General features: G+C 38.7%; 2 protein-coding genes across 2 annotated transcripts; one reads left to right on the top strand and one right to left on the bottom strand.

Annotated features, from left to right (window-relative positions):
• Nucleotides 1–15791: 15791 nt before the first annotated feature.
• LOC117289902 (acid phosphatase type 7-like) lies at nt 15792–33661 on the bottom strand. Its single transcript, XM_033771106.1, has 13 exons — nt 33570–33661; nt 32315–32419; nt 30444–30635; nt 29345–29527; nt 28305–28428; nt 26279–26347; nt 24655–24769; nt 20708–20821; nt 20162–20198; nt 19254–19321; nt 18965–19036; nt 16964–17098; nt 15792–15996 (listed from the first exon to the last, which is right to left on the bottom strand). Exons 2-13 carry the CDS (start codon nt 32415–32417, stop codon nt 15931–15933), a joined length of 1278 nt encoding a protein of 425 aa, XP_033626997.1. The 5' UTR covers nt 32418–32419; nt 33570–33661; the 3' UTR covers nt 15792–15930.
• Nucleotides 33662–33938: 277 nt separating this feature from the next.
• LOC117289895 (cholesterol 24-hydroxylase-like) lies at nt 33939–53138 on the top strand. Its single transcript, XM_033771092.1, has 13 exons — nt 33939–34135; nt 40033–40110; nt 40659–40740; nt 42281–42441; nt 43789–43927; nt 44542–44655; nt 46689–46923; nt 48087–48159; nt 48533–48617; nt 50112–50222; nt 51086–51171; nt 52117–52183; nt 52803–53138. The coding sequence occupies exons 1-13, from the start codon at nt 33996–33998 to the stop codon at nt 52971–52973; spliced, it is 1542 nt and encodes a 513-aa protein (XP_033626983.1). The 5' UTR covers nt 33939–33995; the 3' UTR covers nt 52974–53138.
• The last annotated feature ends 1529 nt before the right edge of the window (nt 53139–54667 follow it).

The following is a 54667-nucleotide window of genomic DNA, read 5'->3' as shown; positions in this document are numbered from 1 at the left end:
GAATGGTTAAGTGCATTTTCAAGCATTTGTTCCAAGCAATTTACATGTGAGCATTATAACATGTGGCTCAACGTCATTTAAACGGCTGCCTCAACATTAACCCTCAGCGTAACTAAACAATCTTCCACTGCAAGTCAGCACACAGTGAGCGGATAAATGTTAAATGAAAGCCTTATCGAAATGTCACATTTTCCAGGCGGGCAGTTCATGTGTTTAATAACTGTACTGCATGCATGGTGTGCAGTATATAAGCACGAAACAATTATTGCTCCATGATGTATGGCACATCTACATGAACCTAATACTGTTCTTCTAACATGCACCTCTTACACATAACAGTTTCATCCACATTTCTGCATTTTGCCATTCAAATCATAAAGCCCAATACCTTTCAATACATTACAATTGATTTTAAAGCAAAAGATAAGCAAATCTCACAGTTTGTTTTGCTTTACAATTGACAATGGAAGCTGAGCGCTGCTTGAATTGATCAAATGTTTATATCTATCGTTTCTAAATGGTTACCACCAGCATGTTTTTTAAAGCCTGTATAAACCTTTACAAAACAACAAGCAAGACATTTAAAAGCTAACAAAAAAAATAACAACACAGGGTGATCTAATAGTCTAACAAAGGAATTGAACAAGAACACAATATACGGGATCCTTGTGAACATTTCCCACCACAACAACTCCTTCATGTCATCCCAAACAAAATGCAGCCCCACATCTGTAACCAAATCAACTACGTCATAGTCATTTTCACCAGGGTGTGGCTTTGCACTTGGCCACTACCCTTTTGCAAGATGAGTTCTGTAAAATCCTCATTCTGTGAAGAATAAACAAAGATATGCTTGGGCTTCTTTCAACACTTGGCAATCTCAAACAAGATTTTAGCAATGGAACCCAGCCCTTTACAATCATAATGCTGCGACTCTTTTTACGTGCCACACACTGAATAATGTATCCAATTCAAGCTAGTTTGACTGTGTTTTTTAATGTACATGTACTGAGTGGCATAACACACTTGATCATCAGGCCATTTTCATTTTGCAGAGAGCACTTCTATCAATTGGACAACAGCAAGACAAGGAGAACAGGCGCCATGACATCTCTGATGTAGTTCCAGGCTAATTTTATTTCATGGTATTTAATTTCCCACAAACAAACCTGTAGGTAAATATGAATGTTGTACTTTGAATACAGAGGGCACAAATCTTATTTTTTTAGAATATCAAAGAAAGGGTCTAGACCTGCTCTTCACAAAGTTTTTTTAAAAAGCAAAATATCTTGCGCAAAAAAAAACATGCAAAAACTGATCATGTTTCCACCAAAATATAAGAAGTTATTTGACATCAACGAGATATTTACAGGTCAGTTTTATGATGTCCTTTGAAACAAGATGATATGAGCTCATGTACCTTAAAAGCAGTGGACACTATTTTCAATTACTCAAAATAATTATTAGCATAAAATCTTAGAACAATGGAAGGCCGTTGATACTATAAAACACTGTGCGAAACGGCTCCCTCTGAGGTAACAAGGTTTTCAAGAATGATGTAATTTTTCAACCAATTTGATTTTGGGACCTCAGAATTAGATTTTGAGGTCTCGAAATCAAGCACCTGAAAGCACACAACTTTTTGTAACAAAGGTGTTTTTTCTTTCATTATTATCTCGCAACTTTGACGACCAATTGAGCTCAAATTTTCACAGGTTTGTTATTTGTTGCATTATTGACTACAGTATTGGCTATAATTAACCTTTAAAACGTAACCGCATACCGTTGGTTATTACTCTAAAAGTAATGTCAATAAAAACCGACATGGTAAAAGTACAGCAACTTTGGATGGGGTTATACATTTTGAGAAACATTTCACTTAGAATAGAAGTACTGGGTTATGGGAAAATATTTTTAAAAAATTATCCCCCCAAAATTTGATTAAAAGCAGCGTTACCGGTAACATTTCTAAGATTATGTGTATTCCTTTTAGGAATTGTTCTTCCTGCTTGGACATATTCACTCTGAATTTTCGGCAATATCTCAAAAGCACAATTACCTTTTGAACTTGAATGTTCATGGGTTATTTTTTATTCATGGGTATAGTTTTGCTTTCACTTGATAGGAATACTGTTACCCTTTCGATTGATTTCCCTTTCACAACTAGATGTATTTTACATGTCGTACTTCAAAAACACACTGCAACAGCTAATCCCTGAACTTCCCCTGATTTATTCACCAGCTCACTTTGTTACTTTCTTCTTTCTGTACATAACTTAGTGATTATTGCTGTGTTATACAGCACTCACTGTCCATTCCTCACTCACACCTCAACATTACAAGGAATCTGAAGAAGAAGTCTTCAGATTCAGTTTTAGTTTTACAAGTAAGTACTCAATAGACCGATCCATTAAGCTCCGCCCCATTGACCAATCACAACGCAACGAAGGTCCGACAAATAAGGTCCGACATGCATTCGCGTATGCTTGGCGCGCACGCACGGCAGAGTTGTGCAGAAAGGCATGGGAGAGGCGCACGTGTTCTTGCTCACACAGGCGTCGTGGGCGGAGCCTAATGGATCGTTCTATTGCTTGATGCCTTACATGATATGTATGCATTGATCAAACATCCTCTTATTGATCAGTTTTTAAATCCCGTCCTCTCATTGATTAGATTATTTGTAACACAAAAATATCACCCAAATATAGTTTCTAAAATCTTTACTTGTATGCCATCAACCTTTCAAAAAACTAGAATGAATGCAAAGACAAAATTTTGGTGTATGCAATGTCTTTGCATTTCGGCAACCTTACATGATAAATGAATGCAACTTATCAACTTCACAGGTATGTACACCCAATTTCTATGGACAGTTGTTGTGTACAAATATATTAATTAAACTGAACATTGTAAACATCATCAATCTGGTGTTGAAGGGATTTGGGACGGGTAGTGATCAGGCTTTAGAGGGAACTAAAACACACAAAGGTGTCAGCAACATGGCTCTATGTGGACAGAGAAAATTTAGGTGGCAGGAACATTGCTCTAATACACGGACAAGTAGTATGTACATTACAGACGGCTGGTTACTTGTACATGTAGACTGAACAATGAAATCTACAGAATACGCAATTATAATTTACGACTTAATGACTAGCTATTTTGAAGCATTACGCTTGAACAGCGTTTCAAACACCATGTAATTTCCCAGCACATTTTACCACAACACACTTCCAAACTATCTAAAGCTGAAATGTCAGTATCAGCAGGTCTTTATGCATGTTACTGAAAGAGGTTCTAGACTCGCAGCTCAGAAAATATCAAGGGTAAATGCTCTACGACAACAGCACGATTTCTGCTTGGTTAAATTATTGATTTTGAAGGTAGCGTCTGCCTTTAACAAAAAAACTAAAAATATCGGAGTGAGATAAACACGTTAGCCTCCCCCTGGTCATTCCAGAACAATAATACCACCAGCAATTTGAAGGGTCATGTATTACACATGCCTACCTAATGTTAATCTTAGCGAGGTAGGCAAACGTATGACAAAGCACTTACTCGTAGTACCCTGCTAAATCATTATAAATCCTGTCCAAAAACGATATTATTTCCAATGTCATATTTTGTAAACACAAATGGTTGGAATACTAAAGAAATACAGACAATGTAATAAATAATTTCACAACAAAGTTTTAAAAAAATGTTGAACCATATTCTTTTTATTTCATTGACTAAAAGAAAAAGGGTCATTCGGTCAACTATACATTTACACTACCGCGCCTTAGAGCATTTGTTGGCAAATTTAAGGCACTTTAAAAATGTGGTAATATTATTAAGCAAATAAAACACACAAACACTTCGCATACCATGTAAAATTGCATTTTGGAGTCAAGATAGAGAAACTTAAACATGCAACATAATCAAATATATTTCATCCAGATTCAAATTCAATATATTTTACCGTAGATGTACAGCAAAGTTTTACTTTGTGACATTTTTCTCTCCACCTAAAAACAAAGTGCCAATAATATTGTCTTTTGTAATTTTAATTTTAAGCTACACAAGATGAACACTAGCTAGCAAGTAGCTAAAAAAAGATTGATTAATCGTCTATAGACTCCAATTAAACCAATGAAAATACGTTTTTTTGAGACAATTTTTTGTTAACAATTCCAGGGAGCTCAAACCATCCTCTGTTGATTCAAAGTGTCCTCCCAATAGTTTGCATAACTTCAAACTATAGGTAGAGCTCAGCAATCAGCATTGTTGCAGCCCCAAGGATACAGCCAGACAAATACAAGTAACTCTGTGCTGGGTGGTTGCCAACAATATTGGAGAGCTGGATCAATTTGTTTCCCTAAGGCCAGTAATTCTAGCTCCCTAAATACATCCTACCCAGCAACTTCCAAAGATAGGTTTTCAGGATCTTGTATGGGCTTCATGTATCTAACATGACAACCTTGGTTAACATTGGGTTGCATCGCTTGGACCTTCTTAAAATGTAACGATACAATGTACATGCAGTAGGTGGAATGCTGTGCTGCCCAAAGATAGCTGGGTTATTTTGTGTCAAATCACCACAAAAAAAAAGGCAATTTCAAACCCCCATCCTCTTCAAATTTGCTCAAATTTGGTTTACGGGGTAATCGTGGCTCAACAGGCTCAAATTTGTAAATTTCAACTCCATCGGATACATCATACGTACATATCATGATTTTGCTTGGGGACCGGGACAATGTAAGGACATGTACGTAATGTACATGTACGTAATGTACATGTACTTTGCATAGGGCAAGTAAGGTAACTTTGAGTGGAGCTTGAAGGCAAGCCAAAAATAGTAATTTCTAATTTTTTTAATTGGAAAAAACATATGGGGGTAAATTTCACCAAAGTTCATCGCCGGATCACGTGATCCACTTGGTCAATATCAAGGTCAAAGTAGAGGTCAAAAGATTATCATACCTAAACATGTTCCTGCAAACAAAGTAAAGGCAGATTTGGAAGGCTTACGCAATTTCCTTTCCAAAGACACCAATTTCAACCAAATTGACCCAAAGGTCCGGGATTTATAGTCGTTTGAATACCAGAAGTCAGGCGCATTTTGACCAAAATCAACGAGAAAGAGCAGACGGCACAATTATCGGATGGAGCTGAAATTTGAATTTTAAGCTTGTTGAGCCAGGACTACCCCATAAACCAAATCTGAGCAAATTTGAAGATGGCAGGGTTCAACCCATATGACACGGAATGACCTAGCTGTTGTTCTTTGGAAATTCATTGTACAGGGATGTACATGTAGCTTTAAAGGGAAGGTACACATTTGGTAATTACTCAAAACAAATATTAACTTAAAAACTGACTTGGTAGCGAACATTGTGGAAGACTACTCCCTCTGAAGTAATGTAGTTTTTGAGAAAGAGGCATATTCTCACTAAAATAATAAAAGACTTATAGCTACGTAGAAGTCTTATATTCCTATCTGAAAGTGCTCACACAAATTCGTCCAACAAGGGTGTTTTTTATTCTATCAATTTCTCGCAACTTCGATGACCGATTGAGCCCAAATTTTCACAAGCTTGTTATTTTATGCTTATGATGGGATGCACTAAACTGTGAGAACACTGGGCTGTGACAATTACCAAACGTGTACAATGCCTTTAAGGGAGTGTAAACCTTGTTTTGTTTTAATCGTCCGATTAATTTAATTCCTTATAAATGTAGAAAACACAATAAAAATAACTTTCAAAAGGTGGTAGCATTTGTGAGATATTGTTGAGAATCTAGATTGGTTATAATATGTCAATGCAGGAAGAATAGTACATAACTGGAATACATAATCTGAAAAAGGTTCCTGGAAGCAACATTTCTCAGATTCAAATTTGGGGGATAAAAACTTAAATATTTTATCATAACAAGATCAATTCGTAGTGAAATTATTCTAAAATTGCTGTACTCTCTAACCAAGATTATTCACAAATTCTAAATGGAAAATAAGGGGCGCTGAATCTAAGCTTGGGCGATATCGATTTATTTTATTCACGATATATCGCCGACAATATATTGCGATATTCGATATAATCAGGATTAATTAAATTTGACATCACCAGTCTTCAAACTCCAAGTGAAAGTTGTAGAAGAGACAGTCATAGCATAAGAGAGGTGTTCTAATGATCTATTCTTCTGGTTTTTACTCCAAACCTATGGGGTGCAAGATGTCTCAGCTAGGAACATCTTGATATTGCGATATTTAATTGATATCGCGATATATCACGATATATTGCGATATATCAATATTTCAATTAAAACCAAATCGATCCGATCTTGAAATCGTTTCCAAATTAATATCGCGATTTTCGCTACTATCGTGATATCGCCCAAGCTTAGCTGAATCTGATAAAGGGAAGGTATTCGTTTGGTAATCACTCTTACAGTTATGGCAATAAAAAGTTAAAATTTATGCCAATAAAAACTAAAAGTGGTATAATCTGTGGTTAACAACACTGTGCAATATTATACACAGAGGAGATTGATTCATTTGTTTATTTTGAGACAGACAAGAGAAGTGAGTTGTCTGGCAGCCTAGTTATTAACCCTCATCGATATCATCATGCTCAAGACACATTCATATAGTTGTTATCTTATTGTCAAACTCATTGGAGAATAAGAGAACACTAGTTCTGTATTGACCAGAATGAATGTCAATTTTTTTGCTGATTGCATTCTGTCGTCAGACATGCGAATTTGATTGCTATAACATGAGTTTACCGTTCAGTGCTTAGCACACTCAACTTTGTACATTGTTTTTCCTATGGCACTAAAAGATAAGAAAGAAGATGGAACTCAGCCAATCAGGGAAGAAGCTGTTGCCTTGGTTTAACGGGCTCCCCACGAACCCACCAACCATTTTGATATGAGACTGTTCCATAATCCATCACAATCCTTCAGCCGTAGTTACTCATACTCCAAAATAACGGAGACTCTCACATTATGTCAACCCCTTTGCAAGCCTAACCTTGTTGTAAGGGCAAGGCCATCTTTCCTTAGTTAAGGGCACCTCTACGAGGAGGAACTTAAAGTTGCATGGGAATATTACAAGGGCCACTAAGGCAACAGCCCAAAGGGCATTGAGGCAATTGCCTTCATCACCATTCATGAAGTCTCATGAAGTCTTGGTAAGCTGTCCCTGTCCTTTTCCGAAGTAACCATCTCGGAAAACGAAACAAGTGAAAGGTTTTGGAGGATTTCGATTTACTACAATATAAAATAAGAATGGATACATACCTCATCCGTGGCTGCATCGGCCTGCATCTGCATGTCCTCCAACTCCGACCTCATGTTATTATCGTCCATCTTGGATTCCTCTTTCTGCTCCTTCCTCTCAGTTCAAGAAAAGTCAAAGACCAGTCAAGTGACCAAGAATGTGCGACTGGAACTGTTGGTAAGCAACAAAAAGTAACCAATTGATTAACGTGACACTGTTTGTGAATTACATTGACTTGTGCATTTTATGCTCAAGAAACAATAGATAATTTCTTGGTATGCACCATGTTGAATCTGCCATGTGCGCCATGGTGCATTGCTTATTTCGAACTCTACAACTTGACGGCATGAAAAAAAATGCACGTGAACCAAATCCAGTGGGACGGTTATCCACAAATTCATTCTCCATCATCCAGGTAAGGCCATGTCAACAACAAAATGTTGTCTTAGCATCCTTCCTTGTCGATTTTTGCAGGTCCTTGAGAGATTTGTTTTGAATTTGTCGCTGTTCAATCAGTCAATACACCATCAACCCTATGCGGTTACCTGCAGTCACCAATATCAGACCATGAGCAGTATTATCCGCCGTGTTGAATCTGTGCATTTCCTTTTTGTTGAGTGAAATTAAAAAACATAGTTTCAAAAATGCAATTTACTGCTCGGTACTCACTTTTGTTTTTCTGCCGCATCGCCCTTTTTTCTGACTTCTCAATATGCTCACACTTCATGATTTTGGTCACCGAGCGCTGTACACGCGGGCACCAGCCTACTCGATCGACGAACTGTGGGTGCTGTCCGTTTACAATACCCGCCGTTCACGCACATAGCTTGCACGCACTGCCGCACTGCATTGTAATATCCCTTTCACAGAGTGGTTTAGTCTGACTCTGCCCTGGCTCGGCACTTCGTTGATCTAGTAGGCTGGTGCCCGCGTGTACAGCGCTTGGTGACCAAAATCATAAAGAGTTGAGCATATTGAGAAGCCAAAAAAACATGCGATGCGGCAGAAAAACAACAGTGAGTACCGAGCAGAAAATTGCATTTTTTTAAGACGTTTTTTAATTTCACTCGACAAAAAAGAAAATGCAAGCATTAGGCTTATGTCTTGTGAATGTATATTGAGTAACTGGGGAAAGTTTTGGTTGTGTGTACAAAGAAAACGTCAGTTATTGGTGGCTAACGGTCGTAAAACTTTCATCTATCGACACCGATTTTAAAAACGTGTAGCGTTAAGGAGGCCCAAAATATTAGACCGCCTTAGCTCACTAGGGGGACCTTATAGTTAAATTCTAGAAGTATCTAGGCATGCTATAGGCCCTATGTAGCGTAGGTAGAAGAAGTTAGAACTATGTCGCTTCGCGAGGTTCGTTCCGCTATCGTCTTGTTCGTGCGGAGACGACAGCGGAAGGAGCCTCACATAGTTCAAGGAGACATTGGTAGAAACTCTTCCCTTCTTTCTGGAAAAAAAACATCAGTGGTGCGGGAATTAATTGTTGTTTGTTATTGAAATAATAAATAATTCTGAATCTGATTGAGATAGATTATTGAATAATGATTCTATCGTTTCTATAAATTCTATTCCAGAATTTTAAAAGCACACTAGCCTAGGATTGATTGTCTGTCTTGATTTTTTCCATTTTCTGTTGGAGTCTATACTGCGTTGGGCCACAAGGGGAAATTCATTTCTACGTGTTCTATCAGTTAACGTACAAAACGTTTAACGTTAAAAATCAAAGTCACAGAAAATGTAACGTGCGAAAATGCCATTGAAATGTGTGTAAATAAATGCATGTCACAGAACGGAAATAATTCAATTTACTGTAATAATTCCTGAATGAATATCATTTTTTATACTATAGTATACTGAACATGATTGACATAATCAATAATTACCTTGCGTAGCTTGATACGGTTCTTTGAATCGCCTGAAATCTGCGAAAAATTGTCAGCTTTTCCGTCACCACAAATGGGCGATGTCGGGTTTACAGGCAGCAGAAAATGGTGGACACTGACGTCATTGATGTTAAGGATACCATTGGACAGTGTTTCTGATTGGACAATGGCTTTAAGAGGGCCACATATTGTCCAATTACAACTGTCGATTCATTGCACAGGCAAACAGCAGACGGCAACTTTTCTATTTTGCATATTCTCATTTTGTTGAAGTGGAACTTATTTTATTGAAATTTGTCGCCGGTCCCGTTACACTTGTGATGAAAAATACCACCAGACTTACAAGTCTTAGCATAATCGTTATAGTCCATCGGTCGATTTTGTTCAAATCAATTACTCTGAGTTGTTATTAATATGGGCCACATTTTTCAGTGTAGGCATAATATTCCCCATTTTACACCCCCCGCCCCCCGCCCCGCCCCCCGCCCTTTGTAGTGAGTGTGTAGGCCTATGCCCTTCTGTTTGAAACGCGGGTCGGAAGTAATTAATTACTTTTCAGTTCAGTTCAGTTCTTTAATATTTTTTTCCACCCACATGTAAAATACAATAATAGCAAACATAGTACTTATAAAGCCTTATAAAGATTAGATATAGCAATAATTAAACAGACAAACTTTCGGAACATAAAGCATGTGGATGTAGGGCCCCCAAAGCTTGTCTGATAAGGACCCATGAAAAACAAAAACGTTAGAGAACAGTTTTATTGCTAACTTCATTGTTTTATTACTTTACTTAGTATTAATGTATCCAGTTTCTTTCGAAAACTTGTCGAATTTCTTTGAAATTGGAGTTACGATTTTTCTGACCACATGTTCGGAAACTACTTCAATGAACAGTTGCAGGGAATATATAGGCCTATGCCCGTTTTGGGGAGCAGAGGGGGGGGGGGGGGGGGCTCTCAGCTGCTGAGCGAGATCGGTGGTTGGGTAACTTTTGCATGGGGCTTATAGGAGATAAAAGCAAACCTTGTTGATATGCACCAAACGTGAATTGAAATCACAAAATGGATAGGCCGGACGGATATCAGTGCATGTCCGAACCCAGATGGGATCAAATGGCTTCGTACGCGTTCACTTCTGATAGATTGTCGCATCAAGGTTTCAGTGCCATACATCTCCATCGGTGATGGTCGGATAGCTCCCTCGCTGAAAGCTCGGAACTTGGGGGTTATTTTTGATTCATCGATGACACTTCAGCCACACATCAACAATATTGTTCGTTTATCATCATATCACATCAGGAATATAGGTAAGATTCGCAAGTACTTGGACAAAAGTGCCACTGAAAAGGTCATTCACGCATTTGTTACTTCTCGTCTTGACAACGGCAATGCTCTTCTCTACAGTCTTCCTAACAACCAGACGGATGTAATGTAACTTGTATGCGCTGTGCATGTTGGAAGTGAAGAATTAACGAGTAAGACACAAACTCCTGAACCCACTCGGAACAACCACCATAACTCATAGAGATTGTCATTATGGTGTTACCGCAAGCCTTTCTATCGTATTTCCACCATGCAAAGTCTGAACTCCCACTATTGTAAAAGAATGTCATTAATGTGGATGATGTTGTCTGGCATTATCTGTGGCCAACAGCATGGCAGTGCACGAAAACCTCAACTGGATCGAATGGTGAATGGCTGAAAATGTCATCAGAAGAGCGAATTTTCTTTCGGTTAATAGGGTTAATATAATTTATTATTATTATCATTATTATTATTATTTACTTGGCCACTTCACAAATAACAATAACATTCATGTTCTGTGTTAAAAGATAATACCTCCTTTGTCACTTGTAATGGCACTGTATGGCACAAAAAACATCCACTTTGCAAGATTAAAGTTCCACATAATGCTATTGTATAGAAGTTGTTGACCAGCAGATACAAGAACAATGTAAACACAATTTGTAAATTGATAGCGTGACACAATCACGTAGACCCCCCTGTAATACTATTTTTTAAATTTAGTTTGTATATTATAACAAGAGATGTTTTTATTAGCAAGCAAGCCCCTTCTCTTTTCCTTCATGTAAGGCCTCGAGATGCTTTGTATAAGTTTTGGTTTAGGAGTTGGAACACGCTTCAAGCTGGCCTCATTTTGTTTTCAGGTTTTGCATTACGTAAACACAAACTTAAACCACAACATAAGTTTAAGATCACTCCCGAATCACAGTTATTTCTAGTTACGAACAAAGGGGCAAATACATAACAATGTCCATGAACCAACCCAGATATTCTATGGAGAATATCTTATTTATTTATGTTGTGTTGCAACCCGTGGGTTGAATTTGCAGAATCCTCCTCAACCTCTTCACCTCCCCCGGGGATGAATAACATAATTTTTAAGTGCCAATCTGTTTAAGGAACTGGACACTATTGGTAAAGGCTCTGATATAATTATCAGCATAAAAAGTTTTGATATTACAAAACATTATGAGAAACAGCTCAAGTAACTTAAAAACTATAGTTTTTGAGAAAGAGGTAATTTCTCACGCATTTGTTAAAAGACTTCTGGCGCCTGAAGCTTTTTATTTTGCATCTGAAAGCACACAAATTTACTCAACAAGGTGTTGTTTTTTCCTTCATTATAATTGTCTTGAAACTTCGATGACCAATTGAGTAAAGATTTGTTATTTTATGCAGGGATACACCATTGAGAATATCTGGACTTTAACAACAACCGAATGTGTCAAGTGCCTTTAAAAAGAATGCGAATTGCACACGGAAAATGAAATGAACAAGTGGCACGTTGGTGAGAGGTATTTAAGGAAGGCTCTCATTTCTGAGTATTTATTTTGTATAACTTCCCTCAACCAATAAAGGCCTATTGTTGATTTTTTTTTATTTTAATTTTTTTTCACGCCAGTTTGATAGTTTAACCCTTTCAATTAATTACTCTGACCAACTTTATTTTATATATAAATGATATACACAATGATATACACAAAGACAGACACATTTAATTTACAGACATACGGACAGACAGACAGACAGACAATAGGGAAAAACACTATCGGAAAAAAATGCAAGAATTTACAGGATGGCAACATATTCGATGAAGTTGGGGTTTTAAAGGGACACGGGAACGGGACCAGAGCAGTCGACCAGCCGGACGACTTGGGAGAGAATTTTGACCGATATTCAAACGGTTAAAAACAAATTTGGGAGAACTATAGTGATACAAATCATAACTATACATAAAGTCGACTTATTGTTTTCTAAAAGCTAACCGTATCATGAAGGATCCTCAATGGTACAATGAACAAGTGTCATAACATTCGGCGAATTGTGGGTCTTCATTTTGCCTTGGATCGGTCGAGTTGGTCTTTGAAAAGTGTTTGTAACCGTTTGTTATAAAATGCATATGGTTAGAACGATGTTTCTAAAAGTAGAATACAATGATCCACACACATTTGCCTCGAAACTGCGTGGTTTTCCTTTTAATTACTTTGCGTACTAACACGGTCGGCCATGGGAGTCAAAACTACAATAAATGGCTGACCGTATATGTATTTGTCGACGAGATAAAAGGAAAACCACGCAAATTCGAGTGATACTTGTGTGGATCAATATTCTACTTTTAAAATATCTTTCTATGCATTTTATAACAAACGGTTACAAACGCCTTTTAAAGACCAACCCGACCGAGCCAAGGCAACGTGTTCCTTTAACGATAACAGCGAGCGATTTCACTTATATTAGTAGTAGCAGAGCAAAATGCTACACAAAATGAATCAATTGCTACTCAATATTGGCATTCAGTGTGCACAAATTAAATTTACCTTTTTTAATGCTAAATTGCTACGCAAAATTGCTGGACGAAATTGTTCCTCGGAAAATAAAAATGCCCTCTAGATATCAACGATAAGTAAAGAGTGATCTTAAGACGCCATTTCATGGACTTAAAAACACAATGATGGTTTAAAACATAAATATTTATCTGAAGCATTGGTACTGGTATAAGATTTATAGTCTGTAGGCTTTCAATCAGTTTATCGGGTTGGCTCATTGGTTTCATTCCCTGCCTTTCACCTCTACTCTGTGGACCCCGATGTGGATTTAGGGATTTTAGGTTTGCCCCATTTTACAGCTGCATCTAAAACTGAACAATTCTTCTAGTTTGTTTTATAATCACCATCTTGTAACGGCGCTAGCCTGGGCCCAACTTCATAGAGCTGCTTAAGCACACAATTTTGCTTAAGCAAAAAAATCCTTGCCTAGTACAATTAATTTACCGGCCAAAACTCCACTCAATTGTTATGCAAAGTAAACAACAGCTAAATACCAGGCACAAGCAATGTATATGGCATGAAATTTTGGCCAGTAACATGTGTAAAATAAGCGAGCTATTTTTGTCGTGCTTAAGCAATTTATTTGCTTAAGCAGCTCTATGAACTTGGCCCTGTTTATGTGCAGATGAAATTCGGCGCCTTCGATAAATACATATACATGTATACAACACAGGGAGACCAACGAAGTAAATAAACAAATCTTGATGATTAAAAAGTAGTACTCTTCATTTTAATAGTTGTGAATCAGACAAAGTTGATGTTTACAGGAAATTGAACATTATGAATAAGTATAAAATTAAACAAGTAAAATCAAGTTGTTTACAAAACCCATTAAAGGCAAGATACACATGTGTAGGCACAACATCTTTACAGTTTGTTACTTTCTTGCACATTGTTTCGAAGTTTGATTTGGGGAAAACAAAACTCAACTAAAAAAAAGTAAAGAAATAAGGAAAGAATAAAATGTACTTCTATCAACATTACAGTTCTACATCTACGCTGGTACACAGCAAAGTCCACTTCTGGAGGTAAAAGCTGAGGTGAAGACTAGGTGTGTGTGAAACAATTCAATCGAAGACCCATTAAATAATCACCTAAACTTCAAGTTGAGGGTTATCAAAATGAAAATCATAATTGTTGTGTGCATAAAGGCACTTGAACACAAAATATGGAAAATTTCTGACCAGCGTTTAATCACTATAGGCTTAGAGCAATGTACCAAAAGTCATGCAGTCGAAACTTGACTGAAAATATAGTATTTTGTATAATAATTATTATTATTATTGGTTTATTGAAAATTCAAACGTAGCAGCCCAAATGCTGGATTGGGCTGAATTGAGTATACAATATATATAACAAGAATATAAATATTAAAAACATTAAAAAGGGAAGTGTTTACAGAAAAATTGTTAAAAGATTATGTACAATTGACCAAAACAAATCTGGGTATAAGGTGCCCAGATCAAAATACTTGACATTGACTGAAATGTATTTATCTACAACACTGCATCTCTTCAACACATTGATGATTACCTAATTTAAATTCCATTTAAAATGCCACAACCCATCAAAGCTTGCACCTCAGGTGCATCTGTATAAACTAAATCTAACTTGACAACCTAAAAACAAACAACAAAGACAACATTTAGAGGCAGGGTACACCTTTGGTAATTGCAACAAAAAAAAACAAAAAAAAATTAATAACCATAAAAGCTTACTTTGGTAAAGAGCACTAGATGTTATAAAACATCGTTAGAAACACAATTGTATGCAACAAGGTGTTTTTTTTTAATTCAAGGCTGATTTTTCTCTCTTGCAACTTCGATTGTCGATTGTTGGTTAAATTTTAACAGGATTGGTATACACAAATGTTGTGATACACTAATTGAGGATACTGGACGCTGACAATTACGACAAGTATACACTGCCTTTAAATAATGGACACTATTGACGACTCAAGGTATAGTTTATCTTCTCTACAACTAAAGATAACAAACATAAACTAAGTAAATTATTAAGAAATATGAGCAAAGGCAAAAGAACTGTACTATGTATGTGCTCATTTCGATGTTCTTTTCGAAATAAGTGCATGGTTTAATGTCAAAATAGACTTGTGCTAGTCATCTAACAAATTATCATGGTGTTTAATGTAAACTAAGATCCTGATGACACTTCAGTTCGTGTCTTGAGTAACAATTCCTTCTGAGACTGTCTTATTTCGGTGGAAAAACTACTAATGGTTTAGTATTTATCTGCTTTGTTTGATGCTGTATGGACATACTGCAACTCTTGTCTACTGATATTGCACAAAATACAAAGAAAAAAAGGTGAGAAATGTCCGCAAAATTAAATAAGAAGCAAAGACAGATCCATTTCAGCTGAGAGTAAAGCACTTAAAAAAATATATATCTTTCTTTACAATATCAAAAAGTAAAAAAAACTAGTAGGCTTTATACAGAAACTGATTTCAACCATCCTCAGCTTAAAGGAAGGGTACAGAATTGGTAAGAAACAAAATTCGTGATGATCACAGATTTACATAAAACTTACACGGTCTAATGATGATAATAGTAGAAAACACTCCTTGAAATATTTCTTTCTGAAATGTCATATTTGATGAGAAATAAATAATCAAATTTCGCGTTTGGAGTTTATCGCTCAGTGAGCGTTTGATTCATTTTTGTTTTGGCATCGATGCAGTGCAAAATTTGTAATCGGTTTTTCACTATTCTCTTGTGATCCAGATGGCCGATCGATCTCAAACTTCTACAGGTTTGTCAGTTTATGTTTAGGGTGGATTACATAAACTGCTTACACTGCCAGCAACTGTTTTGTTAGCAAAAACCAATTCTGTAATGTTGCTCTAAGTGATTCTCCAAAAAGGCATCAACAAAAAATCTGAATACTTTGGGTTAAAGACATCAATCACTTCCACGCATCAGGACCATGGACGTCTTTGATCAAGGTAAATTTGTCCACAACTTTGCCATCCTGAGAAAAAAGAAAAGAAAAGAAAACATACAAAGCTGTTAATTAAACTATTATCCCTGCCAGTACCTCAGAGAAGGTGAGCTAGATTGAACACTGATGTACACATAGTATCTTTCTAGACAGTACACAGCTATCATTTCAGAAACTCATCAAATAATAATAATAACAATTTCTTATATAGCACATATCTAAATAACCGTCTCAATGCACTTTACATTAGTCCCCTGGTCATAGGGCCAATAACATCCCTTTAGTCTTTTTCAGCTCCATGGGAAGTATACAACCTGGGCTACCGATTTGCAGTGCTCCATTGGTACTTTTCATTCACAAAATCAACCTCTACCCTTGCATGTACCCATTTATACCCCTGAGTGAAGAGAAGCAACCATAGTAAAGTATCTTGCTCAAGCACACAACTGTCACGAACGGGATTCGAACCCACACTAAAGTGACTTAACCACAAGAACTTGAATTCTATGCTCTAAACCACTCGGCCATGACACCCTATGTTACTAAGGGAATCAATGTGTGGTGAAGAGGTTTTCAACTAGTGGTTTAATCCCAACGAGCCCTGGTTCTTGATAATTTTACCTAGACGAAGTCAAGGTAAATTCCTCAATATACAGCTCAGACTCAACTTCATAGAGCTGCTTAAGGGTAAGCAAATTTTTGTGAAAACTGTAATCAAAAAACTTGCTAAGGTGTAAGCATATTTCACAGGTTAGCAACAATAATTATCCAGCCATATTGCTCGTTCCCCATTGATTTGCATAGTGCTGCCGTTTATTTCCGTGCAGTAATCACCGGAGGGTTAGCATGCCTTTTTGGGTGTTTATGGTTAGCAGCACTATGAAATGGGAGTAGTACAGTAAGCACAAAATCGGCCCTTAAGCAGCTCTATTAAATTGAGCCCTGCTTTAAACAATCCATGATACATAAAACCCTAAACTTGTGAATCAGAATTTACCTTTTCATCTGAGATCTGCTTGATTGAGAGATGTGTGCTGTTGACAATCTCCATGAAGGTGAATCCATAGTCGGTAGTCCTGAAGGCATCCCATGGTCTAGTGGAAGCAAACTGACTGTGTTTTTCTTTACAACCCTTCAAGAAAAGACAGTTGAAAACTTCAATGGAAAAAATGTTTAGTTGTATAGACTGATTCTCGCTGATTCTCAATATTTCGATTAAAACCAAATCGATCCGATATCGAAATCGTTTCCAAATTAGTATCGCGATATTCGATAATATCGTGGTATCACCCAAGCCTAAAATGGACTAGAGAATCATTTAAAAACCTGTGAACTCCCGTTTAACATGCAGGTGCTCTATCAATTAAGCTATCTTCCCCTTTCTTGGGCAATCCCCCTGTTTGGCCAATGTCTCTGTTCTGGGTGCCAGTAAAAGGCCATTTAACTTGTAACTATCTTATAGCTAGGGACATTCTCTTGGCTCTTTTTTTAATTCCCCACACAACTCTGTTAGCTGCTTGTGGAGCAATTTCAAATCTCTGTACCAAAGCATTTTTTTTATGTTTTCACTAGTGATGATAACAATTGTAAGTTATTTTAAACCCGTTTGTATAGACGCTGTGACCTCTGACGCTACACGAAAACCATAACATGATTCGCGCGCATACCGCTGGGCACAACCTTTGTGTTTTGGCAGCCAGCTAGAAAGTGTATGCAATCTTACCATGACTACGCGTCTTTTTGCCCGGCGAAACATGACGTATACAATGTTTTCTCAACAGAGGGAGGTTTGAACGTAAACATAGGTCACATCGTCTATAGTTGTCAAACACATCCTGCCTTTCCCAGAACACGCCGCCCTTTAAATTCTAAAAACTCAGCAAACACAAGAACATTTCTAAGCGGTTAAAACAGTTTCAAACAGGTAGCCACCTTTATCATAGAGCCACAATCTTGAGTATGTTACTCTTAAAGGTATTGGACACCTTTAATATAATGTCAAAGACCAGTATTCTCACTTGGTGTATCCCAACGTGTGCATAAAGATAACAAATTGGTAACAATTTGGGGTCAATTGGTCATCGAAGTTGCAAGAGAATAATGAAAGAAAAAACACCCTGTGTATTTTCAGCTGCATAATAAAAGGATTCAGCTGAAGTATTTTATTTTTGAGTGAGAAGTTACCTCTTTCTCAAAAACTGTATTCCTTAGAGCATGGAGGAAGGAAGAGAAGGAGCTCGAAAAAAGGGACTTCAAAAGTCGAACCCATGGTACCGCGGTCGTTTAACGACACCTCGTAATCACCCACATACCGTATACAGGGTATATGGGTGACCTGGTGTATGTGAGTTTGCGCGTGTGCTCTTGGTTCTTCACTCAACTATGGTGTCGTATGTTGTATGGATATAATACAGAAAAAATCAGATAAAAGATGAGACCTGATAAAAATTGTGTACACTTGTGCTCACCAAATCGAAAAACACAATTGAATACCAACCACCCTCGTGTGCTAATACCCAAATTTTGAACCACCGCTAGTGACCGGAAAGTCACAAAAAAAATGTAAAATATGCCATGATGTTTCCGTGAAACACCACAAACGGTAAATGAAAACATGTATATTCACAATTCTTGTCTCCAATGATTCAACTTTACACGCAGGCATGAGCACAGACTGGCGGTACCACACGTTCTGTACTAAAAGATTTAATCCCGCTCGTGAATCGGCCGTCCAGCTGGAGGTCTCCTATCTTTTTCCACTGACCAGACAGGGGCATTGTCAGAGTATTCTTTTGTTACTCTGCGGTTTTGCGGGTCGTTCGAGCTCCTTCTCTTCCTTCCTCCATGGTTAGAGGGAAAAGTTATCTCACAATGTTTTATACTATCAACAGCTCTCCATTGCATGATTTTTGTTGTTAACAATTATTTTGAGTAGTTACCAATAGTGTTCAGTGCGTTTAACCGCTCTGCCTCAACAAGTCACAATAATAATACTTACAGCAGATCCAGTGATGATGTGTACTGGTGCCTTGGGATTAGTGTAAGGTGCCTCTTTACTGCCATTGTAAACCTGAAATATAGAAGAATGTTCATCCATTCAACATTTTCCACCAAACAGATGCAACAAATAGCGTTTATTCAAGAATACAATTTGAGGCATGGAGTGTTGAACACGACATTCACTTATGCTTGTATGGTTGATGGAATTAGACAGAGTCTTCACATTGGACTGGTATGAGATTATTTTGAATTATTCACCTAAAGTTACTTTGTTATCTGTGACTCACCTTTTTATTATATACCGGCCAGAGACGTTCGTAGTCATGCTCGTGGGCCCACAGTCCCAGATCAACCCCTGCAGATACTCAAAAAGATTAATATCCCAAAAATAACCAATGAAAGCTCCTCCCTTCAATTTGAATCTTAAAATTAATTTATTAATAATTGTTCATCACTAGAGTAAGTTCACAAATATTATTCGAGTTCAAACATTGGAGTGCCAAATAAGTGGTGGGTGTAGCTTTGCATGGTGTGGAAAATAAGATAAGAATTATCTACAAATAGTAAATTTGCAGGTACAACCATGTGTAAAATGGTAGTCAGTAGGGCTAGTAACCCTGATTTTTTTAGTAGCCCTGATGAGATTTTAGTAGCCCAAACAACACATTACGTCTTGAGTCACGACACAAATTGGTCACCGAAAGTGTTGTATTCTACATTTCATTTAACAATACCATCAGCAAAGTTCATTATTGTTTGTGATGCTGATTTTCACATTTTTTTCCCACTAGCCAGCCGGGCTATTAAATTAGGAAAATGAGAAGCCGGCTGTAAAACTGGTAGTCCCGGGCTAGCGGACTAGCGGAAATTTCGACCCCTGGGTCTTGACGTTTGGAAAAGTGTACTCTGCTCGTCTTCAGGAGAAAGCCGAGCGTCAAGTCACCATTATGGAGTGGAGTACTTTGGAGGATATTAGAGGGTCTCTCACCATAGATGCAAGGGGGTTAGCCTTGCCGTTAAATTGTGAATTTGTTTGAAAAAAAAAACCATCTTTCTGCTCTCTTGTATGCGAAAAAAAACTAATCCCAAATGAAGCTGATTTTGCATACATATTAATAGACTTATATGACTGCAACTTTCAAGTCCAGAAAGATGGCGAGTAATCTGACAGACATTACCAAAACATAAAACATACCATATTTGTAGAACGTATCTTCCAGCGCCAAGCGTAACTGCAAGAATAAATCAATAGTTTATTACCCAGTGTGAATACATAACATCTTTGCAGATACACTGGTCTACTGGTCTAATTTGAACTCGAATTTGGTCGTCAAAGTTGTGAGATAATAATGGGAGATAAAACACCATCGTCAAACGAAGTTGTGTGCTTTCTGATGCTTGATTTCGGGACCTCAAAATCTAATTCTGAGGTCTCAAAATCAAATTCAAATATTTTTTGTGGAAAATTACTTCTTTCTCGAAAATTACGTTACTTCAGAGGGAGCCGTTTCTCACAATGTTTTTGTTTACTATCAACAGCTCTCCATTGCTAGTTACCAAGTAAGTTTTTATGCTTTCAATTATTTTGAGTAATTACCAATAGTGTCCACTGCCTTTGAAACAAAAAGCAATGCGGCCGAATCATGTGTATCAAGCTATGACATAAGAAAGTCTGACATAAATGTACGTAGGTGGCGACAAAGGGCTGCAATGTCGGACGGAGAGATAGTGAGTCACTTACTGCGACTGAAACCACAGTACAATCCATGCCATCAGTATCAGAGCAGTACATGGGTCGATGACCCATTGTTATGATCCAAGGACGCTCCGCTCTGTTCTTCGGCTCGTTGGCTTCCTGGTGCACAAAACAAAATGAAAAAGCTACAACAATGACTTTTAATATGCAAGGTTTACTTTCTGGCTGCAGAAGAATGCTCCTGTGGGCATAGGTACGTAATCCATCCAGTATCAAATTAGCGATTCTTAATGCGAGTGAAAATAGCGGCGGGTGAGTGAAACCCTTTCTCACTAACCTGGGCGAGTGAAATAATTGTTCATTTTCATATAAATGATGATACAGTGGCAAAATCTCTAAAGAAAACTTTCACTAAAGCTTTTAAAAATAGTAAGTTTGACAAGACTAGATATTTGCTAGATTTAATTTGGCCGCGATCGGGATCTGAATTGATCGTTCCTTTTCAGAATACACATACAGTCATTGAAAACACCATGTTCAAACCACATGGTGCCGATCCAAGAGTATCCTCTCACACAGTCGCCCACACTGGTGGTGCGTCCATGCATGCAGCAAGAGCACATGAACAACACACATACAATCAAAGTCCATTCTAACCAACATTCTGCATGCTATGATTGGCCGTTGATGGCTGTTGATAATTCAATATTCATGATCTTCTTGTCTAGTCTTCTTCGCAGTACACGTTCACAAACGGAGTAAAGAATTGCCGCACAGGCGCACGTTGAGCAATATGCCTGCAGACTAAGCATAATGCACAGCCTTGGAGGACTTCTAATAACCTGGACAATTTTTGCCAACACAGGGTTTGCGGGGCAAAGTTCATGGAATTATTTCTCAATGTGCGTTGTTGACCGGTCGTTGATTCGCGCCTATTTTCTTGCAAACGGATTTTAAAACATGTTGAAAAGAACCGATCCTCAAACCACGAATTCATTAAAATTGTTGTTCATAAAAAGGGATAACTTGGGGCATAAATTTAAGAGAAAAAAATCGTCCAAAAACAAATATTTAAGGACTTCACTTCCGTGTTTTTGAATAATTTTTTTTTTTTTTAAATTCTGTGTATCATCAATACATGCTGGCTAGTGAAACAACCTGCGAGCGATCAAGAATTTTGGTTGACTCGCCCTGCGGGCGAGTGAAAAAAAGAAGTTAAGGGAAACCCCTGCCATTGGACTACTGCAGGACTGCATCAAAGTAATGGAGCAATCCTACATAAATTAAAACGCAAGTTAGTATGTTGAATGTTCCAGTTGAACGCTCATTAGTCCACTGGAACAGTTCTGAATTGTTCCATTGGACCAATGGTGCATTCCACTCACTGGAACATTCAACATACTTCCTTGAATTTTAAGTTATGTAGGAGGTCCTTTGGCAAAATGATGCAGTTCTGGTTATCCAATGGATATGTTGCGAGAGTGTGCCCACAGGAGAGTTCTTCCGAGCCAGAACTCAAATAGTCTGGTAGGGACTGAAAACCCAATGGACATACAGGGCTGCTGTACATGATTTGAGCTAGGGTCCACAGAGGTGAAGGGAAGGGAAGAACCCACAAAGGTAACATAGATGCCCACGATTCAAAACCAGGGTCCAAAGAGGTGAAGGGAAGGGATGACCCCCACCAAGCTAACATAGATGCCCATGATTTGAGCTAGGGTCCACAGAGGTGAAGGGAAGAGATGACCCCCACCAAGCTAACATAGATGCCCATGATTCAAAACCAGGGTCCACAGAGGTGAAGGGAAGAGATGACCCCACCAAGCTAACATAGATGCCCATGATTCAAAACCAGGGTCCACAGAGGTGAAGGGAAGAGATGACCCCCACCAAGCTAACATAGATGCCCATGATTCAAAACCAGGGTCCACAGAGGTGAAGGGAAGGGATGACCCCACCAAGCTAACATAGATGCCCATGATTCAAAACCAGGGTCCACAGAGGTGAAGGGAAGAGATGACCCCCACCAAGCTAACATAGATGCCCATGATTCAAAACCAGGGTCCACACAGGTGAAGGGAAGAGATGACCCCCACCAAGCTAACATAGATGCCCATGATTCAAAACCAGGGTCCACAGAGGTGAAGGGAAGGGATGACCCCCACCAAGCTAACATAGATGCCCATGATTCAAAACCAGGGTCCACAGAGGTGAAGGGAAGAGATGACCCCCACCAAGCTAACATAGATGCCCATGATTCTAAACCAGGGTCCACAGAGGTGAAGGGAAGAGATGACCCCCACCAAGCTAACATAGATGCCCATGATTCAAAACCAGGGTCCACACAGTTGAAGGGAAGAGATGACCCCACCAAGCTAACATATAGATGCCCATGATTCAAAACCAGGGTCCAAAGAGGTGAAGGGAAGGGATGACCCAACCAAGCTAACATAGATGCCCATGATTCAAAACCAGGGTCCACAGAGGTAAGGGAAGTGATGAACCAACCAAGCTGACATAGATGCCCATGATTCAAAACTAGGGTCCACAGAGGTGAAGGGAAGGGATGACCCCACCAAGCTAACATAGATGCCCATGATTTGAGCTAGGGTCCACAGAGGTGAAGGGAAGAGATGACCCCCACCAAGCTAACATAGATGCCCATGATTCAAAACCAGGGTCCACAGAGGTGAAGGGAAGAGATGACCCCACCAAGCTAACATAGATGCCCATGATTCAAAACCAGGGTCCACAGAGGTGAAGGGAAGAGATGACCCCCACCAAGCTAACATAGATGCCCATGATTTAAAACCAGGGTCCACAGAGGTGAAGGGAAGGGATGACCCCACCAAGCTAACATAGATGCCCATGATTCAAAACCAGGGTCCACAGAGGTGAAGGGAAGAGATGACCCCCACCAAGCTAACATAGATGCCCATGATTCAAAACCAGGGTCCACACAGGTGAAGGGAAGAGATGACCCCCACCAAGCTAACATAGATGCCCATGATTCAAAACCAGGGTCCACAGAGGTGAAGGGAAGGGATGACCCCCACCAAGCTAACATAGATGCCCATGATTCAAAACCAGGGTCCACAGAGGTGAAGGGAAGAGATGACCCCCACCAAGCTAACATAGATGCCCATGATTCAAAACCAGGGTCCACACAGGTGAAGGGAAGAGATGACCCCACCAAGCTAACATAGATGCCCATGATTCAAAACCAGGGTCCACACAGGTGAAGGGAAGAGATGACCCCACCAAGCTAACATATAGATGCCCATGATTCAAAACCAGGGTCCAAAGAGGTGAAGGGAAGGGATGACCCAACCAAGCTAACATAGATGCCCATGATTCAAAACCAGGGTCCACAGAGGTAAGGGAAGGGATGAACCAACCAAGCTGACATAGATGCCCATGATTCAAAACTAGGGTCCACAGAGGTGAAGGGAAGGGATGACCCCCACCAAGCTAACATAGATGCCCATGATTCAAAACCAGGGTCCACACAGGTGAAAGGTAGAGTTGACCCCACCCAGCCATTATGAATGTCCATCAAGTTACTTGCTTTTAAGACATTGAAGGGACGGTACACGTTTGGTAATTGTCAAAGACCAGTCTTCTCACTTGGTGTATCCCATCATGTGCATAAAATAACAAACCTGTGAAAACTTGGGCTCAATCGGTCATCAAAGTTGCGAGAAAATGATGAAAGAAAAAACACCCTTGTTGGACGAATTTGTGTGCTTTCAGATAGAAATAAAAGATTCTAGCTAGAAGTATTTTATTATTTTAGTGAGAAATTACCTCTTTTCTCAAAAACTACATGACTTCAGAGGGAGTCGTTTCCCACAATGTTTTATACAATCAACAGCTCTCCAATGCCTGTTATCAAGTCAGTTTTTAAGTTAATATTTGTTTTGAGTAATTACCAAACGTGTACCTTCCCTTTAAGTAAGCATGGACTTTCAACATATTAAAAAAACAAATACCTGTAAGTCTGCCTGCAGCCATTTCAACTGATTGGTCTGAGTCTCCTTGGAGAATTGGGGGAAGAAATAAACCTCGGTAGAAAATGAAATGATATGCGCCAAGCCCAGATTCCAGCTGCAAAGAAGTATGTACACCCCATAGTCAATAAAGATAAATTGATCTATACAAGTCAAATTGAGCTTACTGGATGTTTTGGGTTTTAAACAATGGATCCCACAAGGATATTCTTTGTGGAACCTGATATGCCCAGAGCCCAGATTCCAGCTGCAAAGAAGAATGTACACCGAGTTGTGAAAAAAGGAAAAGTGATTTATAACAAGTCAAATTGAACTTACTAGATTCGAGTGCCCATAAATGTGAGGTGTGTTACACAATGGATCACACAAGGATATTCTTTGTTGAACCTGAACCCCATAAGGGAATTCTTTGGAAAAAAGGAATAATAGAAGAACAATAGCTCGAACACACAAATCTGTAAGACTGTGTGCATGCACAAATTCTTGTAATTGTTGCATCGCCTAAATGCATACGCCACTGTATATTACATACAGTGACATTAACAGATCTGCCAACTCTCTCAGATTCTGCAGAACGTTCCCTGAAAATAAACCAATCTTTCCATGTTCTGAAGAACAAATTTGAAATCTCCCTGATCAATGTAGTTTCTAAATAATCTCCCTTATAGGGTGTCGTGGTCGAGGCGAATAAGAGCACCGAACTCAATCTCTGGTGCTTCTGTTTAGCAGAGTGTGGGTTCGAATCCCGGTTGTGACACCTGTGTCCCAAGCAAGACACTTCACTATAATTCACTAAATGGGTACCTGTGAGGGCAGAGATGGTTCTAGTGATTTAGCCCAGTAGCGAATATTAATGTAGCACAAGGCTGTATACTCCCCACCAGGGAGCTGAGATGGTTTAAGGAATGAATTAAGGCCCAGTGCCCAGGGGTAATAATGTGAAGCGCTTTGGGATGCCCTTTGGGTGTGAAAAGCGCTACATAAAAACGGATTATGGTAGCTCTTCATGGACTCCCCAAGTGGCGCAAGATTAATTGCGATGATTGCAACAGGTGCATTGGGTCAAAAGAAGGATATTGGAAGGGGTTTAGGTTTAATAATAGGGAGGTTTCGCAAATCTACGGATATACATACAGATACCGATACATCAACACTCCGGTGCTCATGTGACCTGTTTCCACGGCTATTGTATGTTGCACGCCAGTTAGCAACGGATACGGGAGCTCATACACGTTATAGAAAACAGATACTGTTTTGCAGACTTTTAGTTGTCTTTTTGTCCCAGATCAAAATCATTTCCCACGGAATTGATTTCATGGTATCGTGCTTGATATAGATAGAAAATTGTTAGTCATTTGCAAGCAAACTATGAGATAAATGCAGTGATTAAAAACAGGGTCTCTATTGGTCATGCTTGTCGGGAAAAAAAACTCATAGTGAATGCCAGCACCCTCAACACGTCAAGTGACACTGCGAAACAAAATCCACCACGTGACTGACTTGAACGGACACGGTTAGCATATCCCTATCTGTATCTGTATCTGCAGGCCTGTGAAACCTCTCTGTTATCCCAGAATCAACAAGCCAAGAAACGTAGGTATCCTACCTGTACCATAGGTTTTGATTGTCTTCATACATCGGCATTGTAAAACGATTCTTGTAGTGGGAGAAATTACTGTTGAATAATAATAAAAACAGATGTGTAAGTCTGATAGATAAAACAAGGAAGATAGGTTTTATTAAATTTTTGTTTACATCTTAGATTGCCTAACATCACAAGGCCAAAGACAGCCACTCCAATGTGAGGGCTACACATAACTGATTTGGGCATTGACCCAAATCAACTGTCACCAGGGAGACAGTGCCACCCACCCCTGTGGATGAAACAAGGTTACCCCTTCATGGGTATCGTAGACTGTGAGCCTGGTTACTTGAGCAGAATGAACTTCCTTCCAACTTTTTTTAAAAAGCAACTATGGTTTAAGGTACTGGACACTATTGGTAATTACTTATAATAATTATTAGCACAAAACCTTACTTGGTAACGAGTAATGGGGAGAGTTTGATAGTATAAAACATTGTGAGAAACGTCTCCCTCTGAAGTGAAGTAGTTTTCGATAAAGAATTTTTTTTCCACGAATTTGATTTCGAGACCTAATTAGATACAGAAGTTGAGGTCTCGAAATTAAGCATCTGAAAGCACACAACTTATCCCTTTCAATACATGTACATCTGATGAAGCAGTAGTTCGTGAATGCACTTTTTTACATTAGTTAGTTATAAGTGCTATCGCTACCTGCCTTGTTGAAACATATACACTTTTACAGAAAAATAATTAAATTGTATAATGCATGTGAATTGTTTTGCAAAGGGTGTGTCCAACTGGTAAGGTTGAAAATAGAAATGTTCACATATTTAAAGGCAGTGGACACTATTGGTTATTACTCAAAATAATTATCATCATAAAACCTTTCTTGATTACAAGTAATGGGGAGAGGTTGGTGTATAAAATATTGTGAGAAACGGCTCCCTCTGAAGTGACGTAGTTTTTGAGAAAGAAGTAATTTTCCACGAATTTGATTTCGAGACCTCAAGTTTAGAATTTGAGGTCTCGAAATCAAGCATCAGAAAGCACACAACTTCGTGTGACAAGGGTGTTTTTTCTTTCGTTGTTATCTTGCAAATTTGACGATCGATTGAGCTGAAATTTTCACAGGTTCTGTGATTTTATGCATATGTTGAGATACACCAAGTGAGAAGACTGGTCTTTGACAATTACCAGTTTTTATATAGTGCGTCCCAAAGCACTTCACATTATTACCCCTGGTCACTGGGCCTTAATTCACTCCTTAATACACTCACTAAACCATCTCAGCTCCCTTATTTACATAACGCTCACTTGGTATAAAGACTGTCATGATGGAAATTTCCCCTGAGATTTTGCTCATTTGTGGTTGCAGAAACACAAATTAAGTAGAATGAGATTTGAACCTGCGACCTCTGGATTGGTATGCAGGCACTCTACCAACTAATTTCTAGCCCTAATTTTGGAGGTCTCCCTATTTATGTCAATATATCTGTTTGGGGTTTCCTACAGTCAGAATTATAAGTGCTTTTTCATTATCACAGTGCTGTGATAAGCATCAGACCTCGTCAGATAGAGTATCATTCCAGAACAAGGAGGATCCAACATAAAAAACAAAGAATACTACTAAGTTGAAAATAAGTGTGTCTTTAAAAGCTTCCTAAATGATTGAATGGTGTTTAACAATCCTGAAGTAACGTAGTTTTCGAAAAAGAAGTAATTTACCTCGAATTTGATTTTGAGACCTCAGAATCACATTTTGAGATCTCAAAATCAAGCATCCACACAACTTTGTGTGACAAGGGTGGTTTTTCTTTCACTATTATTTTGCAACTTGGACAACCAATTGAGCTCAGGTTGATTATTTTATGCATGTTGAGATACACCAAGTGAGAAGACTGGTCTTTGACAATTACCAGTAGTGTCCAGTGTATTTAATGCCCCTTGGCAATGCTCCGAAAGGCTGTGGGATAAATTTTCATCCACGAAGAGTGTTGGGTTTCGTTATGTTCATGAAAGGCAATTATCCATCTTTATATTTACTTACTATGCAACTTCATGGTTCCCGACAGCGGTCATGTATGGAACGTAAGCTGCAACAGGCTCTATCTGCCTCATGAAATCATCACCAACATGGCCGTTGTTATTGTTAAAATCATATGCAAAATCACCTAGTACAAAGAAAAGTGAGCTCTTTTTAGGCCATTTGCGTTGAACAGAGAAAAAATTGACAAGAGCGAGATTTGAACCAATGACCTCCGGATTGATGAGCCGGTGTCATATGGAAATCTGTCCCGCTGAGATTCTGTCCCCTTTATGGGAAATTAACACGGGCTGAAGGAGGAGGATTAAAAAGAGGGCGCTATCAGAAGAAGTTTGTATACAGTTCGCCATATGAGGGACAGAATCTCCTGCCACACCGGCACTCTACCAACTGAGCTATCCGGCCCTATGTTGGGGGTTTCCCTATTTTGTCAATATCTTTGTTCAGGGGTGCCAGACAGAAGCCACACAATCTTGTGTAGCAAAGGATTACACCCTAAGTTTACGATACAACCTGGTAAGCGGCAGGTTCGTTGGTTCAAATCCCGCTCGAGTAATGTGCAACTCTGGAAGCAACGGAAATCTGCTTGCAGACTTAATCTGATTGGTCTTTTGTCTCGCTATCATGGGCAGTATGTAGGATGCTTTAGTATGCGCTGTGAAAAAGTAAGAATTTTGACGCAATTCCTTTTCTAGCAAATTTTACCACCCCTGGGTTTGAGGTTGCCCTTAAAGGAACACGTTGCCTTGGACCGGTCAAGTTGGTCTTTGAATAGCAGTTGTAACCGTTAGTTTTAAAATGCATATGGTTGGAAAGATGTTTTAAAAGATGCCTCGAAAATGCGTGGTTTTCCTTTTACCTCGTTGACTAACACGGTCGGCTATTTATGGGAGTCAAATTTTTTGTAACAAACGGTTACAAACACTTTTTATAGACCAACTCGACCGGTCCAAGGCAACGTGTTCCTTTAAGAGAAGTATCAAAAGAAGACTTGGTACCATACCTAAGACAATCCCAGCTAATGCACAAAGTTTGTAACTCACCAACATGCAAAATGGCATCAAAGGATCCTTTTTGAGCTCCAATTTGAAGGCGTCCTAACGACTGCGCATTTTCATTTCCCATGTCACCATAGATGACCAAGCGAGGGCTCCAGTCAGTGCCATCTCTCAGGGCAGTAAAGAAGAAGAGTGAACTCCAACCTTTGTTACTTCCACAACGATAAACTGGATATGTTAATTGGAAACAAGAGTCTAACATATTAGTAGGGTAGATAGGTAATGAGATTGCAGGGTTCTTGGAGCTCATGCACAAGCTAGCGTTTCGGGCTGAAAAACACAGCGAAAAAATCTACCGATATGCACAGATTTCTCAATTTGTTTCAAGAGAAAACCATTATCGAATGCTCCAGATTGCACAGGATGGCTTATAAAACCAAAATAAACATCAATGCTCCACAGTTGAGATTTAGGGTTAGGGTTAGCTGTTAAGGTTTTTGTCCAAGTCAGACTTTGTAAATACTAGTCGAACCTAACGGTCATTCAGAGAGGTTTGAACAATAATTCCAGTTTTGAAGGTTGGTTGACTATAATGAGTGATAGCAGGGGCGACCTCTGGTAAACACATATTCAGTAGGTAGGTTGGCATAGGGTCTAGACCACAAGATTTGGTAGGAGACACTGGGCTGCCCTGGGCCCAATTTCATAGCGCTGCTTAGCGGCCGATTTTGTGCTTACTGTGTAATTTCTATTTCATAGCGCTGCTAACTGTAAGCACACGAAAAGGTATGCTAACCTTCCGGTGCTTACCGCACGAAAATAAATGACGTCACAATGCAATTCCACGGTAAAAACGCAATATGGCCGCCCAACTTTTCTGCTAACCTGTGAAATACGCTAAGGCTTAAGCAAATTTTTCTGCTACAGTAAGCAGGCTAATTTGCTTACCGTTAAGCAGCGCTATGAAACTGGGCCCTGCCCTTCACTGGTGCGTGCTGCAGCCAAAGTTGAACAAATTGTCTCTATCCTATTTAGCGTAAAAGTGACTGAAGTTTTCAACATATTCTATTGTCACATAAACAATCTGGGACAAGTATCCTGCTTATTTTTTTGAAGAAGCATGAAAGAGAAAAAAATGTTTTACCATATTTGGTTCCAGGTTTTAACTTGGTTAGTTTCACCCGGTGGATGAACTGTGTGTGTTTTTCTGGACCGCCATCTACAAATTTTGTACTTGAACCTGAAGATGTGGATTTGGCCGCAGTCACTCCAAACTGAACCTGTGATTCGGTGTCATTGAAAGTACTCCATGTTACTATTATTTCAGTCGGGTGACCTGTGGAATGTAGAAAAAGATAAATTAGGCCAAATACAAAAACCACCAGTTGATCGTCCCCTCTCGCATCTGTTTTTGAGGCTGTATACTTTTTTTTACTACTTCTATATTTGCCTTTTTTTAAAGACAAATTTTCTGTGTTGTGGCCAATTTCAAATAAAATACTTGGTAGCGACCTTTGAAAAAATAAAATAAAAAAAGGGCCCTCACGCTTCTCGTTTTGGTATTATTTTTTACTTGGCCGTACAATTATAATGATATAATTTGGTTTTTACCCTTACACCAATGTGTATTCTCAGTACTTTGCTGAGTTCTGTGAAAATCCACAGACAAGTCACTCGGCTGGGATTCAACCCCCACGACCTTTACATCACTTTCAAGCAAGTCGTGTTAGCAGTGGATACCGCAACAATTTAATAGATGCTACTTTTGGATAAAGAGTATTTGTTTTTAACCTTACACCAATGTGTTCTGATGTGCTCTGTATAGTCAGTACTTACCCGAGTTCTGTGAACAAAATAACATTTATTAAACCGTTGCAGTAATCGCTGCTAACGTATAGGATTTGAACTGCCTATAGCCACCGGCTATAAAATCTATCAACTAAAAGAAATAAAATCTATCAACTAAAAGAATGATTTGAAAAGCAAACTCTAACAAATACAAAATGTATCCGAGTACCACCATATTCTGTACAGGGACTAGGAGGAAGAGGAACCAAGGACGTACAGTGGTAACCAAGGCATTTTGTTTAGCTTTGAGTGGTTTCTTGCATGCCTCTACTTCTATGGACCTCGATTTGAATCCCACTTTAGACGATAGCCTTATACTTAATAATGTTTTGTATTTTAGATTTTAGACCTTATTGCATTTTTAATACTTCAGGATTTCTATTTACTAAGTTTGTTTACTAACTTGTTGAATGTTTGTGAATGTTTACTCCCGTTGATATAATTCTGTATTTTCTCATTTTTGTAAAAAAAATGCAATAGCAAACCTGTGAAAATTTGAGCTCAATCGGTCATCGAAGTTGCGAGATAATAATGAAAGAAAAAACATCATTGTCACCAAGCTGTGTGCTTTCTGATGCTTGATTTCGAGACCTCAAAATATAAATCTGAGGTCACAAAATCAAATTCGTGGAAAATTAATTCTTTCTTGAAAACTACGATACTTCAGAGGGAGCCGTTTCTCACAATGTTTTATACTATCAACCTCTCCCCATTACTCATTACGGTTACCAAGTAAGGTTTTATGCTAATAATTATTTTGAGTAACTACCAAAAGTGTCCACTGCCATTAAGCCACAAGTTATGGACAGTGAGAAAAAATTACTTGCATGTAAGTGTCAAATATAAGTGTAGGAGAACTGAAAAGAACAGCAATTGAAAGAGACCTGGTGTGGATTTCACAAAGAGTTAAGACTAGTCTTATCTCGAGTTAGGACAAGTTACTCGTCCTAACTTAGGACTAGCTACACGTTTTTGATATCTCTTAGGACTAGTCCTAAGTTAGACCTTGTCCTAATTCTTTGTAAAATCTACCCCTCAGGTGATGGTGGCGACTCCAGGAGTGCGCCCATTATTACAATTTGAGGCAGGGCGACAACGGACGCAAGTCTTTGTCGAATGATGTTTCTGAGAATACAAGAAGAAAAATAATAAGTCGGCATAACCTACCTGTAGCAGATAAGTGAATTTGTTCAGGCTGGTACCAAACTTCAGCAGAAGTTACGATGAAAAATAAGAAGGCAATACATGCTTGAAATGTCACGCCAACCATTGCTAGAAATTAAATTTTGTGGGAAAGAAACACAATAACTTAAATAAAAGGTAAAACTATAACAATACAATCAGTACGGCAACAAAATCCTTACAAGAAAATAGAAAAACTTACTAATCCTTTGTAAACAAAATTCCTTATTTTTCGCTAAAAATTTAGAATCGTTTAAAACAAAAAAGATTTGGACAATGTTGCATACAGACAATATTTCATTAATTTTCACTTTGAGTAATATCCCCTGGCCTGCGAGCCTGCTCAGCCCAACCCAGACAAACGCATCCACCCCAACACCGGGGGTCACTTTTCTCATGCACCAAGCACAGTACGCCCCCCACCCTGGGCGGGGCCTGTGCGTGCCTAGTTGCGATAACGTAACCCTCCTCCCGACGGCGTCGGGAGGTCGAGGGTTACGCTATCGCAACAAGTGTGCGCCCCGTGCTTAGGCCCTGCCATGGCCATCCGTTGACTTCTCTTGGTCTTATTAAGTCGAGTAAGTCTAGTTGCTGGTAGCTCACCTTGTTGAGCTGTTAATGGCTCCGCTTTTAACAGCTCAACAAGGTGGGCTAAGTTGCTGGATGGTTGAATCATGGAGGAATAAATTAGAATATAAACAATCCTTTGACTTGTCCGAACGGTCGAGTTGTCTCAAACGTCAATTTGTCCAAATGTCAAGTTGTCCGACGGGGGAGTTGTCTGAACACCGCTGAAATTTACCATGGTGTTGAACTGTGTGTAGGAGCCAGCACGCTTGGCCTTGGTAGAAACCGTTTTCTCAAAGTCAAAGAAACCCTGCTGTCATGGCTGTAATTGTAAACGTTCGTTTTTTTGTTGCCACTAATTTATTCCTAACTAACATTACAATTGAAATTACTCATGAAATTTGATATTTGTGCTGTACTGTTTTCAATCCTGAGAGTGATAGAGAAATAAATTTAACGGCAAATATGTGTTTCTTTCTTTTTAGCAATGGTTATAACCTCTTTTTAAAATGGAGTGTCCCAAAACAAGACGCCGAAATCCGTTCATCATGTTCATAATAAACAGCGAGTGCGATTATTTTCAGAAATATTGTCGCCCAAAATGTACGGAAATGTTTCCGTTATACTACTATTTAAGTAGGGCCTACCTAAGTAAGCTGCAGTATTCACTTACCTTTACATATATTATTTAATATCACAATCTATATCAACCTTTACATTGACTTTCTCTGAGCTGAGAAGAGGGGGTGATCTATGGTTCCGTGTCAGGTGATCACACTATCACGTGGGGCACCGCGGCTCCCGTATTTTTTTTCCCTAGGACAGATGAGGCCACTGCCCGTTTATGCTAAGTGGCCTCATCTGTCATACACGTCACAGCTAGCTGTGATCACATACAAGTTGTATGAGGCCGTGTCCGAAACGACGACTTCGGCTACAGCTACGTCTAGATCAGCGCGTCTACCAGTGTTAAAGAATAGGCAGACGCGCGCGATCTAGCCGTAGCTGTAGCCGAACTCGCCGTTTCGGACACGGCCTAACTTCCTGAAAAGTGTCATTTTTGGTACGGCCACGGGGGTGTGCGGAAGCAGATAAAAAGATGATCGTGCTTAATCTCTTGCTAGCTTCGCTTGTGGGATTTCCCCTGGTAGTATTTGGTAGTCTTTTTGTTGCATCTGTTTTATATCTTCATTACGTCCATGTGAAGTACAGCCATGTTCCTGGACCAAAGCGGAAAAGGTAATAAATTAATCTGGATTGTTGTTGTCTTTCTGTTGTCCTCAGTCGTGTAGTACTTTACTTTGTCTTCTCTTTTACTGCCTGTCCTCCTTTTTTATATCTTGATGTATCTCCCTTTTTTATGTTTTCCAATCCAGATGTATATATATAATTAATATATATATTTAATGTTTTTAAGAGTTTTATCCTTTACGTATACAATTTTTGTATTTTTATGTGAATTGCCAAATAAATAATAAATAAATAAATAAATAAATAATCCAGCAGTGCAGTGCACGCTTTGCCTCCGCCCTAGCCCACCTTGTTGAGCTGTTAATGGCTCCGCTTACACTGTAAGACTGATGTTAAAAGCGGAGCCATTAACAGCTCAACAAGGTGGGCTACCTCCGCCCCAACAAGGCATGATGCAAGGCCGCGCTCCCCGTTGGCGTTGGTCTCAGCTGGAGACCAACGGTGGCTGGTTATCGTAGGACGTCCTGTTTTCTAGGTGTCCCTAAAATCGAGGCAAATCTTTCACCTCTCTGTGCCCGATGTAAACAGTCCCTAGATAAAATGTTTGTGGTTTGACTTGACAAGTAAAAGGAAGAGTCTCTTCTCCCTTGCTTGACCCAAACTTAGAAACACGTAAGGCTCCACTAGGTGCTAGTTGCACTTGTTATGCAAACGGGGGAAAAGTTTCCGTATGGCGCCACCACTTTTTCATTCGATATGAAATAATATAGTATCTAATTTACCTCAATGAGATATCCCTTTTTGTAAAAATGAGTGATAAAGTGGTGGCGCCATACGGAAAGTTATCCGAAAAGAATACCAAAACCCGTTTGGGATAACTTTCCGTCTGGCGCCACCACTTTATCACTCACTTTTACAAAAAGGGAGGTAAATTAGATACTATATTATTTCATATCGAATGAAAAAGTGGTGGCGCCATACGAAAACTTTTCCTAAAAAAATGCCAACCGAAAGAGTTTCATCAACACTTTTTCAATTCACAATTCACGATCATCAAATCATGTGACTAAACATTCTGCTGAGCATTCTGGGGAAAAATACAGGGAGTCCTAAATAAAATTAAAAAAGCCATTTGCCTTAAATATCATTTTCAAATATATTTGGAGATTTTTTTTTAATCCTCATATCAATATTACTATTAATATTAGAATTTAAACATCGACTTGGTGGTTCAATTATAACTGTTTATAAGCTGTTTATCGCTAAAATATTGTAAATGTTAAGAAAAAAAAAGGGGGGAAAAAATGAATAAAAATCAGATTTATGAATAAGGGAATAAAAGAGTAGCGATGAGTTCTTAACGGCCGTTGAAAACAGACAGGGTCATTGCCTTTACTGCACGGCAATGACCCTGGAAGGTTTTAAACAGACGTTTAAGAACGAGTCACGTCTCTTTTATTCCCATTCATAAATGCCCTTTTGTCAAAAAACATTAAAAAAATACATTCATATTACCTCAGACAGTTTCGCTGATCCTATTGGATGAGAGCACGTCACGTGGGGGTGTTTAAACCTTTGATAATGACCAGTGTTTATAACCGGTTGTGAGGGATACTCCGCGCTAGTCTTGGTGCAAGATGTTTCTTGTTACGATGCGGGCGCTGTCGGTAAGTTGGCCGCACTGTCTTGAAAGGAAAACGAGAACATGTTGCACCAAGACTATACGCACATGCGCACAAACGGAGCCGGAAACTGTCGGAAATGGGCGTCTCAGTCATAACAATGCAACACCTGGACGTTGTACATGTACATACAGAGCTCAAGCACGTCGGAAATGGATAAGTTTTTACAGAGTTTCTTACTTTATTACGCCTTTTAACCAAAAAAGCATTTATGAATGGGAATAAAAGAGGTGTGACTAGTTCTTTAACGGCCGTTTAAAACCTTGCATGGTCGTCGCCGTGTGATAACGGCGAGGGCCTTTATCACACGGCAACGACCCTGTCGGTTCTAAACGGCCGTGAAAGAACTTGTCGCTACACTTTTATTCCCTTAATTATAGACACTTTGACTATTGAAACCTCGAGGTTTGAAATATTTGTGAAGAAACTGTATGATGCGCGTGGGTTGTGTGTACGCGCGCGCGCTTAAAAATAGATAACGCCCTGTTACTTAAGGCTATGAATTGCGTTCCGCGTGATAATCTTGCGCGCCGACATGCCTAAAGCCAGTCGGTAATAAACAGCTCCAGCTGGTCACTATCAACCGTTTAAACACCCCCACGTGACGCACTCTCCACCAATAGGAGTAGAGAAACTGTCTGGGGTATCCGCTTGCATGCTTTTTATAAACAAATGAAGGTAATTAGGGCATCAGTTGATATTATTATTTAAAGAAAAAGCCATAAGTACCTTGAAAACAGGACAGTGGAGGATACAGGTATCCCATGGTCAGTCGAAAGGTAAATCGTAATCATTGAATGGGATGGGGTTTTCATGTATCAGTTGCTGGAAAGGCAATAGAAAGATATATTGATTTTTTATACGAAAAATGGAGGGGGCAGTGGTGGTAAGGTGCTTGGTCCTTGGACTCTTGGACTCCTTTGGCACTTTGCTCATGTTGCTGATATAATGCAACGGTCAGTCAGTGCAGCGGCACTGACCATACACTATGGATAGTAAGGACAGAGACCAGGGGTCGATTTCACAAAGAGTTAGGACTAGTCCAAACTTAGGACTAGACCTAGGTGGTATACAAAACGTATGGCTTGTCCCAGGCATTGCATGGTTAGGTATCAATATGTATTTGGTTTGCAGTAACACCGTGTGTATCTACTTGCCAGGTAAAGTTTGTTCTAAGAGAACTGTCTTGCTTAATTCTACTATCGCGGAGTAGATTGTTCGGGTGTTTGAAAGACTTCTCAGTTCTGAAATGAACTGCCCTGCTTAAATATAACGCTAGTTTTTACAATACAGTGATTAGAGATAAAACAAAGTACGGCGAAAGAGGGAAGAAACTTCTGTACAATTAAATTACCAGTATCAACAAAGACAACAAAGTTTTCTAAACAACTGCTCTCTATAAGTTACCAGTATCAACAAAGACAACAAAGTTTTCAAAACAACTGCTCTCGAGCACAGCACCCAGCATATTACTACATTTATAAGTATTCTGAACATGCGCACACCCAACCAGGCTATGTGCTTGACTCCACCGGATTTTGTAAACATCTTGACATCTCCGCTTTTTAGTCCTTGGGCGGTGCTTGACCATGGTTTTAAATAATATGCCGGTATTTCTTGTTTAGTGCAGACTTCATGGTTTGAAGATAATGCACTGTGAGGTTGGTGCGCAGGGACGCGCTGTCCAAATTTTCATCAGCCAAACAAAATAAATCTCAAGAGTGCAGAATATGATTTACAGTATTTTTATGACCATCATTCATGTACCAAAATTGGTACTCGGCTTGCCCATACCGGCGCTCCTAGCTGGTGGGTGATCGCGTGTAGAGAAGTGTTATAACTTCGTAATATCTGTGTGAAAGACTCTTATTGTATATCCTGGTTTATTTATTAGCTGCACTGGCTGCCAAGCAGACCAAAAATTACATTTACAAGTAAAATATCATTTGGCACGGGTGTACAAAAGCAGATAAGAGATGATCTTTCTTAATCTCTTGCTAGCCTCGCTTGTGGGATTTCCCCTGGTGGTATTTAGTAGTGTTTTTGTTGCATACATGTATGTTGTATATCTTCATTACAAGCATGTGAAGTACAGCCATGTTCCTGAACCAAAGCGAAAAAGGTGTAGTATTGTATTGGTCTGGGCGAGGCAATCCAGGCGGTTTTTCATTATGCTTATCTATGAAGGGTACAACATCAGCCACCAAGGTGCATTAAAGCCACCCACTCAACATATATGCTCTGTAATCCCCATTGCATGGCCAGCGCAAACAAGGTCGTCAGCGCCTATTGTACCCTGAGTACATAGGAAGATTAGTCTCCCCGGATTTTCTGCTCTCCTAGCTTGAGATTCGGAGAATAGCACAAGACAGTGTCCACCTGCTGTGCAGCCGACTGATGATCTAAATTTTTTTTCTTTTTTTTTGCACTGTACATTTTTACTACTAATATTATTATTCAAGTCAGTCAAGGGTTTCGTAATCATTAAATGGGGATGGGGTTTTTCATGTATTATAAGAAAAGTGGGTGCTGTGATGCCTAAAAAATTATTAAAACTAGTTAATAAATGAATTTTTTTGTAGTCAAACACATAGTCGATAGACAAGATAGATAAAAAAATGTAATATATCGATCCACCGTCTGCCCTTACATTTATTGTGATAGTATCGCCATATTTTAGTACAGATATAATAATTATAATATAACGCAATAGTATTGCTATATAGCCTATAGTTTTACGGTACAGTGATTAGTGATATATCAAAATATTTGGTGGAAGAGTTCTCTAGCTAGGATGTGTCAAACGTGGTTGGGGGGGGGGGTACTCCTTTTGTTAAAAAAAATTGATATCTCCGCTAGTTAGTCCTTGTCCTATAGTACTAGAAGAGCACAGATGTCAGGTTTTTTAAAATCTGAATAAATCGCCATGGCCAATTTCTGGGTTTATTAGCCACAGCACGTAAAATATAACATGGTGCTATAAAAGGGTTAGGTCTCTTCAAAAAGTAATCCCACATCTTGCAGGAAATACTGAGTTTACTGAGTGAGTGACGGATATGTGCGCTATGAAGCCACTAATATTATTATCAATGGCTTAATATGCTGGTACTTTTGCTGGTATTTTTATGACCATCAATCATAAACCAAATTTGGTACTCATGTATAATAAGAACATTTTGACAGATCCCTCTGCTGGTTAGTCCTTGCTCAAAGTATTAACACAAATCATGTCAATGCCAGTATATGAACACAGATGTCAATGCTTTTTTCGAGGAGCACGTTGCCTTTGATCGGACGAGTTGGTCTATAAAAGGCGTTTGTAACCGGTTTTACAAATAATATGCATAGGGTTGGAAAGATGTTTTAAAAGTAGAATACAATGATCCACACAAATTTGCCTCGAAATTGCGTGATTTTCGGTCGAACGTGTTAGTCGGCGAGGTAAAAGGAAAAATTTCGAGGCATGTTTGTGTGGATCAGTGTATTCTACTTTTACACCATCTTTCTACCAAATGCATTTCACATGTTTTCTAACAAACGGTTACAAACGCTTTTCAAAGACCAACTCGACCGATCCAAGTCAACGTGGAGTAAATCGCCCCAATTACTGGGACTGTTAAATGCTTAAATGTGCTGGTATTTTTGCTGGTATATTTTATGACCATCATATATGAACAGGTGATGACTGACATGACTGTGTGTTTATTCTTCCCTCTCTATCTAATAATAAACAAATTTGTATGGTGCCATTCACCTTGCTGGGTGTTTAAGGCAATTACAAAATGATTTGTGACGGTTGTTATTTGAAATGAATCTATTTAGGATGTGAGGCCATAACATATTTTTAAATATTTTGTAATACTTTGATCCGGTTAAAATTCTGCGAGCCATTCTTTTAACCATAAAAAAAACCCACTAATCGACAGAAAAACAGGTTATTTACATTTTAATTAAAGAATATATACACGTCAAATAAATTATCAAGCAGAAATGAACATGAGGGTGATGGGATTTTAATTGTTGAATCCAGTGTGATTCTCTATGCTTGCGCTGTATGGCATCACCTATGCAAGCCTCAATCACCAGCAGTTCAATCTTGTGGAATTTTACCTCAATCTCGACTCATACATTGGTAACTTTTTTTTAATTGTGTCGTCTCTGTATTGTGCTCGGCTCAATAAGTAGTAGTACGTAGACTAGAAAGTAATAAATTCAGGTTATTACCAAATTTGTAAATTTATTGATGGGTTTTTTTCTTTACAGTTTTTTCACCGGGAATATTGCTGATTTGCGGCAGGCTGTCACAGATGGCAGAGTGTTTGAAGATGTGTTCTTTGATTGGTAGGTATCTAGTTTTTATAATTGCTGTCATTTCAGAGGCTGAAGGTATAAACATGCCCAATTTATAGAGCTACTGTAAATCAAGATTAAGACTTTTTAATTTATTTTGCTAATCATTAATAGCAGGAAATCAGTCATTAACGGCTGGTAATTTTTTTCTGGCTACCTGCTTCTGTGAAGCATTCGTGGCAAAAATATATTTGAACAAGAAAATGAAGAATATTAGCAGCTACCTCATTTAGACTGCCAGGATACAAATGTCAGGCCATTAAACCACTTATGTTGTTATTGCCGTCTCAAGTGACCTGACGTATGGGGTGGGGGAGACGAGGAAAAGTTCTCATCTACTGAAAAAGGAACAGCATTCATAGGAATAAAAATTCCACAATCTGACATTGAAAATGTAAAAAGGAAGGCACAAAAAATATTTTGGATTACTGACCTTTAGTTAATTTAGACATGTTTTCTAATCTGTTTGTGAATATAATTTTGCAATCTCTGTATTTGAGTTTTGCGTTGTTATTGTTGTTGTATTTCTCCCTTTGCAGGAACAAGGAATTTGGGCAGGTTTTTATATTCTATGTCTTCCACCGGGCTATAGTTCATGTCTACATTCCTGAAGTTGTAAGGGTAAGCTCTGATTCTTTGGCTCTAAGAAGACGGAGTGTTACTGTGTGTGATTACAAGCTACATGTATAAAATTGGCATATTAGCCCCTATACAAGTGTCACAACTTAAGGTCATTTAAAAGGGTCTGGTATACAATGAAAATAATGACAATACAAAATTGGGAGATAACAGGGAGAATATATTTGCTGATATTTCTCCTATAAGACATTTAAAGACACTGGACACCTTTGGTAATTTTCAAAGACCAGTCTTCTCACTTGGTGTATCTCAACATTTTCACAAATATGTAACAAACCAGTGAAAATCTAAGCTCAATTCGTCTTTGAAGTTGCGAGATAATAATGGAAGAAAGAACACCCTTGTCACACAAATTTGTGTGCTTTCAGACGCTTGATTTCGGGACCTCAAAATGGAACTCTAAGGTATCAAAACCATACTCAAATATTTTAGTGGAAAATTACTCCTTTCTCGAAAACTATGATGCTTTAGAGGGAGCCAATTGGCACAATGTTTTATGCTATTAACAGCTCTCCATTGTTTGTACGAGTAAGTTTTTATGCCAACAATTATTTTGGGTAATTACCAATAGTGTCCACTGCCTTTAAGAAACTTTATAATTATCCAAAAAGAAGAAATGTGACCATCCACCACCAATGGGCTGTAAAGTTGACACTTTTACTGTTATGGGCTCAATGCATTTTTGGAGAGAGTGTGTAATCAGCTTCAAAATGATACCATCCACATTTAAATCAGACTTTTCTAGACGAAGTTATGATTTCTCAAAGCCACCTACTTTTATATTCAGATTTCTCAAAGATTTCTTGAAAACCCAAACAATTTAATAGGCTCTGCAATGTACAAGTGCAACTTTACAGCCTATTGGTGGTGGATGGTCACAAATTACATTGCTCGCATACCATAAATATCAAAAAGTGAACTATGACAGATCTGTGAAGTGTGACAGATTGTAAGTTGGTTCAAAGCAAGGAAGAGGGTTCCAAAATGCAGCAGTATAGACTCCCAAGTATGATATGGTGGACTTGTACCAGATGGAATGTTTTAATGCTGCAAATCATGTAGGGACTTGAAACACCCTGTGGACTTACATGCGTCCACACAGTGTTATCTATACAGATTTGAAGAACAGGATTTTCCGTAAAAGTGACTGCAACACTGAGCTGTGTGTTGCAGGTATAAGGTACCAGCGAGCATGAAAACTGCCAGACTTTCAAAGTTGCATAATAAGCATTTGAAGACCAACCAATCCCTTTCCTTTAACTTTGATTCTGAACGCGCACAGAATTCCTGGCAAAACATCACAACAAAATTCTGTTATTTTGAACAAAATGTGACAATTTTTTACATTTTAAATTGGATGGTGTGTTTGTTGATAACAAGAGGATGGGAAAGTACAGATTTTTTCTTTGGCCAATTCGTTTGTGTATAAAAGGGGCAACTGAAGTTGAAATAAGAACATTTGACAATAATTAATCTTATCTTTTACCATGGTTTAACCATTATAAGTTTTAATTGATCTCAGGAAATCTTAGTGTCGGATAACTATCCAAAGTGTGGGAATGGCTACAAGGCCATGGAGTCTCTGTATGGCCAGCGTTTCATGGGCCGAGGTCTCGTGACTGAGATTGATCATGAAGTTTGGAAACCACAGGCTGCCATGTTCAGCCCAACCTTCCATCGAAAGTAAGTCTGATCCGTAAAATAACAAAAATAACAAAATATAGGCCTACACAGAGGCCACTCGTATCGTTTTTGTAGAATTTCTTTAACACCGTGAAATCTTATGTTGAAATGAATATCAAAAACTGATAATCGTACATTGTGCCGCATAAAATAAATGTTAAATTTGCATCTGGGATAAGGAATTTTAAATTTTGGTTTACCCTTACATTGATGTGTGTAAGCACTGTATACTCCCAGTACTTTGGTTTTACCCTTACATTGATGTGTGTAAGCACTGTATACTCCCAGTACTTTCACAAGTTGCAGTATGCCTGTAGCTACTTGGCAAACTCGGTAGTCTAGTTGGTAAGACAGTAAGACACTGTTCAAGATTTCCAAGGGTCATAGGGTTTGAATCCCACAGAGTTATATGCCTGGTACTGAGTATACAGTGCTTACACACATCGGTGTGAGGGTAGCACCCAATTTAATATTGTCATCATGTTAAGTATTCTCTGTCATGAACTGCATTAAACCACTATCTGCTGCTCATACCATTTGTTCTACATGATTCCTGTTTTGTTTGTTATGAGCTTGTCAATTGTAACCTGCACCCCTGGGCGACCCTGGACTAGCAGGGATTTAATTGAATCAGTTTAGAGGAATTTCAGTTTAGATCAATCCTAGCTTGTTATGAAATTGATTCCTAGTCATGACACTTGTGTCATTACAAGCCAGACTCTAAACCATTATTGCTTCGTTTTGATGGGACTTTAAACCATAGGTCCCCATGTGTCATGTAATACACTTATAATAATCCAGTTACACCATCGTCCATGGTTACACTTAACGCTAAGAGAAGGGGTTTGCCCTGTGTTTCTAGCTGTGGCTGCTGAATTCACTGCAACACCTTGTTAACCCTTAAATTTGTCTTATAACCTTTCTTAAAAATGTTTTGTTTGTGCAAGTGCATTGAGTACCATGTTGGTAGATCGACATGATAATCATGTCCTATTTAGAGCCTTGCGCCCATTTGGGTGAACCTGCACTCAAAATGGTGATTTGACTCCGCTCTTCTCCAGCCTTGTGAGTTTTTTTTTCCCAGTCCAGTCCGTTTGTCATCGATCCAGAATGTGTGCTGAAATAATAATAATAATTAACAGTTCTTATATAGCACATAATACAAAATAAAGTCTCTAAGCACTTCTGTGATTGAAGAGAAGGGTTTTAAGTTGTGATTTAAATTGTTCTAGCGTGGCACAGTCTTTGAGATTGTTGGGAAGAGAGTTCCATAGTCTCGGCGAAGCATATTAGAAGTATAAGACTATACTAAACTAATGCATTAAAATTCTTACATTGTTTCTATAGCTACCTGAAGACCTGTATTGTCCAGTTCAACTCCAGCAGTGACGCTCTAATTGAGTGTTTGTACAAGAAAGCTGATGGGAAAACAGAAGTGAACATGATGGATATGTTTAACATGGTTTCACTGGACAGCATCAGTAAGGTACATTTATATGTAATGTTGAAAAGCATTCCGCACAAATGGCGTCGATGTCGGCAATCCACCACATTTGCGACCACTGCATCATCGGTGCAGGAAAATCAACTGTACTGCAGGCACTGGGAATTTGTCAGACCTCTAACTTTTTTGTTTTGCAAAGTGTTTTAACGTAAATTAGTGCATCACAAAACTGAATTTGACCTTGAAGTCTCTCTTTTAGATTTTAAAAGTTTTTGATATCTTTATTAAAAACATGCTTACTGGGGAACACATTTTCTTGTTCTTTCATTCGTTCTTTCATTCACTATCATTTTGTTCCTTCAAATAAATCATTATGATGATGACTGATTTGACGGTAAACAATTGGGTTTGAATGTAACTATATATTTATATTTTTTTTTAAGGAAATAATTGTTTTTGTTCATTTAAAGTTCAGATGATTGTTTTTTGACCAGATATACAAATAGCAGTAATTTATGAAGTTAGGAGCTTGGGGGGGGGACAAAATAAAGCCTACATTTAAACCATTATATATCCCAAACTATAGTTGAAATTACACTTAAGATTTCTGTTTATTTTCAACTATGTTGATATTTGCATGTGTTATTCTTCTGTAGGTTGCTTTCGGTCAGGATATGAATGTATTTTCCAAGGAAAAATCTACATTCTGCACAGATTGTCAATTTCTTCAGGATAGCGTTTTAATAAGCCTCCAAAATCCACTATTGTGGGTAAGTTGACATCTTAATATAGATGGGTGGTTTTGTTTTCATCTTTTCAATTTAAATATCAATTAAAAGCATGAAAGAAAAAACACCCTTGTTGCACAATGTTTGTGCTTAATGATGCCTAAAATAGGCTTCAGGCCTGAAGTCTTTTAATATTTGAGTGAGAAATTACCGCTCTCTCAAAAAAAATTACTTCAGAGGGTACTGTGTCTCACAAGTTTTGTACTATCAACAGCTCTCAATTGCTCATTACCAAGTTATTTTTATGCCAACAATTATTTGAGCACTTACCAATTGTGTCCAGTACCTTTAAAGGCAGTGGACACTATTGGTAGTTACTCAAAATATTTATCAGCATAAAACCTTACTTCGTAACGAGTAAAGGGGAGAGGTTGATAGTACATTGCGAGAAACGGCTCCCTTTGAAGTGACGTAGTTTTCGAGGAAGAGGTAATTTTCCATGAATTTGATTTTGAGACCTAAGGTTTAGAATTTGAGTTCTCAAAATCAAGCATCTGAAAGCACCCAACTTCGTGTGACAAGGGTGCTTTTTTCTTTCACAGTTATCTCGCAATTCCGACGACCAATTGGGCTCAAATTTTCACAGGTTCATTATTTTATGCATATGTTGAGATACACCAAGTGAGAAGACTGGTCTTTGCCAGTTACTAATTGTGTCCAGGGTTTCTAAGCCAGCCTTTGCGTTATTTGTTAATGTTTTTTTTTTCCGTCTAACAAAATCTGTTTGGCAAATATGTAAAAATACCCTGCTAACCTGGTTAAATTTAACAATAAAAACAGCAAATGACAAAATTAATGCTCCAAAATGGATCAAAACCTCTGCAGTATACGAAAACTCACATGGCATGTTGCCGGTTTATATGGAGCTGCGATTGTGTCAGATGTATTTCTTTAGTCTAAAATGATAAAATCCTCCGCTCACGACTTCTGTTTCGGGACGCGCATTCATCTGTTGAGCACATTCAACAGATTTGCACAACGAATTGACACATTCAAGCGCTGTCTGCAGTTTGTGCTCTGCCGAGTTGGCGGCTGAATCTGCTGTTCGAGCAAAAGCATGCAGAGTTTTTAAATTGCACTCTGTAAGAATGGCACCTCAAGCTAATGGTTTGTAAAAATTGTGCCCAATCTGCAGATTGTGCAAATGTGTAGAATGTAGAACACCCAGCGTCGTGTACACATGTGTGCGCTGTGCAATGAATTTTGTGTACTGTCCGCTAGGTGATGATTGGAACGAGTTAGGCATGACGATGGTCGTGGATGAGACTCAAATCTCAAAATCAAAATCATGTGACTCAAATCAAAGAGATATCATTAAATTTGTATTGATGTGGTCTTTTTTTTGGTTTAACTTATTTTATAATGGGGGGGGGGGGGTTTCTGTCCCTTTCGGACTGCCAGGGACTGCCTAGTGTCCCCCTGGAATAAGCCTCTTGGAGATCGGACATCTTAAAGATGAAACTTCCTTCAATGTCTTCTCTCCATTGGGTTAAAAGAGTCCTGGTCTTCACAACCAGAGTTAAAGCCATTATACACTTTCGTTACAGAAACAAACAAAAAAGTTCACAGATTTACAAACAACTTACAGAGTTTACAGAAGGTAGTGGTGAAAGACTTATCTTGAAATATTATTCCATGAAATGCTTTACTTTTTGAGAAAACAGTAAAACAATATCAATTCTCGATAGCGAGAATTACGGATTTATTTTAAACACATGTCATGACACGGCGAAACGCGCGGATACAAGGGTGGGTTTTCCCGTTATTTTCTCCCAACTCCGATGACCAATTGAGCCTAAATTTTCACAGGTTTGTTATTTTATATATAAGTTGTGATACACGAAGTGTGGGCCTTGGACAATACTGTTTACCGAAAGGGTCCAATGGCTTTAAACAATGTCATGAAATGAACTGAAACTTCGGCTTTCATGAAAATGGGGAAGTTTAGTGCTGAGTGTGTTTGTACTGAACATAAACAAAATTATTGGGAGTCTGTGATTTAATTTGTATTTCAGCTTAGTCCTTTTAAAGACCATATTAAATTACGACGGGAGGTAAGAGCTGCTTCCAAGAGAATGCGGGAGATTGGACGACAGTGCATTATGGGCCAGATGGAAGCGCTTAAACAAGGCGAGAAACTGGACAACAACATCCTCAGTCATATTCTGCAGTCTGCAGCGCCAGCTGGTGACAGCAACGTCATAGACCTGGAGTTGATGATCGATCATTTTGTGACATTTTTCTTGGCAGGCAAGATATTTTTATTAATAGATGGAAATTTGCATCAGGGATAATATCTTATTTTTGTTATACCCATATACATGTACACCGATGTGTGTAAGCAGTATATACTAAGTACTTTCCCAAGCTCTGTGAAAAAATACCACAGGCATATTATTCTGTGGGGTTCGAACCCATGGCCTTTGCAATTCTAGAGCAGTGTATTACCAACTAGACCACCAAGATTGATCGGTAAATATTCTTTACTGGGTATATTCTGATATCCACTCCAGCCTTTTTACTCACACAGTCTTAATGTCATGTCTGCACTTTAAAGGCAGGGTGTTCATTTGGTAATTGTCAAAGACCAGCCGTCGATTTCACAAAACTCTTCCTAACTTAGGATTAATCTAATGACTTAGGATGAGTCCCAACCCTGCACTGTAGCATGCCCTAACTCAAGATAAGACGAGTCCTAACTCTTTGTGAAATCGACGGCAGTATCCTAACTTGTTGTATCCCAACATATGCACAAAATAACAAACCTGCAAACATTTGGGCTTAATTACCCCCTTTAGAGGCAGTGGACACTTTTGGTAACTACTCAAAATATTTATTAGCATAAAACTTACATGGTAACGGGTAATTGGAAAGGTTGATAGTATAAAACATTGTGAGAATTCAAAACTGCTCCCTCTGATGAAGAAGCATAGTTTTTGAGAAAGAAGTAATTTTCCACAAATTTGATTTTTAGGTGTCGAAATCAAGCATCTGAAAGCACACAACTTCATGTGACAAGGGTGTTTTTACTTTCGTTACTATCTTGCAACTTCGACCACCAATGAGCTCAACATGTCACAGGTTTGTTATTTTATGCATATGTTGAGATACAGCAAGTGAGAAGACTGGTCTTTGACAGTTACCAATAGTTTCTTAAAGAAACTAAAGGCAGAAAACAGTGCATTTCTGGAGTTCAATATTTTAAATTCAAACGCCAGTCAACATGCACGTGACAGATTTTCCTGAAAGGTAAATTAAACTGTTGTAGGAAACTATTGAGTTTGTTACCCCTGCCATTTTCTCTCTTCAATACCAGTGCAATCTTTTTGTACAGTTGTTTGTTTCTCTTTCATGAATAAGTAAACCATACTTGGGGGTGTTTTTGTAAGTTGCTGTCGCTTTTATTTGTATAGGTCAAGAGACGACAGCGTGTCTTATGGCCTCTACATTGCTGGAGCTTGGGAGACATCCAGAAATAGTGTACAAGTAAGTAACTTGTCTTCTGATAAAAAAATTGTGTGAATTGTCGTTATAAAACCAATGTAAACTTGTCTTTCTTTAAAAGGTTGTTTTTTTTTTTTTTTTTTTTTTTTTGGGGGGGGGGGTTGTTATGTGTGTGCTTTTTGGGGGTGTTTTTTGGGGCTGCCATTAAACAACAGGGCCAAGTCTGGTATTCAACTTCTTTGATGTTTGAGTATGTTTTGATTTTGTGTTGGATATTTAATAAATAAATCAGCCAAGTTAAAAGTTTGGTATATGCAAATTTGCTCTTAAAATGTTAGGTTGTCACACCAGTTACACACTCCGCTGTTCTGTGGTTAACTCTACTTTTCCCCCGTGTTTAAATGTTTTTTCTAAGGATGAAGACTGAAGTTGATGCAGTGCTTGGTGATGATGGATATGTCAGCTTTGAAGACTTATCCAAACTGAAATACACAACCGCTGTAAGTTTGTATGAATTTAAGGTATATTGAATAATGCACAATGAGTGATTGCTCCTGTCATTACAGACCGTGTAAGTCTGGCAATGAAATTGAGCTTACGGGTGCCATCATTCGTAAGGTAGCTGCTTTTGAAGGACTATATAGGACTCTTCCTCCGCTGTACACATATCCAGAGTCCTAACTATTAGGGCCCGTTTCTGGGGCGGAAAATTTTCCAAGCTACATAACTCAAATCTTACCTGCAAGAAGCCACTATTTTCAACAGATTCACATTCCATAGCAGCATACATTTTTCTGCGGTGGGTTTTGGTCGTAATTTAATCTGTCATTTGTGAAATAATGCAGCTCCCAACCTAAGAGAAATTCCAGTTTGATCGTATTCTCACAGTATGGTCTACTGCCGTACTTGCGCATAAACGTTTGCGTGCAAGACGCAAGATGCAAGACGCATGTAATTCTTGGTCACGGTATCTTGACACGCAATCGCAATGCAAGATATGTGCGTCTTGCGTACGCAAAAGACAGAGTTGTGAAGAATGTATACTGCCATGGAATGTGATTCTATTGAAAAATGTGGCTTATTGCAGGTAAGATTTGAGTTATGAAGCTTTGAAAGTTTTTCGCCCCAGAAATGGACCCTGATATCCAGGACGTCACTGTAGTATAATGCTTGCTTGCTTGCTTGCTTAAGTCGAGTGGTGTCCCTCATTGCCGACTTGAAATCTGTTGATTCAAGTCCCGTATCCATTTTGAGAATGTCAGTGTCTGTTAGTGGCAGTCTACCAGGTTTCCTCCTCCCATGCTTAGGGGTCCACAGAACAAAATTGGACACTGATTCGTCTTTGTTCCTGTAGCAGTGGCCAGCAAAACGCATCCTTCTGTCTGATTTTTGTTGATAGCTTGGGTAGGTTCCCATATAAGACTTTGTTGGTCATGTGTTGGTCATATGTTGACTCCAGTGGATGTTGAGAGCTGTTCTAGTATAATACGAAAGTGTCAGGCCGCCAGGGCTAGTATTGAAGGTGCTGGGAGGTCAAAGAAGTTCAAAGTCTGTTCCGTGATCAAATAATAATGCAAAAACTGTCTCCTGACGACGACTGGAGCAAGCTAGTCAGAATGTTGAGACCATAAATAACTCGCTTCCCTGTAGTCCCGCCTGATTCTTTTCGGAGCTGAGAAGTCTCCTGAATTGTGAAAAAAAGTCATCTCCGCGGTAGAAGAACATAAAGCAAGACAAGTTCTCAACAGAACATAATCTACCCAGCAAGTACATGTAGGTACACACGTGATGTTACCGCAAACCTATCTATTCATCAAATGTTTCCTTGAAAAGTTTTCTGTGAGGTGTTGTAAGCAATGACCTCTAAAGGGCTCGTTGCAATATGCTTAGTTGATGAAGTGATTTATTGGTTTCATTTACGGAAAATCAAAGTTTAAACAATGCAAAATTTTAGCCACCTTTTTTTCATCTGTAACTTGGTTTAAATCCTTTAGGTGTTGAAGGAAACTTTACGTTTTCATTGCCCCGTGACATCTGTGATGAGGACGACACCGAAAGAAGTCGTCTGGAACGGCATTAAACTCCCTACTGATACACTTATTAATGTGAGTTTTTTCCCTTTTTGTTTCTTATTTCATATAGAGATCACTACAATTTTATAATTATACATTAATTTTTATTTTAACCTTGTACATATCTGTCCATATTGTAAAGACACCAACGAATCGAAAATTAATGGTAACACTTAATAGAAAACTTTATACTGAACAAATATTTCTATAAACTGGACTTGAAGCACTCAAGGGAAGTAGATGTGCAACAATCTCTTAGGAGCGTTAATGTGGGTTTTTTCCCTTTTTGTTTCCTAATTCATTCCATTATTTTACTTTGGTTTAATTCTTTGCAAAGGCCTATTGGGCATGACCCCCGTTCATGTGACATCGTCATCAGCGAAATACTTTTTGGTTAAGCCTTTTTGGGAGTACTGTTTGTGTAAACAGTTAGTTCGATTAGCTTCCCCAGGTCGACATTCGAATAGCTTTGACGCCATTCCAGGGGCTCAACCGGGTCAGCCCCAAGTGCCCTGCATGACGTCACCACGAGAGGACGAGTGATCATTTGATTAGCTCTTGTATTGGGCTTACCTGAGCGAGCACCGCTGCAGTCCCGCTGGGTCGACACAGGGAAGCTATTAATTGATTGTACCCAGAGTATAGCGGGAGTTTAAAGCGCCACAGTGATTACACATATACCGCTGAGCGTGGCACAGTTGCAGCCTGAGGCAATCTTGCTAGGGGCTCGATATAATTGTGCTTATGTTTGGCAACAAATGAGTTGCCAGACTGTAAAGATATCTTTTTTCTTTTCACTTTTTCTTGATTCACTCATATTCACTCGTATTAAAACTTTGTTAAACTGAATGACATAAATGTAAGATTATCTAATCACTTATATCTTACTCCTTAAGGTTTGCATTATGAACCTGGCCAGACAGAAGGAGTATTTTGAAAACCCAGAAGAATTTATGCCAAGCCGATTCTTAGGTGGAGACAAGTAAGACATGCCTTTAATTTTTATACAAAACCCCTTGCATATGTGAGTAAGCTAAATGAGTCTTTTCTCAGAAATAATAGTGGCTCCTCATATAGCCCTCAGGTCTGTCACGCAGTGACGCTTCAACATTATTACCCCTGGTCACTGGGCCTTAAATCATTCCTTAACCTATCTCAGCTCCCTGGGGGAGTGTACAGCATGTGCTACCAAGTATGCAGCGCACTATTATTATTATTATTATTTATTCGGCCAAGATTTCAACAAACAGTACAAGATACAATATTACCGTACTAAAGAAATATAACAGTATAAGAAACAACGAATGTAAACTTATGACATCTAGAACCAATGATTGAATGAGACAGAGCACTGGCAATCAAGCAAGACAATTATAAAAACAGACAGGACAAGCCCATTCTAAGATGGCCAGGATTAATAAAAGTGAACCTAACCACTGTGACTCGAAAGCCTATCAATCCAATCTTAAAATAGGAATAGAATCTTTAACAAACATTTAAAAACAGTAAAGATAAACTTTAGAAAATATAATAAATATTAAGAACAAAATAAATATGTATATGTTAAGAAAAACCTATTTATATGTAGCAAGATTATTTGGAAGTGCACATTTGAGTAATCAATCACAAGAACCATCTCTGCCCTCGCAGGTACCCATTAACCCCCTGGTGGAGAGAAGCTTATGGTTAAGTGTCTTGCTCGGGGACACAAGTGTCACGACCAGGATTCAAACCCACACTCAGCTCAACAGAAGCATCAGAGCTTGATTTCTGTGCTCTTATCCACTTGGCCACTTGGTGCTCTATGTAATTTAAACTTTCGAGTTTTATGGGTTTGAAAACTGACAGATTAGAATGACTGTAGTCATACGAAATAAAAAAAATACCTTCCTCTAATGCAATGCCTAATGTTTTGTTTTGTCATTAGCAACAATAACATGTACATCCCATTCTCCCTGGGTCCAAGGAAGTGTATCGGGAAGCAGTTTGCTATGGTGAGTAATACTTAAGGGCTCATTACAGGCAACTTGGATCTCTATCTCTGTTGTGTTTCCACTTCTTACAAAATTCATTAAGAGCTACAATATATTGAATAATCCATCACTTATACTAATTCCAAGGGCTCTACAATAACGGCTGGGTATGCCATCACCACTGGCTTGGCTGACCCAGTGCCTTGACCCCTATCTGTGTCTCATTTCACGGTAAACTGTCTCTACCGATTGATTTATCTTTTGGCCACTATTTTATAGGACTAGTAAGTTCTTACATTTAGATCGACTTTCCTTGATTAGAGCTACTGCTCTCAACCCTCTCTCATTGAATCGCTCTCTCCGTCTATATACCATCTTCGATCTTTTCTTCGTCTCGTCAAAATCGGTTTTCTACTGAACTATTTTCATGAACATAAATTAAACAAACTCCCATCGCAACCGGATTTGGGAATGACGCCCATCACTTGTTGAATGTTTAACATATCTTACTCCTACTTGAGAATCTTGGGGAGTGCCAGCTCTGATGGATGAAGTAATGAACAAGGAAAACCATACAAACAAATGCTGCCCTCTTGTGACATTTCTGTATTGTGTTTCCTGTTCACTTTATTGTTTCCAGATTGAGGCTCAGGTTGTCATGGCCAAGTTAGTGAAGAATTTGACCTTTGACCTCGTGCCAGGTCAGAGTTTCAACTATGTAAGGAGCATTACCTGCAAGCCAAAGGATTCGTGTCGAGTATACGTCAAACCAGCTGTACCTAAGTCTGACATAATGAAAGAAGTTTGTTAATATGAAACACAAATCTTTCTTGAAATACGACCGAAATGCTGTAACAAGTAAAAATACTTTATTTTATTTTATTTTATTCCTTTTCTGGTGTATATAATTAGTAAGAATTTCTTCTTCTTTCATTAGTGTCTAGCAACTTCAATGACCAAGTTATGAGTCAAAATTTTCAAAGGTTGTTATACATGTATTATGCATTTGTTGGGATACACCAAGTGAGAATACTGGTCATTGACAATGAATTACCAAAGGTGTCCAGTGCCTTTTAGAACTCTTACCCAGTACATGTATACTGCGTGTCCATGCTGGCTTTCCAGTCGAGCGTAGTACTACTCGAGTACGAGAATTTGGGCTATCGCGTACCAGTAACAGTGTCTAGGTACCAAGTATTTTGTAATCCGAGTACTGAGTCCAATAGCCGAGTACCAGGCACTTGGATCTCTAAATAAGAGTCTGAACGTACTTTATGAAGAAATTTCTGCAAAATGAGATTCAATATATATATTTTTTTAATTTCTAGATGACAGCTTGTACTGATTATGATAATCATGAATATATAAACAACTACAATTTCACCTCTTCCAGAGCTTTATTCCTCTATGTAAAATAATAAATTGTATATATTTTTTTAAAGTCACCTGGAAATATAATTATTATTTTTTCAAACAATAGTAACAATAAAACAATTTTTGAAGTTATTGTTTTTATCATGATTTACATGTTTAAAAATTAGATAAAGTTGCTTGGAGTGTTGACTCCGCCTTCCCCCTTTTGTGACGGCAATCGAGGCAGACTTTGCCTTGATGTGTAGAGTAAATTCTACTTCGTCGCCATTAACAGGTATATTTGACAACACTGCAACTAAAGCGATATTCGGTGCCAATATTAATGCTAGGAGTGTGAAAAATAAAATCCCTGAACTTCAAGCAGTTGTGCATTCTATGAACTTGTCACTTGTGGCTATTACTGAAACATGGCTGGATTCATCTATACCGGACTCAATGCTTTTCGACAGCCATATTGTCTTTAGAAAAGACAGAAGTCGGCGTGGTGGAGGTGTTTTGGTCGCTATATCTGACTCTCTAAAACCAACATCTGTTGATGTGAAAGATTTGCCTCCTAACATTGAAATCGTTTTTGCAGAATTCATCCTTAATTCTGAAAGATGGTTATGTGGTGCGTACTACAGGCCTCCATCGGACGACACCAGTATCGGCTTACTGGAGGATGTTTTGAACAAGCTTAACTTAGACCGTTATTCTGGTTTCATCCCGATGGGTGATTTCAATATTAACTGGTCATCAGACAATTCCAGCCTGCTGGCAACTACTCTTCACGATCTAGCCAACGCTTATTGCTTTGAACAATTAGTTAATGAAACTACTAGATCTTCCAGTGACCTTTCTTCCAATACAACGATTGATTTGATATTTACATCACGTCCAGATCGTGTATGTGATGTTAAAGTGGAGCCCGGGCTCTCTACATCCGACCATAACTTGGTTTCTTTCAGAATTCGAGGGTCGCCTGGAAAATTACCACGTCGTGTAAGGGAAATCTTCCAGTACCACAAAACGGACCTTGTTCATTTCCAGACTTTGCTAGCTGCAGTGCCTTGGGGAGTGATTGACTACAACGACATTAACGATGCTTGGGATACGTTCAGTGATTTCTTCCTCAATTGCGTCAAGGAGTGT

The sequence above is a fragment of the Asterias rubens genome, chromosome 1 (assembly GCF_902459465.1).
Source record: "Asterias rubens chromosome 1, eAstRub1.3, whole genome shotgun sequence".
Taxonomy (NCBI): domain Eukaryota; kingdom Metazoa; phylum Echinodermata; class Asteroidea; order Forcipulatida; family Asteriidae; genus Asterias; species Asterias rubens.
Note: the sequence above shows the minus strand (reverse complement) of the source record. Positions and strands in the feature narration are given on the sequence as shown.

Excerpts from the sequence above, each read along its gene's own strand:
- LOC117289902 (XM_033771106.1), bottom strand. The coding sequence starts at position 32,417 with ATGGTTGGCGTGACATTTCAAGCATGTATTGCCTTCTTATTTTTCATC. Across the intron at positions 30,636-32,314 it reads AATTCACTTATCTGCTACAG|GTCACCCGACTGAAATAATA; the intron begins GTAGGTTATGCC and ends TACATTCCACAG. Across the intron at positions 19,322-20,161 it reads AGATACGTTCTACAAATATG|GGGTTGATCTGGGACTGTGG; the intron begins GTATGTTTTATG and ends GAGTATCTGCAG.
- LOC117289895 (XM_033771092.1), top strand. The coding sequence starts at position 33,996 with ATGATCGTGCTTAATCTCTTGCTAGCTTCGCTTGTGGGATTTCCCCTG. Across the intron at positions 43,928-44,541 it reads CACTGGACAGCATCAGTAAG|GTTGCTTTCGGTCAGGATAT; the intron begins GTACATTTATAT and ends ATTCTTCTGTAG. Across the intron at positions 46,924-48,086 it reads TGTGACATTTTTCTTGGCAG|GTCAAGAGACGACAGCGTGT; the intron begins GCAAGATATTTT and ends TTATTTGTATAG.